Source organism: Oncorhynchus masou, chromosome 26 (assembly GCF_036934945.1).
Source record: "Oncorhynchus masou masou isolate Uvic2021 chromosome 26, UVic_Omas_1.1, whole genome shotgun sequence".
Taxonomy (NCBI): domain Eukaryota; kingdom Metazoa; phylum Chordata; class Actinopteri; order Salmoniformes; family Salmonidae; genus Oncorhynchus; species Oncorhynchus masou.
This window is the reverse complement of record NC_088237.1, coordinates 18,636,360-18,708,448: the sequence shown is the minus strand read 5'-3', so window position 1 is coordinate 18,708,448 and position 72,089 is coordinate 18,636,360. Positions and strand designations below refer to the sequence as shown.

General features: G+C 41.4%; 3 protein-coding genes and 2 pseudogenes across 6 annotated transcripts in view; all 5 read right to left on the bottom strand.

Moving 5' to 3' along the window:
- The window catches only part of LOC135514947 (probable polypeptide N-acetylgalactosaminyltransferase 8), an 8,446-nt gene extending 235 nt beyond the window's left edge, over nt 1-8,211 (bottom strand). Inside the window, exons 1-12 of one of the 4 annotated variants that reach the window (XM_064938700.1) lie at nt 7,785-8,211; nt 3,780-3,830; nt 3,334-3,580; nt 2,927-3,093; nt 2,611-2,794; nt 2,322-2,519; nt 2,003-2,117; nt 1,637-1,822; nt 1,244-1,381; nt 995-1,090; nt 676-840; nt 1-560 (exon numbers count right to left, since the gene is read on the bottom strand). The exon at nt 1-560 is cut by the window's left edge and continues 235 nt beyond it. In XM_064938700.1, coding sequence (XP_064794772.1) covers nt 426-560; nt 676-840; nt 995-1,090; nt 1,244-1,381; nt 1,637-1,822; nt 2,003-2,117; nt 2,322-2,519; nt 2,611-2,794; nt 2,927-3,093; nt 3,334-3,580; nt 3,780-3,830; nt 7,785-7,977 — 1,875 coding nt within the window. In that variant the 5' untranslated portion in view covers nt 7,978-8,211 and the 3' untranslated portion in view covers nt 1-425. Of the gene's footprint in view, nt 561-675; nt 841-994; nt 1,091-1,243; nt 1,382-1,636; nt 1,823-2,002; nt 2,118-2,321; nt 2,520-2,610; nt 2,795-2,926; nt 3,094-3,333; nt 3,581-3,779; nt 3,831-5,949; nt 6,062-7,784 lie in introns of those variants that run through there. The other 3 variants (XM_064938702.1, XM_064938701.1, XM_064938703.1) reach the window with 3 other exon arrangements.
- A 7,609-nt stretch (nt 8,212-15,820) lies between these two features.
- On the bottom strand, nt 15,821-24,530 carry LOC135514945 (probable polypeptide N-acetylgalactosaminyltransferase 8; annotated as a pseudogene).
- Nucleotides 24,531-40,887: 16,357 nt separating this feature from the next.
- LOC135515111 (probable polypeptide N-acetylgalactosaminyltransferase 8) lies at nt 40,888-46,223 on the bottom strand (annotated as a pseudogene).
- Nucleotides 46,224-47,916: 1,693 nt separating this feature from the next.
- LOC135514943 (dual specificity tyrosine-phosphorylation-regulated kinase 4-like) lies at nt 47,917-56,395 on the bottom strand. The gene is made up of 14 exons (XM_064938698.1): nt 55,697-56,395; nt 54,882-54,971; nt 53,804-53,977; nt 53,526-53,640; nt 53,167-53,330; nt 52,904-53,040; nt 52,639-52,779; nt 52,300-52,438; nt 52,063-52,144; nt 51,768-51,940; nt 51,588-51,648; nt 50,997-51,126; nt 50,444-50,634; nt 47,917-50,246 (listed from the first exon to the last, which is right to left on the bottom strand). Exons 1-14 carry the CDS (start codon nt 55,718-55,720, stop codon nt 49,969-49,971), a joined length of 1,899 nt encoding a protein of 632 aa, XP_064794770.1. The 5' UTR covers nt 55,721-56,395; the 3' UTR covers nt 47,917-49,968.
- A 5,178-nt stretch (nt 56,396-61,573) lies between these two features.
- On the bottom strand, nt 61,574-64,785 carry LOC135514944 (RAD51-associated protein 1-like). Its single transcript, XM_064938699.1, has 9 exons — nt 64,533-64,785; nt 64,304-64,350; nt 64,034-64,178; nt 63,185-63,291; nt 62,890-62,982; nt 62,618-62,755; nt 62,337-62,510; nt 62,079-62,231; nt 61,574-61,933 (listed from the first exon to the last, which is right to left on the bottom strand). The coding sequence occupies exons 1-9, from the start codon at nt 64,547-64,549 to the stop codon at nt 61,806-61,808; spliced, it is 1,002 nt and encodes a 333-aa protein (XP_064794771.1). The 5' UTR covers nt 64,550-64,785; the 3' UTR covers nt 61,574-61,805.
- Between the last annotated feature and the right edge of the window lie 7,304 nt (nt 64,786-72,089).

Sequence of the window (72,089 nt, the reverse complement as noted above, 5' to 3'; positions counted from 1 at the left end):
TGAAGTCGTAAATATCAGTTGAGTGCATTCACGTGCTTTCAACTCGTTGAGAACTCAGGTTGGCTAATGGCCAACAGGCTGCGTCAACCATAAACTGCAAATACAGCTATCATGTTTGTACAAAAATGATAGTGTTCAAAAACTTAGTGTAAATAATGTTTTGTTGTTGCATTTAACTGCTGATAATGCCGTTAAAAAGGTAATTTCCTTAGTAGGTGACGTCAGAGGTCAGCATCTGGGAGATGTTGAATCTCAGGGATGATAGACGAGTTTCCCACGGGGAATTACAGTTGGAGGGGTGTTCAAGTGGATTTTACGAATCGTTTGTGGTAAGTCCCACTTTCCCACTTGTTTATGATCGCGGCACAACTCCTATAGTCCTGCTGTATTGTCTCTGGTACAGTAGGCCTAACTATCTCAGTGTATCAGAAGTCTTTTATCACATTCCGTATTTTCCAGTGCTGCCCACTGCACTCCTGAATGATGAGCTGGTAGAAAGTGTCCTCCCCTGGGGCAATCTCCAGACATCTCTTTGTCTGTCTGTTCTGGATGGCTTTTCCCTGTAAAACACAGCAAACATTCCACTGTACAACATCACACTAAAGTCAAAGACATCTCCCATGTTTCCAACAGTTTATAAGCATCAATTTCCCTATTTCATGTCGGAGTGCTTACCTGTTGAAATTCCCAGAGCATGTGGAATCCCTTTTGCTTGGCCTCCTTGCAATCATACAGTCCTGGGGTTTGAGTGCCAATGTCCATCAGACAGCGATTACTGTTGTACTTGTGAGACTTGATGCCTCCAATGTAGATCTCCCCGCTGGCTCGATAATAACAGTTCTGGACAGAGAGGATAGATATTTAGACTTTTCTGTATCTGTGGTTTTGACAGTACTTTGCATTGTGGTATGGGTTGAATCCCGGTTCTGCTATGGTATGGACCTTAGTATACCGCTAGTTAAATTCTAAAATACTAAGCAATGATTCTACAAACCTGTGGACCAAAATAATGACATCCATATAAAATAGGTGTGTTCCCCGGAACTGGGCCTTGATCTATACAGAGATCCGTCTTCAGGTCATTGACCAGCTGTTGATTTTATGGACACAGATTAAACAGTTATAAATGTGCAAATTCCTATTCTGATAATGAGTTGGAATTATGACCCTGCGTCCAATTGAAGAAGTAATTATATATAATGAAATAATTGCAAAACAACAGTAACATTTTAGCATCACTCACAGCTCCATAACCAAGCAAGTCACCCAGGGGGTCTAACATTGGATACACATTGTCCAGATACCACTGGAAGGGTTTGCAGTTCAGACTCTTTCTCAACTTCTTCCTCTCTGAAACATCCCCAATGTCTATGCCATGATCCTGTGGTGAGAAAGAGGAAGATTCCAAAATCAGAATCACAGACTATGTGAGCAATCCTTGATGATGGCTTACCACCATCATTTTACATAGATCCTATGATCTTTATTATGGCATTGAGTAATAGAATATTTTTAGAATATTGACTGTCTAGTCTACTTATTTTCAAACACAAAGCATGCATAACAGCGATGACTGTTATTCCATAGGAGCAGCTGAAAAAACACTATTTTTTGAATGTTTTGTTGTGTACAGTACCTTCAGTGGGAGGTTCCAGGCGATGTTGACATTATGTTTGTATTCATCCATCCAGACCTCAGCCACTCTCAGAGCATTCCTCTTCATTGTAATGCTCAGGTCTGGGAGATAGGGTTTATGGGCCCTTTCGATGTGGGCTATTTTAGAACAAGGTATGACCTCGACACTTCCACCACACAGCCAAACCTAGACACACCAAACACCAAGAGACAAGTACGAGTTTATAGATATGGACTGAAGTGTCTGGATTTTGGACGTAGATTTGTTTGTTCAAACTGAACGACTCAAGAACAGAAAGCAAATCTGCAAACACAAGTCTGCTTTGATTTCAAACATTCATTCATAAACTGTAGCAGAGGGGCTTACCCGGATGCCCAGTTCAACATTTTCACCTCCATAGATTTTCATACCACCATCCAGAGCACCAATTTCCCCAAAGAACAGGCGATCAACCACTAGTATGCCCATAATGGAGGGGCTCCTGACAAACATACACAACACATAATGGTCATTTCTAAAATGGGAGACGTGACATTAATTTTAATGAATAGATAACGCAAAATAACATTACAGGTGTAAATATTAGGTAAGAATTTCCTCCCAAAGCTGTGGTTTCCTTTTCTCCTATTCAAACAGACTTGTGAAACAGGACATTCCTTCGTTGATGAAATCACAAACAACTCACTTTCCTGGCTGTGTCTCGTCTTTTAAGGCATACCACTCAGGTCTGAAGGACTCGTACATACACCACAGGGCCCAGTCAAAGGCACTTGCACTTGGCCAATAACGTGTGACTGTCAAGTCATCGAAATGGACTTTGTCAAACACCGGTGTCAACACCAACGTGCGGTCCTCCTTTATCCGAGCTAACAGAGGCTCCGCCCTGTCCACAGAAACACAAAGTGAAAACATTGCATTAAAGGAGACAAAAAAATATCACTGAGTGTCTTTATAATATAAACCATTCAGACTACCATTCCACGTGGACTTCAATGTGGGCATCCAAGATGGCCACCACATCTCCTTCAGCTTCCCTCCACCCTGAGAGGCGGGCTTGTGTGAGACCGAGCTGCTCTGAGTGTCTCACTCTCTTCAACAGGCCCGGACGCTCTTCATCGATGAAGCTGATGTAGGCATCCAACTTCTCCTTTAGGTCCTCTGGGAAAGCAGACACTTGCAAATCATTGGTACACAACAAAAGTTGAAAGCCACACTTGAGTTCAAATATACTTTCAAATGTTTGTAGAGAGCATAGACAAAGGGCAGAGAGCATAGACAAATTAGGCGAACCATTAGAGCTGTGGTCATCCACCAGTATGATGTCTTTGAGTAGGTGTTGGGGGGTCTTGTCTATGATGCTGCGGACAGCTCTCTTGATGATTGACAGGGCCTCGTCCAAGTAGATCAACACCACGCTGATGGTGGGCAGGTCATGGGGGTACTGGTGATTAGCACACCTGACAGACACAACAAAAACATTTGGTCCACCTCATATCATTCAGTCACTTCACCAAAGCTGCTGTTTCACTCTTAAAGGTAATCCATTTCAGTGTCATTCATCAAATTGCATTAAAAGGGCTGGAGATGGAATTGACCTCGGATGAGCGCAATGGAACAGACTGGTTAGAATTCAGAAGTCTTGAGTTATCCTTCATTTTTTGTGTAGAGGTGGCAGAGACATGAGGAAAAGGATTTACTTAGGATCGCGAGTATCAGGGATTTCCCTGTTCAGGGGTAGTCTGTCACTCAGGAAGGCGTTGTATCCATACATCTGAAACAACCCTTCTGCCTCTTTCTGCTCCTCCTCTGAGAGCTCATCACCCCAGGTTGTAAACAGAGCTGAGTTGGGGTACAACTTCTTCACCACCTTCCTCTCCTTCTTGACCTCGGTATCCTTCACAGCCTGCCCCTCTTTCAGACTGATCCCGTTGTTGACTGACTTCACTGTGGACACAAGACAGCTGCTCATCAAACTGTCATTAATTGGTTGTTGCTGTGTATTTCAGATTGTTTAAGGCCGCCAGAATCAATTAAAGCCACTCCTTTTGATACACACAGATTATGACCTCATTTACATAACTACTGTTTGCATTTGATTTTTAAAAAGTTGATTAATAAGGTTTGTTCTGCCTTGGAGGATTACCTTGAAGGATTACCTTGAAGTAGCTGTTTTGGCACACAGAAATTGTTGGATCTAAATGTAACACATTTTGTACATCAAACAACAGTATGCAGGATTACAGAACATTCTGATTTTTGGCCAATGTTTTTTTATCCAATCCTTTATTTGTTTATTTAAAGCCTTTATTTAATTGAGATCAAACAACAGTGTGCAGGATTAAAGCACATTCTAAAAATTATTATTGGCCATATTTTATAGATTTTATCTAATCCTTTATTTGTTTATTTAATTGAGAACAAATGTGACCGACAGCCTCAATTCAGTTTTATGTTGTAAAAAATGTTAGTGTGTTTGTTACATGAGAAAAAAGTAGAGACTCAGAGCTAGAAAATGGTATTTCATACACTGCAGTTGAGGAACAATGCGACAGTAATTCTGCATTGAAAGTTGATCAACTTGGTAGAAAAATGGCCCTTGTACATCTACTAGACAACTCTTCTTTGCCAACACCTATTCAGCAATGTTCACACCATCTTAAGCCTTAGCCTCACCCATCTCTTTAAGGATTCTAATGTGAAGACATGCTAAACGGACTAAGTAGTTTAGTAAACAACCAAAGATTTCAATACTAAAAGTAGTAGCCTACAATAGTGAAAAACTCAATAAAAATACACTTCATCTAGTCCTTGGCCTATATCCTAATCTAACTTTGGTGCAGGTCATGTTGTTCATGGTGCAGGTCAAGTCTCTGGTAAACACAAAACAAAGTGTCCAGATAAAAATATGTTATACATTTTGGTAATTTTTAGAGTACGCTAACACAATAAATTGATGGGTCATATGAAGGACATGCTATAGCCACCCCCAGCAACATCTAGCTAAGTGGATGGGTCACTATTGTCTAGACATGTACAGTACACATGTTCATGAAATACAATAGATGGCCATAATCACCTGGATATCTTGATGGGTCATGCAATCATATGGCGAAGTGGAGTCTTTTGTTTAGACATGTAAAAATGTTTAGACATGTTCAGACAACTTGTTAAATCCAAGATGGCGTAGCAGTCGAACGTGTGTTTGTCTTGTCCCATGTATAAACCTTTCTAGTTTTTTTTCCATATATATTTTAATCTCACATTCCATCTAAGTACTAAATATACTTTCCTGCAACCCGCCTCCCCCAATGTGGTACTGATCTGCTATTTTTATACTTTTTAACTGGAACCTCCATCAGCAGCTAGCCACCTAACTAGCCATGAGCTAGTAGTCATTGTTAGCCACTGGTAGCGGTCTTCACCTTTAGCTCGGCACCAGCCAGCTTTAGCTTGTTCAATACCTGCAAGTCTGCACAGCGCGATATCAACCCAGAGCATATCGAAGCATATCAGACTGCTTTTCTCTAACACGTCACTGGATTCCTGCCGCAAGCTCTGGACCATTACACTGGATCATCGTAGCTGCAACCTAGTGGCTATTGCTGGCTAACGCTTCTGTCCTAAATCAAGAACCAGATAGCCTTGAGCTAGCCTCGAGGCCCATCTCCCGGCTAGCCGACGAATGTATACCAGCTAACTCTTGGGCTACAATACCTCTTTTGCCAATTGGCCTGGACCCTTTATAGTCGACACCGAGCCCGACCGATCCATCACAACTGTAGTTGTGAAACTTGCGGTGATATTGCAGATAGCCACATCCATTTACAGAAATACTCATAATTAACATTGATAAAGATACGACTATTATACATGGAACTTTAGATAAACTTTTCCTTAAACTCTTGCGACGAGCAATCCCGGATCCGGGATCGTAATCATAGCCTCAAACAAATTAGCATAACGCAGCGGACATAAATACCCCTGTTGCACTCACAGACAATATCTTTGCCGTTTTGGAAACGTCAGAGTGTTTTCTATCCAAAGCTGTCAATTATATGCATAGTTGAGCATCTTTACGTGACAAAATATCTTGTTTAAAATGGGAACGTTTTTCATCCAAAAATTTTAATAGCGCCCCTAATGCTTAACTGGTTTGCAACCGCTGTGTCAGATTTCAAAAAAACTTTACGGAGAAAGCAAACCATGCAATAATCTGAGTACAGCCTTTAGACAACAAAGCAGCCAAAAAGATACCCGCCGCCATATTGGGTTGTCAACATTACTCAGAAATAGCATTTCAAATATTCACTTACCCTTGATGATCTTCATCAGAATGCACTCCCAGGAATCCCAGTTCCAGCATAAATGTTTAATTTGTTCGATAGTGTCCATCAGTTATGTCCAAATATCTTCTTTTGTTATGGCGTTTGGTAAACAAATCCAAATACTGTTGACATCTAGTTGACATCTAGTGAAAGCCTTGGGAAGTGAAACATAACTTATTTCACCCTGTATCTTCAATGGGGGCTGAGTTGAAAAACAACAAACCTCAGATTTCCCACTTCCTGGTTGGATTTTCTCTCAGGGTTTTGCCTGCCATATGAGTTATGTTATACTCACAGACATCATTCAAACAGTTTTAGAAACTTCAGAGTGTTTTCTATCCAAATGTACTAATTATATGCATATTCTAGCTTTTACGGCTGCGTCGCAGGCAGCTTAATTTGGGCACGTTTTTCATCCAAGCTACCCAATACTGCCCCCTACCCCAAAGAAGCTAGCTAAACAATGAACCGGATAATCCCAACTCATGTTACTCCCAATACAAACATTGTTGTACCTGTAGAATGAACCTGTAGGTAGCTAAAGCTAGTAACTAGGTTCAATGTTAGATAGCTAATATTAGGCTATAACCAGCAATGCAAATGGATTTCTGATTTGAATAATATTTCAACACAGATCACACACGTAATGTTAGCTAGCGATCCAGCAAGCTAACATTCGCTAGCTAGCTGTATGCTTTAACTTGCAATGAAAACAACTTTGACAAAATTTGAAAATTAGAATATCTAAAAATGTAGCATGATTTTACTCATATACATGGATGAACGCTTCACGGCAGACTGGAACCATTTAACTCCAGTTTGATTGTAGCTACATTTTATTTGGCCAGCATTGTGGCATGTCATTTCATTTCATATTGACTGTGGCATGTGCAGAAAATAGCCCATCACTTTTTCCAAGTGATCTGTTGATAGCGCCTGCTAAATTCAGGGCATCAATGTTGTTGAGAAAAGCAGCAAAACTTTTGTAGTTCTCTATGGCTAACGTTGCATCTTTTAAAAACAGCGCGGTAGAAAGGACTATCAACACATACTGAGCAGTTTATGTTATAGACAGAAGCATGCTACATGGCAGACCAATCCAAATTCACCTCCCGGAATGTCCAGCCCGTTCATTATCTCAGCCAATAATGGCTAGCAGGAAAGTTTCTGTCTTTTTCCATGGTTAAACCAACTGGTCTCGTAATTTAAATGTCTTACGGATGGAATACAAGTCTGTTATTAACGCACATGAAAGTTCACATTCCAGGAGGCATTTCTGCCAAAAAACACATTTTTATAAAAAAAAATGTATCTTTACTTTCAAAGATACATTTTCCCTTTCACAATCATCCCTGTGACGTGTGAAATAACTTTTTGGGGGATCAACTCTAGATGTCGGCTCATGCTAGACTCAAATTGGTTCTCAATTAAAATGTTTAACAGTGGCAGCCTGTAGTATGTGTGTTGAGAATCTTGGTGTCATTGTTGGATAGAGACTAAGAGTGAAGAGTAATAGTTGAGCATTTTATTTATGTTATTCAATTCAAATTTGTTTTTTCAAATTACAGGAGACGGAATACATATATTATAATTTGATTTCTTGGTTTTAGAACTTTAAGTTATGCAACTTAACTTAATTAAGTAAATAAAACAAGTGTCCATTTTTTTGTATTATTTGTAAACTCAGGTTCCCTTTATCTAATATTAGGTTTTGGTTGAAGATCTGATAATATTCAGTATCAAAAATATGCAAAATATAGAATATCTGAAAGGGGGGCAATACTTTTTCACAGCACTTTTAGATTTAGGAGATTGATACCTACCCAGCTTCTCGATGTGAGCCTCCATCTTCTCCAGCCTCTTGAGCATGTCCTGACCCCTGACCGAGTCATTCTGTTGGGCCCTCTGCAGTCTTTCCCCATGAGAATGAACCTCCCGCTTAATGGATGTGATGTAGAGTATTCCAGTGCCCAAGGCCAGCAAAGAAGCCAGCCATCGAACCCAGCTTAGCCTCATCGTCCCTCTGCGTTTGAGCGCTCAGCCTGGGGATACAGACAGAATGGCCTTCCTCTCTCACTGAGATCCAGGCTCGCCTGAAAGGAGGGAGGGGTGATGTAATAGAAAGTTCCAAGTAAAGAGAAGAGAAGAGCAGTCGCAGATACTCAATCAAAAATCTATTTGTTTTACTAAACAGACAAAGACCTCCAGCACAAAAGCAGAGAACAGGTCTAACTGGCCTTCAGGATGCAACATCTGTAAATAACAGCCCAAGAGGCTTGTGGGATGTCCAAAGTGACTTTGTCAGCTGCTACAGAATCACAGTGTTTCATACAATAATAATCAGTGTATCTTCAGTCCTTGTACCTCCAGTCTGCCGTCAACCATATCAGCAGTTACAAGTTTAATCCATAACATACAGCCTCTAGTCTAGTGACCATCAACCCAAGTGTTACGATCAGAACACTGGAATTCACATGTATGACAACAAACTCTAAATTAAATATGTGACCGACCAGCTCGATTCGGTCTTATGTAGCAAAATGTGAAATTGTGTTTTTTACATTAGATAAAAGTAGACTTGGAGCTAAAAAATGGTATATCATACACACAAGTTGAGAAACAATAGAAAAGTAATTCTGCTTTGAAAGTTGATAAACTTGTAACCCCAGTTTTGAGAAAATGGTCGTGGAATGTTTTGTTACACCTACTGGAGAGCTCTTCTGTCTGCACCCATTCAACGTCTTTCACACCCTCTTAAGCGTCAGCCCCACCCATCTCTTTAAGGATTTACATGTGAGGCTAAGCGCTAAACAGTGAATACAGTCGTGTACTAAACAACCAGAGATTAAGACTAAAGGCTGGTTCATACTACGTCTATCAACATGTCTGTATACAGTTGTCATTCATTATTACAGGAAACTCACAACAAAATCATTATTTAAGCTAATTACAGAAAATAGCTTATGGTTGTGAGTGTGACAAAGCAAAAGCCGGGCATTCTACTAGAGCAGTGGTTCCCAAACTTTTTATAGTTCCACACCCCTTCAAACATTCAACCTTCAACTGTGTACTGCCTCTGGCCCCATAGCCAGCGTACTCTCAAATATTGTTGTTTGCCATCATTGTAAGCCTGCCAAACACACTACATGATACATTTATTAAACATAAGAATGAGTGTAAGTTTTTGTCACAACCCGGCTCGTATGAAGTGAAAAAGAGCTCTTATAGGACCAGAGCACAAATAATAATATAATAAAAATCAATAATTTTGTGCTTTATTTAACCATCTTACATATAAAACCTTATTTGTTCATCAAAAATTGTGAATAACTCACCACGGGTTAATGAGAAGTGTGTGCTTGAAAGGATGCACATAACTCTGAAATGTTGGGTTGTATTGGAGAGAGTCTGTCTTAAATCATTTTTCACACACAGTCTGTGCCCGTATTTAATATTTCATGATAGTGAGGGCTGAGAACCCACTCTCACATAAGGTATGTGGTTGGAAAGGGCATCAGTTTCTTAAGAGCGCGATTTGCTAAGGCAGAATACTCTGAGCGCAACCCAATCCAGAAATCTGATAGTGGCTTCTGATTAAATTACATTTTCACAGAACCACTTGTTGCAATTTCGATGAGGCTCTCTTGTTCAGATATCGGTAAAGTGGACTGGAGGCAGGGCATGAAAGGGATAACGAATCCAGTTGTTTGTGTCATCCGTTTCCGGAAAGTACCTACGTAATTATGCACCCAACTCACTCACAGTGCTTCGCTAAATCACATTTGACATTGTCTGTAATCTTGTGTTCATTTGCACACACGAAATTATACAATTATTGAAAGACCTGTGTGTAGTCCTTGTTAAAGCAAGCAGAGAAGAGCTCCAACTTCTTTATCATAGCTTCAATTTTGTCCCGCACATTCAATATAGTTGCAGAGAGTCCCTGTAATCCTAGATTCAGGTGAGAAAAAACATCACCCAGATAGGCCAGTCGGAAACTCGTCATCATGCAAGCGGTCAGACAAGTGAAAATGATGGTCAGTAAAGAAAACTATAAGCTCATCTCTCAATTTAAAAAAATGTGTCAATACTTTGTCCCTTGATAACCAGCGCACTATGTATATTGTAAAAGTGTTACATGGTCGCTTCCCATATCATTGTATAGTGCAGAAAATACATGAGAGTTCAGGGGCCTTGCTTTAACAAAATTAACCATTTTCACTCTCGTGTCCAAAACATCTTTCAAGCTGTCAGGCATTCCCTTGGCAGCAAGAGCATCTCGGGGAATGCTGCAGTGTACCCAAGTGGCTTCGGGAGCAACTGCTTGCACGCGCATTACCACTCCACTGTGTCTCCTTGTCATGGCTTTTGTGCCATCAGATACCAACATGAGCAGCAGCTACGTTTGGCTACATATGGACTGTTAGTGGATTTCTCGCGAGAGAGTAACGTTTAATGTGATTGGATGTTAATTATTTGACTAGGCTACCTGTATTTGACATTGTGGTGTTATTTCACTGAACACTAGATGGTTACATTTTATTTTTGGCAGTGAAACGAGGCGACTCAGGCGAGACAACAACCTCACCCAAATGTATAGCCGCATTTGAAAATATAAATTAACCTCTTGAAACTCTGTTGGCAGTATTTCATTTTTGGATGAAAAACGTTCCCGTTTTAAACAAGATATTTTGTCACAACAAGATGCTCGACTATGCATATAATTGATAGCTTTGGAAAGAAAACACTCTGAAGTTTCCAGAACTGCAAAGATATTGTCTGCGAGTGCCACAGAACAGGAGCTACAGGCAAAACCAAGATGAAACTGCAACCAGGAAATGAGCAGGATTTTTGAGGCTCTGTTTTTCATTGTCTCCTTATATGGCTGTGAATGCGACAGGAATGAGCCTCCCCTATCTATCGTTTCCCCAAGGTGTCTGCAGCATTGTGACGTATTTGTAGGCATATCATTGGAAGATTGACCATAAGAGACTACATTTGCCAGGTGTCCGCCGGGTGTCCTCCGTCATTTTCAGCTGCTGGTATTTTTCCATGGGATTCTGAGACGAAAGCAGGCTTCCACAAACGGCATATCAATGAAAAGATATGTGAAAAAACACCTTGAGGATTGATTCTAAACAACGTTTGCCATGTTTCGGTCGATATTATGGAGTTAATTTGGAAAAAGTTTGACGTTTTGGTGACTGAATTTTCGGTTCGTTTCGGTAGCCAAATGTGATGTACAAAACGGAGCGATTTCTCCTACACAAAGATTCTTTCAGGAAAAACTGAACATTTGCTATGTAACTGAGAGTCTCCTCATTAAAAACATCCGAAGTTCTTCAAAGGTAAATGATTTTATTTATTTGGTTATCTGGTTTTTGTGAAAATGTTGCGTGCTAAATGCTACGCAAAATGCTAAGCTAGCTTGCAATACTCTTACACAAATGCTTGATTTGCTATGGTTCAAAAGCATATTTTGAAAATCTGAGATGACAGTGTTGTTAAGAAAAGGCTAAGCTTGAGAGCAGGCATATTAGTTTCATTTCATTTGCAAATCGTTAACGTTGCGTTATGGTAATGAGCCTGAGGCTGTATTCACGATCCCGGATACGGGATGGGTAGTATCAAGAAGTTTAACTGTAAAAATGTGAAGAAAACTGTAAATAAAAGTACATTTATAAACAAAAATGTGAATCACATTTTTATTTGGCGTACCCCTGACGGCATTGCATGTATCCCAGTTTGGGAATACCTATGCTAGAGAATTTTAGAATTTAGGGAATGCCTTGTTGGCCTAATGTTATATCCTAATTTGACTTTGGTGCAGGTCATGTTGTTCTTCGCATTACCATATCTGATAAACACACACTATACCAAATAAAATCAATGTTCATTTGTCACATGCACAGGATAAAGAAGGTGTAAACGGTACAGTGAAATGGTTACTTACATAGTGGATTATTTTGTTTAAACATGTAGCTAGCTAGTTAGCTAGCTCATGTTACACCCTGCATGACTCTACAGGTATTTAAACGTTATCCAACTCGGTTCAATGTTAGCTCGCTAGCTAACATTAGGCTATAACTAGCAATGCAAATGGATAGGAGAAACGAATAATATTACTACACTAATCATACAAGTAATGTTAGCTAGCGAGCTAACCAGCCTACATTAGCTAGCTAGTTCACAGTACGCTTTAACTTGCAATGAAAATGACTTCATGGCAAAATTTGAAACGTATAATATCTGAAAATGTAGTTAGCTAGACTCTCTTACATGGAACACTTCTCCCTTTCTGTCATGGATGCCATGTCCCCCTTAGTTTTAAGATGTAATCTGGAGACAGGTGATTTATACAACAGCCATCTGTGCTCTCTTCTCGATTCCCACTGCATTTGCAATCAAATGCCTGAGGTTTCTCCATCTCCTTAGCTATCATACTCGGCTTCCACCGGGCATTCCACTTATTTCAAAACCCGGTCCTCCAGAAAGTGGAGCGCTATCTTTTAAAAAAATGCACGTTAGAAAGGATTACCTACAAATACTGAGCAGCTCATTATAGACAGAAGAAGAGTGCTACATGGCAGACCAATCTAAACTCATCTCTTGACATAACCATTATCTCAGCCAATCCTGGCCAGCGAGAAGGTTCCTGCTTTTTTCCGTGGCTGAACCAGCTAGGCTCGTAATTTAATAATTTTATTTGTATTTACAGATGTAATACAAGTTTGTTATTAAGGCACATACAAGTTCACATGTTCCAAAAGGCATTTCTGCCAAAAATGCATTTTGATTAAAAAAAAACATTTATTTTACATTCAAATGCCTCTCCTGTGAAGTTGTGACCTGTGACATACGCCTCGTTTCCTGAAACAAGTCACATATTTATTTCACCTTTATTTATATGAATTATTTATATGAACTTTAGTCATCTTTAATATTTCCATTAAAGGTGAGCACAGTCACGTATATTTGCCTCTGGCCCATGAATGTTTACCTTGTAACATCATAGTCTTTTGTCTTGAAAAATATATCAACAATGAAAAACTAGGCTATAATGAGATAATCAAACATGCATACTTGTGCAGACCAGGTGGGCACTGAAAGTGGAGGAAATTCCTCTCAAAGTATGAGAGTCTTTAAATCCTCGGAGGGGCAGTGACCAAAAATCCTGCTGCCATTTTAGGGATGTGGCAATCCGCTCAAAACAGAATAAAATATTGATTGATGTTTTCGTTGAAATGCGGTACAAGCTGCGAACGTGAAAACCAAGATGGAAGGGTGCTAAAATGCCTCTAACTCAGGGGTGGGCAGTTCCTCGAGGGCCTGATTGGTGTCACAGTTTTGCCCCAGCCACAGCTAACTCACCTGACTCCAATACTAATTGGAGCACTTGGTCATTTTGAGGAAACAATGGAAAAAATGCTTACATGGAGCGTTTTTGATTTTCTTGTGACAACTAATGACATTAAAAAAAAAAAGTGACAACATTCCCGTGTTTTAATGGGAGCTAAAACGTTTAACCTGCTAAGTAGCCTGGTCCAGCCTGAAAAAGCAGGTGAACAGTCATTTGTGTACATTGTTAAAACCTTGGAAGGACATTTTTGCCTCAAGCCACTTCTAATCTTAGAGAGATTCAGGTTTCACAAACGGAACCAAGAGGAGGGTGAATCCATTGTCCAATATGTTGCAGTACTAAAGAGTGAGCGTGAGAGGTTCTATTTCTGGAACCACACTCCTAGGGTCCTCACCTTCTCCCTGTAGGCTGTCTCGTCATTGTTGGTAATCAGGCCTACTAATATACAGTATATATTTACAAAAAATATATATGGAGGATTGGAAATCATGCAGACAATTCTATTGATGGAAGCTACAATCTATCTGCAATATTAAAGCTGATCTACCCCAAAAACAAAAAAATTATCAAAACATTATTTTTCAACTTAAAACCCCCCACCTAAAAACAGTGACTAAAGCTATCTAAATAAGTTAATGCTCTCTTTGTATCAAAAGGTGTGACTCCTTGCAAAAATGTCTAAAAATAATTTTTCACTTTGTCATTATGGTGTATTATGTGTAGATTGATTTGATTAAAAAAAATGTAATCCATTTTAGAATAAGGCTGTAACATAACAAAATGTGGAAAAAGTCAAGGGGTATGAATACTTTCCGAATGCACTGTATAGGTTGGAATTATGGTTAATTGTTTAGCTAGCTAGCTACATGTCAAAACAAAATACTATAAGATAATGATTACATGAACCATCAATTTAGCCAGGTGTGTCTGGGGTTGATGGCAGCCATCTATTGTATATTATTAACATGTGTACATGTCTAGACAATAGTGGCCCATCCACTTCGTTAGAGGTCTCTGGAGAGACTTGAAAATAGCTGTGCAGTGACACTCCCCATCAAACCTGACAGAGCTTGAGAGGATCTGCAGAAAAGAATGGGAGAAACTCCCCAGGTACAGGTGTGCCAAGCTTGTAGTGTCATACCCAAGACGACTTGAGACTGTAGTCACTGCCAAATGTGCTTCAACAAAGTACTGAGTAAAGGGTCTGAATACTTATGTGTATGTGATATTTCAGTTTTTCATTTGTTATAAATTTGCCCCCCCCCAAAAAAATGTATTTTTAATGTTTTTGCTTTTTCATTTAGAATAAGGCTGTAACGTAACAAAATATGTAAAAAGACAATGGGTCTGAATACTTTCCGAATGCACTGTACAGGCTTATACAGTGGGGCAAAAAGTATTTAGTCAGCCACCAATTGTGCAAGTTCTCCAACTTAAAAAGATGAGAGAGGCCTGTAATTTTCATCATAGGTACACTTCAACTATGACAGACAAAATTAGATGAATTTATTTTTTATGAATTTATTGCAAATTATGGTGGAAAATAAGTACTTGGTCACCTACAAACAAGCAAGATTTCTGGCTCTCACAGATCTGTAACTTCTTCTTTAAGTGGCTCCTCTGTCCTCCACTCGTTACCTGTATTAATGGCACCTGTTTGAACTTATCAGTATAAAAGACACCTGTCCACAACCTTAAACAGTCACACTCCAAACTCCACCATGGCCAAGACCAAAGAGCTGTCACAGGACACCAGAAACAAAATTGTAGACCTGCACCAGGCAGCTGAAGCCTTTGCATGAGTTAATGAGAGAGAACAAACGCTACTTTCAAGAAAGCAAAGGCAGTGTTGATTGATAAGGTGTTGATTCACTTCAACCCATCCAGTTCAACTGGCCTGTGACACTTCCCCATATGAAGTTGGGGCCGTCGTGTCACTCCACACCTGCAGGAGAAGATAAGCCCATTTCCTTCATGTCAAGGACTGAAATACCCACAGATTGAGAAAGAAACGTTGGGTATTATCTTCAGGATCTAAAATTCCACCCCTACCTGTTCGGGTGGAGGTTCACCTTGCTGACAGAACATCGTCCCCTGACCTTTTTTCCCGCACTCTGGCAGCACGCTGAGTGCTCACAGCTATGACATCAGGTAAAGGAAGGGCTGAAGCGCATGCCGATGCTGACAGCTTGTCACGGCTTCCCCTCCAGGACAAGTCTCTGAATGTCTTTGAGTGGCCCAGCCAGAGCCAGGACTTTTTAGAATAAGGCTGTAACTTAACAATGTGAGAAAATTAAAGTGGCCTGAATACTTTCCGAATGCGCTGTATAACTCCCTACCACCAAAGCTGTAAGAGAGAGAGAACTCATAGAGAAATCCCTAAGCAGTCGAGGACGGGTCTTCTTCAAAACTAAACTGATGTCAACTCCGCTCTACCTGATGTCAATGCAGAAAAATATTCTATGACCCTCTTTGTTGAAAATCTACAGTGAATCAATAAACCACAAATGAGCTTAAATAGAGGAATCATATTTATTATTTCTTTGCAATTACATTCAGGACCAAAGACAACACAGCTCAACAGCATTCCACATTCTGTGAAGAAACTGTAAATCTGTCCCCATGAAGCTATGTCCAACCAACAGCTCACTAAGATCACACAGTCATCTCACTGCTGACCACTGATTGGCTTTTCAAAGCGTGATGATAATGCTATGTTCATAAAAAAAGTGGGAAGGTGGTAATTACCAGTTGTGAAGTCGTAAATATCAGTTGAGTGCATTCACGTGCTTTCAACTCGTTGAGAAACTCAGATTGGCTAATGGCCAACAGGCTGCGTCAACCATAAACTGTAAGTACAGCTATCATGTTTGTACAAAAATGATAGTGTTCAAAAACTTAGTGTAAATAATGTTTTGTTGTTGCATTTAACTGCTGATAATGCCGTTAAAAAGGTAATTTCCTTAGTGGGTGACGTCAGAGGTCAGCATCTGGGAGATGTTGAATCTCAGGAATGATAGACGAGTTTCACTCCTGAATGATGAGCTGGTAGAAAGTGTCCTCCCCTGGGGCAATCTCCAGACATCTCTTTGTCTGTCTGTTCTGGATGGCTTTTCCCTGTAAAACACAGCAAACATTCTACTGTACAACATCACACTAAAGTTAAAGACATCTCCCATGTTTCCAACAGTTAATAGGCATCAATTTCCCTATTTCATGTTGGAGTGCTTACCTGTTGAAATTCCCAGAGCATGTGGAATCCCTTCTGCTTGGCCTCCTTGCAATCATACAGTCCTGGGGTTTGAGTGCCAATGTCCATCAGACAGCGATTACTATGGTACTTGTGAGACTTGATGCCTCCAATGTAGATCTCCCCGCTGGCTCGATAATAACAGTTCTGGACAGAGAGGATAGATATTTAGGCTTTTCTGTATCTGTGGTTTTGACAGTACTTTGCATTGTGGTATGGCTTGAATCCCGGTTCTGCTATGGTATGGACCATATTATACAATTGGCTACATTCTAAAATACTAAGCAATGATTCTACAAACCTGTGGACCAAAATAATGACATCCATATAAAATAGGTGTGTTCCCCGGAACTGGGCCTTGATCTATACAGAGATCCGTCTTCAGGTCATTGACCAGCTGTTGATTTTATGGACACAGATTAAACAATTATAAAAGTGCAAATTCCTATCCTGATAATGAGCTGGATTTTTGAACCTGCATCCAATTGAAAAAATAATTATATGCACCAAACACACTTGGTGAGGAAATATATCCAGAACAACAGTAACATTTTAGCGTCACTCACAGCTCCATAACCAAGCAAGTCACCCAGGGGGTCTAACATACCTTAAGGGAACATTTCGACATTTTCTGTATGGTTAGTGAGAAAGTCCATATTGCAAATGTACCGTCCCTTACTAGACGTCCGAAAACATTTGTAAAACTCGGGGACGGCGTCGGGCCGAGCGGCAGGGCCAGACCTACCGGGAAGTCATCAAATGAACTTTGTCGGACATTCGGTTTTCGTTTTATAAAATAATCAAATTTTGGTCATTTTTCCGCTATCCCGGAAAATCCCACAAGAGGGCATAAGCAATCAAATTGCAGTTTGACAAAACATCACGAATCACGACGGGCCTTATCTCGAAAACTGAAAATATTTAGAAGCCGAAACTTGGTGAGCATAGGCTTGGCATAATGGGCAGGTGGCCCCAAACAAGATGGCGTCTAGGCCTCAACGGTTTTTGAGTTATGGCATTTTTCTGGGATTAAAGGTCCAAAATGAAAATAGAGAAATTATTTTTTCACTTCACGTCAAAGTCTAGGAGCCTCCGGTGTCAATAAAAAAAAAAATCAACCATTTATCTATCGTCAATTAAGAGAAATCGCACAATGACAGATTGGTGATGTTCAGATATAGGTGGTTTTTTTTCAACAGTGACAGATCCAGTTGCAGGGTGTTCATACGAATATTTTTAAAGTGTGCTGCGGAGCTCTGCGAGATTTCTGTGATTTTCTATGATTTTCTGAAATAACACACTCACTAAACCCTCCGTAAATAACTCAGTTCTTAACGTAAAGACTTAAAACTCAGGATTCTGTAAAGGCATACCCCAATCAGGATATGGGTTTATTTATAGCTTCCTGTGCCAACAGGAAGGGCCTTAAATGGTGTCATAGTGGCTGTTTCCAAGGGTTAAAAAGGTCAGATCTTTTCAAAACTTCATATGTGTGATTAGGCAACCCTCCTGAACTGTAAAATCAGTCATTTCTCCCAACAGATGTCAAAGAAAAGCTCTCACACACACACACAGCAAGGATGGAGTGACAAAGCGCGGTGCTTAAAGACACAGAGAGCAGGCAATGGCATAAACATAATCCCAAGGCCGTGCCGAGTTCAACGAGATATCCCGCTTGACCGTAGCTCGCTCGGTCTGAGAGCAGCGACCATTAGAAAAGTAGGCCCAAAATGAAGCCTGCACCACAATGTCATTTGCTTTTGGGTGACAGTGAGAGAACCGTTAGGGTGAGAAACACAATTCAAACACAGGAATGTTCCTAAGGTCCCCCCGATCCGTGCAAGCCTAACCTTGACCATGTGGCATTAACCCTTCACAGTTAAAAGAAGGTGTTTACATCAAACAGTTTGCATTGACTTCTCTCCCCATAGGAATACATTGCCTGCTCCTCTAAATTCAACCTGAGGCCTATGTGGGTTATGAATGCCTTATGAACCTGTCTTTGATGACAGTCCATCAGCACACTATGAGGTCTACCTGTGTTGATTCTAAGCTTCCTGGACCAACCGGAAGTGCTTAAAATCACCCTAAAAGTGTATATCCATACCCTGCCTGCAATTTGATAGTGCATTGAACCCTGTGTAAATCAGTCAATTCTTAACGTAAAGACTTAAAACTCAGGATTCTGTAAAAGCATACCCCAATGAGGATATGTGTTGACTTATAGCTTCCTGTGCCAAACGGAAGTGCCATAATTGGTGTCTCAGGGGCTGTTTGGAAGGGTTAAAAAAATCAGATCTGTCCAAAACTTCATATGTGTGATTAGGCAACCCCCATGAACTGTAAATCAGTCATTTTTCCCATAAAAATTCAAAGGAAAACTAAATCACACACACACACAGCTTGGAAGTAGGGACCCATTGGGGTGCGTAGAGACATACACTCCCTGCATTAGTTAACCTTGTTGGAACTTTTAAAGAACCGTCAGACCTAGAGTTCCGAAACTTTAGAATCCTGTTCAAGACCTCAGGTCGATAGTGCATGGTGAGTTACGGCGCTCTAGAAGGTTCTCGGACCGAGAAACAGCCTCGTACATTTGCAATGACTTCAATTCATTTTGACCATTACGAAAATGGCGACATTTAGAAATGTCCCAGAGTCACAAGACTAGGTGCATTGTGACCGTCTCGGCCCATAGAGACAGAACCCAACGTTTCTGTCCGATAGCTCATTCAAGGACCCCGTAGCAAGTAATTGAAAAAAGTGGATTTTCAGCACCAATTAGGGTTTTACTCGGACACCAAATGACCTATCGAGCCGAAACTTGGGATTCGGGGTCGCCTCAGCTAGACCTACACATAACACAAGAAATGGACCCGCAGCTAGAACGTAACTACATGTTTTATGTTTTTTTTATGGTTTGAACCGAAGGCGTTGTGAATTTTGGGCCAGCTCTGAAGTATGTGATACTTGGCTCCTAAACGAGTTGGGAAAAGTGGGTTTGGTGTCAGTTTGTATCAGTTTGGTGTCAGAATGATATCAAATTGACTGATGGACAGTGACTTGCTGGTGACTCTTGTCCATTTGCAATATGTTTAAACTGTGAGGTACCATCACCAAAAGTGACATTCTGAAATCAACCCTAACGAGCGATGGAGAGGTACCAGAATCACTGCCCAGCCATCCCGAGTTCATCGGGCCAGTCAATTTGGCATTCCTGCACGATTTTTATAGCATGACAAATTTGTGATGGTGAATGCCCAGTTAACCATATGGCAAATGCACAGTGACTTTGCAAGAGTGAGAAAACATAAACAAATGGACATTCTGAAATCAACCCTAACGAGCAATGGAGAGGTACCAGAATCACTGCCCAGCCATCCCGAGTTCATCGGGCCAGTCAATTTTGCATTCCTGCGCGATTTTTATAGCATGACAAATTCGTGATGGTGAATGCCCATTGAACCATATTGCAAATGCACAGTGACTTTGCAAAAGTGAGAAAACATAAACAAATGTTTATGAAATCAACACCACGAGTGATTGAAAGGAACAACAATCACTGCCCGGCCATCCCGAGTTCATCAGGCCAGTCAATTTTGAATTTCTGCAGGATTTTTGAGCATGTCAAATTTCTTATGACATTTGGCCCTCACAAAACATATGCCTTATGCACAAGTAAAAAAATAAAATAATTTATGATAATAAAATATGACTAAAGTATGTTGATACAGTTCTTATATGTGTGTAATTGACACAAAATTCAAAAGAATTTCGAAAAACGGTCCAGAAAGCACTTTTTTAGGGGTGTGTGAAGTTTTTTATGAAATTTTGCAATTTTTGACTTTTGACTTTTGACTTCCTATGAAATCATATTGCAAATGGACAAAACATGTGCCTTATGCGCAAGTAATTAAAAAAAATTATGATAATAAAATTGGACAAAAGTATATTCATACAGTTCTTACACATGTGTAATTGACAAAAAAAGCAAAAGAAATTCGAAAAACGGTCCAGAAAGCACTTTTTTAAGGGGTGATAAGCTTTTGACAAAAAAATCATTTTTTCAAAATTTGGCTTTTGGATGTTGACTTGGGGTCCATTTCCTATATGAAAAACCAAGGTGGAGCGCACATGCCACCTGTTGGATTTTTGAAGTGTTACAACTGGCAATTGCCATATGGCATTTGCAAAACATTTTGCATGAATCAACGCCGATTTGGGTGGTTTTGTCCATCGTGTACATGGTTTGTACTATGCCAATGTTTTCCCATTCATTTTTGTCCATTTCAGGGGGGTATTCCCTTACATTGGATACACATTGTCCAGATACCACTGGAAGGGTTTGCAGTTCAGACTCTTTCTCAACTTCTTCCTCTCTGAAACATCCCCAATATCTATGCCATGATCCTGTGGTGTGAAAGAGGAAGATTTGTAAATCAGAAACACAGGTTGTGTGAGCAATCTACCTATTATCCACTTGGTGATGGCTTAACGCCATCATTTTACAAAGATCCTATGATCTTTATTATGACATTGAGTAATAGACCATTCTTATAATATTGACTGTCTAGTCTACTTATTTTCAAACACAAAGCATGCATAACAGCGATGATTGTTATTCCATATGAGCAGCTGAACAAAACCTACTTTTTGAATTGTTTGTTGTGTACAGTACCTTCAGTGGGAGGTTCCAGGCGATGTTGACATTATGTTTGTATTCATCCATCCAGACCTCAGCCACTCTCAGAGCATTCCTCTTCATTGTAATGCTCAGGTCTGGGAGATCGGGTTTATGGGCCCTCTCGATGTGGGCTATTTTAGAACAAGGTATGACCTCGACACTTCCACCACACAGCCAAACCTAGACACACCAGACACCAAGAGACAAGGATGAGGATGAGATATGGACTGAAGTGTCTGGATGTTGGACGTAGATTGGTTTGTTGAAACTGAACGACTCAAGAACAGAAAGCAAATCTGCAAACACAAGTCTGCTTTGATTTCCAACACTCATTCATAAACTGTAGCAGAGGGGCTTACCCGGATGCCCAGTTCAACATTTTCACCTCCATAGGTCTTCATACCACCATCCAGAGCACCAATTTCCCCAAAGAACAGGCGATCAACCACTAGTATGGCCATAATGGAGGGGCTCCTGACAAACATTCACAACAAATCATGGTCAATTGTACACTGGGAGATGTGACATTCATTTTAATGAATAGATAACGCAAAAAAATTATCCAGGTGTAAATATTAGGTAAGATTTTCCTCCCAAAGCTGTGCTTTGCTTATCGCCTATTCAAACAGACTTTTGAAACAGGACTATCATCTGATGATGAAATCACAAACAACTCACTTTTCTGGCTGTGTCTCGTCTTGTAAGGCATACCACTCAGGTCTGAAGGACTCGTACATACACCACAGGGCCCAGTCAAAGGCGTTTGCATTCGGCCAATAACGTGTGACTGTCAAGTCATCGAAATGGACTTTGTCAAACACCGGTGTCAACACCAACGTGCGGTCCTCCTTTATCCGAGCTAACAGAGGCTCCGCCCTGTTCCCAGAAAGAGGCTCCGCCCTGTTCCCAGAAACACAGAGTGAAAACATGGGGACGCAGAAAAATGTCACTGAGTGACTTTATAATAAAAACCATTCAGACTACCATTCCACGTTTTACTTCAATGTGGGCATCCAAGATGGCCACCACATCTCCTTCAGCTTCCCTCCAACCTGAGAGGCGGGCCTGTGTGAGACCGAGGTGCTGTCCAAGTAGATCAGCACCACACTGATGGTGGGCAGGTCAATGGGGTACTGGTGATTAGCACACCTGACAGACACAACAAAAACATTTGGTCCACCTCATATCATTCAGTCACTTCACCAAAGTTGCTGTTTCACTCTTAAAGTTAATCCATTTCAGTGTCATTTGTCAAATTGCATTTAAAGGGCTGGAGATGGAATTGACCTCGGATGAGCGCAATGGAACAGACTGGTTAGAATTGAGAAGTCTTGAGTTATCCATAATTTTTTGGTGTAGAGGTGGCATAGAGATGAGGAAAAGGATTTACTTAGGATCGCGAGTATCAGGGATTTCCCTGTTCAGGGGTAGTCTGTCACTCAGGAAGGCGTTGTATCCATACATCTGAAACAACCCTTCTGCCTCTTTCTGCTCCTCCTCTGAGAGCTCATCACCCCAGGTTGTAAACAGAGCTGAGTTGGAGTACAACTTCTTCACCACCTTCCTCTCCTTCTTGACCTCGGTAGCCTTCACAGCTTGCCCCTCTTTCAGACTGATCCCGTTGTTGATTGACTTCACTGTGGACACATGACAGATGTTCATCACACTGTAATACATGTGTTAAGGCTGCCAGAATCAACCCGAGTTAGTCCTTTTGATAAAACAGGGCATGACCTCATTTACAGTATCTGCCTTGGAGAATTACCTTGAAGTAACCAAAGTCAAACTTTATTTTTTATTTGTAATAGTAAGCAATGTGGCAAAATTTGGCACAGAGAAGTTGGTAGATCAACATGTTAACAAATGTTGTTCAACATGCAACAGCATACAGGATTAAATAACAATCTGAAATTATTATTTTATTAGATCTGTCACGATATTCTTAATAATGGTTGGACCAAGGCGCAGCATATGTTGAGTTCCACATACGTTTAATGAATAAAGTGAAACTTAAGCAAATACAAAACAAATAAAGAATAAACGAACCGTGACGACAATTTAGTGCGAACAGGCAACTAAACATAAACAATATCCCATAACCCACAGGTGGAAAAATGCAGCTTAAGTATGATCCCCAATTAGAGAGAACGATTACCATCTGCCTTAAATTGGGAATCATAAATAAACCCCAACATAGAAAATCAAACCTCGAACCCCACATAGAAATAATAAACTAGACTAAAAAACCCTAGTCATGCCCTGACCTACTCTACCATAGAAAATAAAGGCTTTCTATGGTCAGGACGTGTCACGGCTTTCTTTGTGGGAAGGAGGAGCGGACCAAAATGCAGCGCAGTTGTGATTCATTTGATTTAACACGGAAACTATACACAATTAAACTAACAAAATAACAAATGTACGAAAACCAAAACCAGCCCTATCTGGTGCAAAACACAGAGACAGGAACAATCACCCACAAACACAGTGAAACTCAGGCTACCTAAATATGGTTCCCAATCAGAGACAATGACTAACACCTGCCCCTGATTGAGAACCATATCAGGCCAAACACAGAAATAGACAAACAAGACATCCAACATAGAATGCCCACTCAGATCACACCCTGACCAATCAGAACATAGAAACATACAAAGTAAACTATGGCCAGGGCGTGACAGGACGTGACAAGATCCTTAGTTAGTTCATTTAAACCCTTTTATATAACTGAGAACAAATTCCCTTTTACAATCATCACTGTGAAGTGTGAAATAACTTTCTGGGATCAACTCTACATGTAGGCTCAGGCTAGATTCTAGTGTGTTCCCAAACCCTCCCCTCTAAATCTGCCCTACCAGCTACAACAGTGGCAGACTGCAGTCCGGGTACAGTATGTGGACAGAGCTACTGACATTTCCCTTCCAGGTAAGTCACAGTTAAATGAAGGAGATTGAGACTTACCCACCTTCTCAATGTGAGACTCCATCTTCTCCAGCCTCTTGAGCATGTCCTGGCTCCTGACCGAGTCATCCTGATGGGCCCTCTGCAGTCTTTCCCCATGAGAATCAACCTCCCGCTTAATGGATGTAATGTAGAGTATTCCAGTGCCCAAGGCCAGCAAAGAAGCCAGCCATCGAACCCAGCTTAGCCTCATCATCCCTCTGCGTTTGAGCGCTCAGCCTGGGGATACAGACAGAAGGGCCTTTCTCTCTCCCTCTCTCACTAAGATCCAGGCTCGCCTGAAAGGAGGGTGGGGTGATGTAATAGACATTTTCCAAGTGAACAAAAAAGAAGAGCAGTCGCAGATAGTCAATTAAAATGTATTTGGTTTATTACAAGTTGGAACAGAGAGAAAAATCCAGTCCATAATTATATAACACGTTTAACTGGTGTTCTCTGAGAACGCCCTTATATCCTTATCAGCATATTATTGTTCTGTAAACACCAGCCTGAGGCTTGTAGGAAGAAAAAACAGAAGGCAGAGATTTTATCAGCTGCTACAGAATAATAATCCGTGTATCCTCTGTCCTTGTTCTTACAGTCTTGTGTCAACCATATCGGCAGTTATGAGTTTAATCCATAACATACAGCCTCTCGTCTAATGACCATCAACGCGAGTGTTACGAACAGATCACTGGAATTCACGTGTGTTACACAAACTCCAAATATGCTAAACATTGTTTTGATCACTTTAAATTAAATACGAACTTTAGTCATAAATAGTCCCATTACAGGTGAGGTGCTCCATACCTGTCTGGCTGGCTCTCAGAGGGTGCAAGTTTCTCGTCACTCTCCTCCCCTAGGCCAGCGGACCTTTCTCTGCTGTCAATCATTGTAAGTGTCAATCCAGTCCCTGGTCCTGGAGTTTGGGTCGATATGACAATTAGCAAAATTATGGGCACTTACAGTCATAATGTGTAAAACATTATTCCTCTTCCACCAAACTTTACAGTTGGCACTATGCATTGGGGCAGGCATCCGCCTAACCCAGATTCGTCTGTCGGACTGCCAGATGGTGAAGCGTGATTCATCACTCCAGAGTCCAATGGCGGCGAGCTCTACACCACTCCAGCCAACGCTACACTTCTGTGAGGCTGCTCGGCCATGGAAACCCATTTCATGAAGCTCCCAACTAACAGTTATTGTGCTGACGTTGCATCCAGAGGCAGTTTGGAACTCGGTAGTGAGGGTTGCAACGGAGGACAGACCATTTTACGCAATTTAACACTCGCCAGTCCCGTTCTGTGAGCTTGTTTTGCCTACCACTTTGCGTCTGAGCCATTGTTGCTCCTAGACATTTCCACTTCACAATAACAGCACTTACAGTTGACCGGGGCAGCTCTAGGGCATCCTATGATGGTGACACATTGAAAGTCACTGAACACTTCAGTAAGGCCATTCTACTGCCAATGTTGTCTATGGAGATTGAAAGGCCGTGTGCTCGATTTTTTTTTACACCGGTCAGCAATGGGTGTGGCTGAAATAGCCGATTCCACTAATTTGAAGGGGTATCCACATACTTTTGTGTATATAGTGTATGTTATTTGACCTTGTTGATAGTACCCAGAGACATTGAAGCCCCCTCCTGCTGTTCAGAGACTGGCATTTTCTACAAGAAATCTTCCTCCAGAAATGAAAGCTACTCCCAGGTGGGTGTAACACCTACGCCCATTGCCTACTACACTGCTGCTTGGATTCCACCTGGCGATCTGTTCACCATCTGCCCTGGTTGTCCCCCCTGTCTGGTACAGGTACCCCAACCACACACCCCACCCACCCATTCCTCTCTCCCAAGCTTTCTCTCTCCTCCAGCACGCAGGCACTGTTGATCTTACAATGACTAGCCCCAAGGCATTATATATATATTATTTTTTTCTCGTGCATTTTGCTATTTCACTATTTGCCTCATGACTCCTGCATGCTGTTGACTACAAACTTTCTTTACCCAACTGTGAGACAGACTATGTTTGTTCTCACACTCGGGACTCTGACTCTTTATTTGCTTACACTGACTTTTGGCCTCCCATCCCATTCTAACCATCTCTCGCCAGATTTATATTTGTGTTATCTGATGAAATTGCTGTACAATATGATCTTGTTGTCGTCTGATGCACATTCAGATGTCATAAATCAGCACTGCAGAGCTCTCTCTGGCCTATGATCTCTCCCTGTCCTATGCCGTGCCTTGATTGTATTACTGTTGATGATATCTGGAAATGTGCATGTACACCCGGGCACATCTTCAGTTGCTAGCCCCAAATCTGACTTGTGCTCTGATATATGCTTCACTGATTTCTGCTCTCGTAAAAGCCTGTGTTTTCTGCACGTTAACACTAGAAGTTTATTATCTAACATGGATCAATTAAAAGTGTGGGTTCACACCTCCAATCCAGATGTGTTGGTCTTTACTGAGACGTGGTAAAGGAAGAGTGTTTTGAATACTGATGTTAACCTTTCTGGTTATAACCTTTTTCGGCAAGACAAATCTTCCAAAGGTGGGGGAGTGGCAATCTTTACCAAGGATCACCTTCAATGCTCGGTTGTCTCCACCCAGTCTGTCCCCAAACAATTTGATTCGCTGGTTTTAAGTATTCAAATGTTCAAATAGCTCTTTGTTGACTGTCGCTGGGTGCTATCGTCCTCCATCAGCACTGGCCTGTACCCTACCTGCCCTAAGCTCTCTCTTGGCCCCTTACACTAAGTCTGAATTTGTCCTACTAGGTGACCTAAACTGGGACATGCTTAAACCACCTGACCAAGTCCTAAAGCAATGGGACTCCCGAAATCTTTCTCAGATTATTACCAATCCCCCAAGGTATGACTCCAAGCATGCAGAAAAGGATACTCTTCTTGATGTTATCCTTACAAATAATCCTGATAGGTATCAGTCTGGTGTTTTCTGTAATGACCTTAGTGATCAGTTTTACAGCCTGTTTTTGTAATGGCTCCTCAGTGAAACGACCTGTCCTGATTTGTCATAGCCTGTCAGGTGTGTGCATACTGATAGCGAAGTCAGGTGCAGGAGAGCAGAGAGTTGTGAACAGGCACACACTTTATTGAGGCAGGAGAAACCAACAGACAGACGCAACTGCGTCAAAACCTCCAGCCATAGCAAAAGTGCAAAAATGTGTAAAGCAATCACAATAATTTATGCTTAACCTGTTATGGCTGCAATCTTGATACCGGGATCGATATGACAACTACCAGTGAAAATAGAAGGCGCCAAAATTCAAACCACAGAAATCTCATAATTACAATTCCTAAAACATACATGTGTTTTATATAATTTTAAATCTATTTTCGTTTTTAATCCCACCAAAGTATCCGATTTCAAATAGGCTTTTCAGCGAAAGCACTACAAACGATTATGCTAGGTCTCCACCAAACCATAATAAGCACAGCCATTTTCCAGCAAACTATAGCCTTCACAAAAACCAGAAATAAAGATAAAATGAATCACTAACCTTGAATTATCTTCATCAGATGACACTCATAGGACTTCATGTTACACAATACATGCATGTTTTGTTTTATATAAAAATAAAAACACAACAACATAGAAGCCTCATTATAATTTCTATTGATGGTTGACATCTAGTGGAACCCCTAGGCAGTGCAACATCATTCATATCTCAAGGGGATTTCATTGGGGACTCTGGTGAATTTTGTTGATCCCTGCCTACAGACAGAAACTAAAACAAGAAGCTCCCGCGCTGAGGTCTGTTCAACGCTGGTCCGACCAATCTGATTACACACTCCAAGACTGCTTCCATCACGTGGACTGGGATATGTTTCGTATTGCATCAAACAACAACATTGACGAATACGCTGATTCGGTGAGCAAGTTCATTAGAACGTGCGTTGAAGATGCCATTCCCATAGCAACGATTAAAACATTCCCAAACCAGAAACCGTGGATTGATAGCAGCATTCACGTGAAACTGAAAGCGCGAACCACTGCTTTTAATCAGGGCAAGGTGACCGGAAACATGACCGAATACAAAGAGTGTAGCTATTCCCTCCGCAAGGCAATCAAACAAGCTAAGCGTCAGTATAGAGACAAAATAGAATCTCAATTCAACGGCTCAGACACAAGAGGAATTTGGCAGGGTCTACAGTCAATCACGGATTACAAAAAGAAAACCAGCCCCGTCATGGACCAGGATGTCTTGCTCCCAGGCAGACTAAATAACTTTTTTACCCGCTTTGAGGACAATACAGTGCCACTGACACGGCCCGCAACCAAAACATGCAGACTCTCCTTCACTGCAGCCGATGTGAGTAAAACATTTAAACGTGGCAACCCTCGCAAGGCTGCAGGCCCAGACGGCATCCCCAGCCGTGCCCTCAGAGCATGCGCAGACCAGCTGGCTGGTGTGTTTACGGACATATTCAATCAATCCCTATCCCAGTCTGTTGTTCCCACATGCTTCAAGAGGGCCACCATTGTTCCTGTTCCCAAGAAAGCTAAGGTAACTGAGCTAAACGACTACCGCCCCGTAGCACTCACTTCCGTCATCATGAAGTGCTTTGAGAGACTAGTCAAGGACCATATCACCTCCATCCTACCTGACACCCTAGACCCACTCCAATTTGCTTACCGCCCAAATAGGTACACAGACGATGCAATCTCAACCACACTGCACACTGCCCTAACCCATCTGGACAAGAGGAATACCCATGTGAGAATGCTGTTCATCGACTACAGCTCTGCATTTAACACCATAGTGCCCTCCAAGCTCATCATTAAGCTCGAGACCCTGGGTCTCGACCCCGCCCTGTGCAACTGGGTACTGGACTTCCTGACGGGCCGCCCTCAGGTGGTGAGGGTAGGCAACAACATCTCCACCCCGCTGATCCTCAACACTGGGGCCCCAGAAGGGTGCGTTCTGAGCCCTCTCCTGTACTCCATGTTCACCCACGACTGTGTGGCCACGCACGCCTCCAACTCAAACATCAAGTTTGCGGACGACACAACAGTGGTAGGCTTGATTTCCAACAATGACGAGACGGCCTACAGGGAGAAGGTGAGGGCCCTCGGAGTGTGGTGTCAGGAAAATAACCTCACACTCAACGTCAACAAAACTGGACTTCAGGAAACAGCAGAGGGATCACCCCCCTATCCACATCGATGGAACAGTAGTGGAGAGGGTAGTAATTTTTAAGTTCCTCGGCATACACATCACAGACAAACTGAATTGGTCCACCCACACAGACAGCATCGTGAAGAAGGCGCAACAGCGCCTCTTCAACCTCAGGAGACTGAAGAAATTCGGCTTGTCACCAAAAGCACTCACAAACTTCTACAGATGCACAATCGAGAGCATCCTGTCGGGCTGTATCACCGCCTGGTACGGCAACTGCTCCGCCCACAACCGTAAGGCTCTCCAGAGGGTAGTGAGGTCTGCACAACGCATCACCGGGGGCAAACTACCTGCCCTCCAGGACACCTACACCACCCGATGTCACAGGAAGGCCATAAAGATCATCAAGGACAACAACCACCCGAGCCACTGCCTGTTCACCCCGCTATCATCCAGAAGGCAAGGTCAGTACAGGTGCATCAAAGCTTGGACCGAGAGACTGAAAAACAGCTTCTATCTCAAGGCCATCAGACTGTTAAACAGCCACCACTAACATTGAGTGGCTGCTGCCAACACACTAACTCAACTCCAGCAACTTTAATAATGGGAATTGATGGGAAATGATGTAAAATATATCACTAGCCACTTTAAACAATGCTACCTAATATAATGTTTACATACCCTACATCACATATGTCAGAGTCAAGGCCCGCGGGCCACATTCGGCCCGCGAGAAGGTTTTTTACGGCCCCTGGGATGATCTTGATTTATTATTAGAACCGGCCCGCAGACCGCAGCAAGCCGGCAGCCCGCAGATCTTTTACACGCACCAATACTACATTTCCCACAATGCAACGGTGACGCACCGAGCAGTAGGCTGCTTCATTTCAATATTTATTGGCACAGCAGTCGTCAGCATCACAGTAAAATTAACTTTCAGATACCCATCAAAAATGGCAAAACGGAAGGTGGACACTGAGAACCGGGGGTTTCAAACAAGGTGGGAGTCGGAGTATATGTTCACGGAGGTAGCTGGAAAACCTGTGTGTCTTCTGTGTGGAGAAAGTGTGGCGGTACTGAAAGAGTATAATCTGAGACGACATTATGAAACGAAACACGCGGACAAAAACAAGAATATGGACATGGAACAAAGGCTACAAAAGGCAGAGGAATTAAAACGAGGCCTCAAATCTCGACAGGCTCTGTTCAAAAAAGCCAAATCACAAGGCCAGGCTGCTGTCAAGGCCAGTTTTATTTTGGCAGAAGAGATCGCTAAATCAGCCCGGCCATTTACGGAGGGGGATTTCATCAAAAACTGCATGATTAAAGTTTGTGACGAAGTTTGCCCAGAAAAAGGCAACTCTTTTTAAATGTGAGTCTGAGCAGAAACACCATTGCCGAGAGAGTAGACCAGTTGTCCATCAATCTAAAAGAGCAGCTTGTGAAAAAGGGAAAAGATTTCATTGCATATTCCTTGGCTGTGGATGAGAGCACCGACATTTCTGACATTGCCCAGTTGTCAATTTTCATCCGCGGAGTGGACTCCAGCCTAAGCGTGACAGAGGAGTTTTTTGGCTTTACGTCCTATGCATGGCACAACTACGGGGCATGATTTGTATGAAGAGGTGTCAAGATGTGTAAATGAGATGGAGCTGCCTTGGGAAAAACTCGTGGGTTTGACAACCGACGGAGCACCTGCGATGTGTGGACACAGGAGCGGACTGGTGGCGAAGATACGGGAAAAGATGCAAGAGGAAAACGCGACAGGTGAGCTGACAGCTTATCATTGTATCATACACCAGGAAGCGTTGTGCGGTAAAGCCTTGAAAATGGAGCATGTAATGAGCATCATCACGCGCACAGTTAACTTTATCAGAGCCAAAGGTTTGAATCACCGCCAGTTCAAGGCATTTCTGACGGAGTTAGAAACGGAGCATGGTGATTTGCCTTATCACACAGAGGTGCGATGGCTAAGCCAGGGAAAGGTGCTTCAAAGATGTTTCGAGCTTCGTGAGGAGATTTGTCTGTTCTTGGACAGCAAAGGGAAAGACACAACACAACTCCGAGACGAAATGTTTCTGTGTGAAATGGCTTTTCTGTGTGACATTACGAGTCATCTGAATGCAATGAACTTGCAGCTGCAGGGTCGGGATCATGTCATCTCTGATATGTACAGTACAGTGAAGGCATTTAAAACCAAACTGACTCTGTGGGAGACGCAGATGCGGAAAGAAAATTTCCCAGCTGCCAGACCATGAAAGAGAAGCTCTCTACCAGTGCGTTCCCGAGCGCACAGTTGGCTGATAAAATAGGTATGCTTGCCGCTGACTTTCGACGCCGATTTGCTGACTTTGAAGCACAAAAAAGCAGGTTGGAACTGCTCGGTAACCCATTTGCTGTTGACGTGGAAAGCTCACCACCAAACCTCCAAATGGAGTTGATTGACCTCCAATGCAATGATGCACTGAGGGCAAAATATGCGGCAGTGGGTGCTGCGGAGTTCGCCCGTTTCCTCCCCGACACAATGCCCCAGCTGCGCATCCAGGCTGCTCAAACGTTGTCTATGTTTGGCAGCACATACCTGTGTGAACAACTTTTTTCTTTGATGAACCTGAACAAAACATCACACAGAAGTCGACTTACTGCTGAACACCTCCACTCAATTCTGAGGATTTCCTCAGCTCAGAGCCTTACCCCGAACATTGATGAACTTGTGGAAAAGATGGGACACCACCAAGTATCACCCTCAACCTCAAACAAGTGAACATTACTGTGCAATCACATATTTAGAGTTTTTACTCAGTTCAAGTTTAAAAGTTAAAGTTTAATATTTGTTTTCACTGCATGTTACTTCTCCTTAAACAAAGTGTTGTTTTTGATTAATAGATTTTTGCACTTTATTTTATTGTATTTCAATCCAATTATATTTTAAAAATATTTCAGTTGAGTGGATGATAGAAAATTGCTATTATTGTTTTTTTCTTTGAAGTAAATTTAGCCCACTTTTGCTAAAATAGAAAATATAGGCTACTGATGGTGCCTTGAATACCGGTTTCTTTCATTTAATGTTCATGTTATGGGGATTTTTATATAAAGGAAATTTGTCTTTTGTGTCTGTTGAAAATTAAAGATTACTGACAGAGCCATAAGAAAATATTGCTTTATTTATCTGATCATATTGGAATATATTTGTTAGGTTTTCAGTAGGTTCAATTAGGTTCACTAGACTATATGCGTCATTTAAAAAATTTTCAATGAACATTCGAACAGTCCGGCCCTCGGCTTGTAGCTAAATTTTTTATTTGGCCCTCCGTCCATTTGACTTTGACACCCCTGCCCTACATTATTCATCTCATATGTATACGTATATACTGTACTCTATATCATCTACTGCATCTTTATGTAATACATGTATCACTAGACACTTTAACTATGCCACTTTGTTTACATACTCATCTCATATGTACAGTGCCTTGCGAAAGTATTCGGCTCCCTTGAACTTTGCGACCTTTTGCCACATTTCAGGCTTCAAACAGAAAAGATATAAAACTGTATTTTTTTGTGAAGAATCAACAACAAGTGGGACACAATCATGAAGTGGAACGACATTTATTGGATATTTTAAACTTTTTTAACAAATCAAAAACTGAAAAATTGGGCGTGCAAAATTATTCAGCCCCCTTAAGTTAATACTTTGTAGCGCCACCTTTGCTGCGATTACAGCTGTAAGTCGCTTGGGGTATGTCTCTATCAGTTTTGCACATCGAGAGACTGACATTTTTTCCCATTCCTCCTTGCAAAACAGCTTGAGCTCAGTGAGGTTGGATGGAGAGCATTTGTGAACAGCAGTTTTCAGTTCTTTCCACAGATTCTCGATTGGATTCAGGTCTGGACTTTGACTTGGCCATTCTAACACCTGGATATGTTTATTTTTGAACCATTCCATTGTAGATTTTGCTTTATGTTTTGGATCATTGTCTTGTTGGAAGACAAATCTCTGTCCCAGTCTCAGGTCTTTTGCAGACTCCATCAGGTTTTCTTCCAGAATGGTCCTGTATTTGGCTCCATCCATCTTCCCATCAATTTTAACCATCTTCCCTGTCCCTGCTGAAGAAAAGCAGGCCCAAACCATGATGCTGCCACCACCATGTTTGACAGTGGGTATGGTGTGTTCAGGGTGATGAGCTGTGTTGCTTTTACGCCAAACATAACGTTTTGCATTGTTGCCAAAAAGTTCAATTTTGGTTTCATCTGACCAGAGCACCTTCTTCCACATGTTTGGTGTGTCTCCCAGGTGGCTTGTGGCAAACTTTAAATGACACTTTTTATGGATATCTTTAAGAAATGGCTTTCTTCTAGCCACTCTTCCATAAAGTCCAGATTTGTGCAATATACGACTGATTATTGTCCTATGGACAGAGTCTCCCACCTCAGCTGTAGATCTCTGCAGTTCATCCAGAGTGATCATGGGCCTCTTGGCTGCATCTCTGATCAGTCTTCTCCTTGTATGAGATGAAAGTTTAGAGGGATGGCCAGGTCTTGGTAGATTTGCAGTGGTCTGATACTCCTTCGATTTCAATATTATCGCTTGCACAGTGCTCCTTGGGATGTTTAAAGCTTGGGAAATCTTTTTGTATCCAAATCCGGCTTTAAACTTCTTCACAACAGTATCTCGGACCTGCGTGGTGTGTTCCTTGTTCTTCATGATGCTCTCTGTGCTTTTAACGGACCTCTGAGACTATCACAGTGCAGGTGCATTTATACGGAGACTTGATTACACACAGGTGGATTGTATTTATCATCATTAGTCATTTAGGTCAACATTGGATCATTCAGAGATCCTCACTGAACCTCTGGAGAGAGTTTGCTGCACTGAAAGTAAAGGGGCTGAATGATTTTGCACGCCCAATTTTTCAGTTTTTGATTTGTTAAAAAAGTTTGAAATATCCAATAAATGTCATTCCACTTCATGATTGTGTCCCACTTGTTGTTGATTCTTCACAAAAAAATACAGTTTTATATCTTTATGTTTGAAGCCTGAAATGTGGCAAAAGGTCGCAAAGTTCAAGGGGGCCGAATACTTTCACAAGGCACTGTATATACTGTACTCAATACCATCTACTGTATCTTGCCTATGCCGCTCTGTACCATCACTCATTCATATATCTTTATGTACATATTCTTTATCCCCTTACACTTGTGTCTATTAAGGTAGTAGTTTTGGAATTGTTAGCTAGATTACTTGTTGGTTATTACTGCATTGTCGGAACTAGAAGTACAAGCATTTCACTACACTCGCATTAACATCTGCTAACCATGTGTATGTGACAAATAAAATTTGATTTGATCAGAATACATACAAGCTCAGATTTCTGACTTCCTGTTTTGATTTCAACTCAGGATTTTGCCTGACAATATGAGTTCTGTTATACTCATAGACATCATTCAAACAGTTTTAGAAACTTCAGATTGTTTTCTATCCAATACTACTAATAATATGCAAATATTAGCAACTATGACTGAGGAGCAGGCCGTTTGATATGGGCACTTTTCATCCAAGCTACTCAATACTGCCCCTGCAGCCATAAAAAGTTAACAATATACATCTTCGTGAACAACACAGTATAAGCAATCCAGTCTGGCGCGTTAACAAAAAAACAAAAACACGTAACACAATTAATTCCCCCTTTTCCCCCTGCCCAGCTACAAAGTTTCTCCCTGCAGGCAGTCACTGAGTCCGAGGTGCTAAAGGAGCTCCTGAAACTTGACCCCAAAAAAGCATCTGGGTCAGATGGTTTAGACCCTTTCTTTAGACCCTTTAAGGCTGCTGCCCCTATCATCGCCAAGCCTTTCTCTGACCTTTTTAACCTGTCTCTCCATTCTGGGGAGGTTCCATTGCTTGGAAGGCAGCCACAGTTCAACCTTTGTTTAAAGGGGGCGATCAAGCTGATCCTAACTGTTATAGGCCTATTTCTATTTTGCCCTGTTTATCAAAAGTTTTGGAAAAACGTGTCAATAATCAACTGACTGGCTTTTTTGATGTCTATAGTATTCTCTCTGGTATGCAATCTGGTTTCACTGTGTCACTGCAACCTTAAAGGTCCTCAATGATGTCACCGTTGCCTATGATTCTAAGCAATGTTGTGCTGCTATTTTTATTGACCTGGCCAAAGCTTTTGATACGGTAGACCATTCCATTCTTGTGTGCCAGCTAAGGAGTATTGGTGTCTCTGAGGGGCTTTTGGGCCTGGTTTGCTAACTACCTCTCTCAAAGATTGCAGTTTATAAAGTCACAAAATCTGCTGTCTCAGCCACTGCCTGTCACCAAGGGAGTACCCCAATGCTCAATCCTAGGCCCCATGCTCTTCTCAATTTACATCAACAACATAGCTCAGGCAGTAGGAATCTCTCTCATCCATTTATATGCAGATGATACAGTCTTATACTCAGCTGGCCCCTCCCCAGATTTTGTGTTAAATGCTCTACAACAAAGCTGTCTTAGTGTCCAACAAGCTTTCTCTACCCTTAACCTTGTTCTGAACATCTCTAAAACGTGTGGTTTGGTAAGAATGACCCTCTCCCAACAGGTTTGATTACTACCTCTGAGGGTTTAGAGCTTGAGGTAGTAACCTCAAACAAGTACTTGGGAGTAAGGCTAGACGGTACACTGACCTTCTCTCAGCACATATCAAAGCTGCAGGCTGAAGTTAAATCTAGACTTGATTTCCTCTATTGTAATTGCTCCTCTTTCACCCCAGCTGCCAAACTAACCCTAATTCAGATGACTATCCTACCCATGCTAGATTACGGAGACATCATTTATAGATCGGCAGGTAAGGGTGTTCTCGAGCGGCTAGATGTTCTTTACCATTCTGACATCAGATTTGACACCAATTCTCCTTATAGGACACATCACTGCACTCTATACTCCTCTGTAAACTGGTCATCTCTATATACCCGTAGAAAGACCCACTGGTTGATCCTTATTTCTAAAACCCTCTTAGGCCTCACTCCCCCCTGTCTGAGATATCTACTGCATACAACGGCCGTTCTGCCAGTCACATTCTGTCAAAGGTCCCCAAAGCGCACACATCCATGGGTCGCTCGTCTTTTCAGTTCGCTGCAGCTAGCGACTGGATCGAGCAACAACAAACACTCAAACTGGACAGTTTTATGTCAATCGCTTGATTCAAATACTCAATCATGGACTCTCTTACTGACAGTTGTGGCTGCTTTGCATGATGTATTGTTGTCTCTACCTTCATGCACTTTGTGCTGATGTTTGTGCCCAATAATGTTTATACCATGTTTGTGCTGCTATCATGTTGTTTTGCTACCATGCTATGTTGTCATGTGCTGCTGTCTTGCTGTTGTTGTTTTAGGTCTCTCTTTATGTAGTTTGTCTATCTTGTCGTGGTATTTGTTGTGTCCTATTCTTATATATATATATATAAGAATAGGATATATATATATATACAGAATTGAATAAATGTCATTGTTTCAAGGTCATGCCATCAACCTAAGAGTTATATTGACATAAAATATGAAGCCACAGTTCTGCCTGAACAGTGACTCCTACTGGTTTATGTGACCCGTTTCAAGAAGCTAGGCGTATGTCTACCCCTGTAGAGGTGAATCCAGGCACTGCAGTGCCTAGATCCACTCCTATTCCCCAGGTGCTCTCTATTGATGACTTCTGTAAACGTAATAGCCTTGGTGTCATGCATGTTAACATTAGAAGCCTCCTCCCTAAAGTTGTTTTATTGACTGCTTCAGCACACTCTGCCAACCCGGATGTTCTAGCCGTGTCTGAATCCTGGCTTAGGAAGACCACCAAAAATTCTGAAATCTCCATCCCTAACTACAACATTTTCAGACTAGATAGAACGGCCAAAGGGGGCGTTGCAATCTACTGAAAAAATAGCCTGCAGAGTTCTGTCCTACTATCCAGGTCTGTACCCAAACAATTTGAACTTCTACTTTTAAAAATCCAACTCTCTAAAAACAAACCTCTCACCGTTGCCATCTGCTATAGACCACCCTCTGCCCCCAGCTGTGCTTTGGACACCATATGTGAACTGATTGCCCCCCCATCTATCTTCAGAGCTCGTGCTGCTAGGTGACCTTAACTGGAACATGCTTAACACCCCAACCATCCTATAATCTAAGCTTGATGCCCTCAATCTCACACAAATTATCAATGAACCTACCAGGTACCCCCCCCAAAGCCGTAAACACGGGCACTCTCATAGATATCCTAACCAACTTTCCCTCTAAATACACCTCTGCTGTTTTCAACCAAGATCTCAGCGATCACTGCCTCATTGCCTGCATCCGTAATGGGTCAGCGGTCAAACGACCTCCACTCATCACTGTCAAACGCTCCCTGAAAAACTTCAGCGAGCAGGCCTTTCTAATCGACCTGGCCGGGGTATACTGGAAGGATATTGATCTCATCCCGTCAGTAGAGGATGCCTGGTTATTTTTTTAAATGCCTTCCTCACCATCTTAAATAAGCATGCCCCACTCAAGAAATTTAGAACCAGGAACAGATATTTAGCAGGCGCTATCGACAAAGATAATTGGGAAAAGGTTGTGATGGACTACTTTTCTCACACTGTCAGTGTGAACCGCAGCGACTTGAAACAACAATGGGCCAAACAAGCTCTAGCTAGCTACGAACCAAACAGAAAAGTCACACTGCCATGAAGCGTTCATCCGTGTAATGGTAAGAGTCTAGCTCCATTTTCAGATATTATACATTTCTAATTTTATCGGGAAGTTGGTTTCATTGCAAGTTAAAGTGTACTGTTAACTAGCAAACAGTAGCTTGCAGGCTCACAAGCTTATGTTAAAATCAAATCAAATGTTATTGGTCACATACACGTGTTTAAAATATGTTATTGCGAGTGTAGTGAAATTACATGTGTGATGTGTCGTAATATTAGTCATATCTCATCTCTCAAACCTTTGCATTGCTAGTTATAGCCTAATGTTAGCTAGCTAGCTAACATTTAACCTAGTTGGTTAGCTTTATCTACCTGCAGATTCAAGCTCCGGCATTTCATGATTGGTAGCTAGCTATGACAATCCATTTGTACTGTAGCTGTGGGTTGCAATTATGGTTTAGCTAGCTAGCTACATATCTAAACATAAGACTGATCACATGAACCATCAAGTTTGCCAGGTGTGTCTGGGGGTGATTACGGCCATCTACAGTGTTTTCAAAGTTTTCACCCCCCTTGGCATTTTTCCTATTTTGTTGCTTTACAACCTGGAATTAAAATAGATTTTGTGGGGGTTTGTATCATTTGATTTACACAACATTCATACCACTTTGAAGATGCACAATAGTTTTTGTGAAACAAACAAGAAATAAGACAAAAAAAGAACTTGAGAGTGCATAACTATTCATCCCCCCAAAGTCAATACTTTGTAGAGCCACATTTTGCAGCAATTACAGCTGCAAGTCTCTTGGGGTATGTATCTATAAGCTTGGCACATCTAGCCACTGGGATTTTTGCCCATTCTTCAAGGAAAAACTGCTCCAGCTCCTTCAAGTTGGATGGATTCCGCTGGTGTACAGCAATCTTTCAAGTCATACCACAAGATTATCAATTGGATTGAGGTGTGGGCTTTGACTAGGCCATTCCAAGACATTTAAATGTTTCCCCTTAAACCACTTGATTGTTGCTTTAGCAATATGCTTAGTGTCATTGACCTGCTGGAAGGTGAACCTCCGTCCCAGCTTAAATCTCTGGAAAACTGAAACAGGTTTCCCTCAAGAATTTCCCTGTATTTCGAGCCATCCATCATTCTTTCAATTCTGACCAGTTTCCCAGTCCCTGCTGATTAAAAACATCCCCACATCATGATGCTGCCACCACCATGCTTCACTGTGGGGATGGCGTTCTTGGATGGATGAGAGGTGTTGAGTTTGTGTCAGACATGGCATTTTCCTTGAAGGCCAAAAACTCAATTTTAGTCTCATCTGATCAGAGTACCTTCTTCCATATGTTTGGGTAGTCTCCCACATGCCTCTTGGTGAACACCAAACGTGTTTGTTTATTTTTTTTCTTTAAGCAATGGCATTTTTTCTTGGCACTCTTCCGTAAAGCCCAGTTCTGTGGAGTGTACAGCTTAAAATGGTCCTATGGACAGATACTCCAGTCTCTTGTGGGGCTTTGCAGCTCCTCCAGGGTTATATTTGGTCTCTTTTTTACCTCTCTGATTAATGTCCTCCTTGCCTGGTCTGTGAGTTTTGGTGGGCGGCCCTCTCTTGGCAGGTAGGTTGTGGTGCCATATTCTTTCCATTTTTAAATAATGGATTTAATGGTGCTCCGTGGAATGTTCAAAGTTTTAAATATTTTTTTGTAACCCAACCCTGATCTGTACTTCTCCACAACTTTGTCCCTGACCTGTTTGGAGAGCTCCTTGGTCTTCGTGGTGCCGCTTGCTTGGTGCTGCCGCTTGCTTAGTGGTGTTACAGACTCTGGGACCTTTCAGAACAGGTATATATATATACTGAGATCATGTGACAGATCATGTGACACTTAGATTGCACACAGGTGGACTTTATTTAACTAAATATGTGACTTCTGAAGGTAAATGGTTGCACCAGATCTTAATTAGGGGCTTCATAGCAAAGGGGGTGAATACATATGTACGCACCACTTTTCAGTTTAGGTTTTTGAAACAAGTTTTTTTTTTTTCACTTCACCAATTTGGACTATTTTGTGTATATCCATTAGATGAAATCCAAATAAAAATATTTTTAAATTACAGGTTGTAATGCAACAAAATAGGAAAAACACCAAGGGGATTAATACTTTTGCAAGGCACTGTATTGTATTTCATGAACATGTGTACATGTCTAGACAATAGTGACGCATCCAGTTTATCAAGGCACAAGCTGAGACCCAAATGCAGACACAGGAGGTGGATGGTTGGAGTCTTACAATGTTTATTCATTCAAAAGGGTAGGCAAGAGAATGGTCTTGGACAGGACAAAAGGTCAAAACCAGATCAGAGTCCAGGAGGTACAGAGTGGCAGACAGGCTCGTGGTCAAGGCAGGCAGAATGGTCAGGCAGGTGGGTACAAAGTCCAGAAACAGGCAAGGGTCAAAACCAGGAGGATGAGAAAAAGAAGAATGCAAAAAGCAGGTGAAAACGCTGGTTGGAAACATACAAGACAAACTGGAACAGCGAGACAGAAAACACAGGGATAAATATTCAGGGGAAAACATGCGGCCCCTGGAGGGGGTGGAGACAATAACTAGGACAGGTGAAACTGATTAGGGTGGGACACACTTAGCTTGACGTGGCTGGGGTGTTATAGCATTTCACATGACCCATCAATTTAGATGAGTGTCTGGGTAAGCATTACATAATAATTATAAAAAAATGTATACAATAATGATATCTGGACACTTTCACAATCAGATTAGGATATAGGATTATTTTTTTTTTTTACCAAGAGTTTTTCCTTATTGTAGGCTACTTACTTAAACCACTTTATGTTTTGAAATCTTTGGTTGTTTACTACACTACCTTACTCAAGATTCACATGGCCTCGCATGTGAATCCTGGGGTGGGGCAAATGCTTAAGAGGGTGTGAATTATGCTGAATTAGGTGTAGAATGGGTTAAATGGCAGTTACCAATATTTACCTCGCAACACCACTCCCTTTTGTGAGAAAACGGTAAATAATAATACATGATTTATATAAACAGCATGACGTGAAGTGGAACTGTTAAATTATATGCAATGGCTGAATCTGGATTCTCTATGAACTTCTCTCTGGTCACTGCGTGACGAATCATCAATGCTCAGGGTGGGGACTGACAGACCTATCATCTCATCATGGTAACTTTTTTAATTGTGACAATTAGACCTACATTTCCTGCAGTCTCTCCCAATCTTTCTCTCTCCATCAATTCTATTCAATTTGCATTCAAAATAAATTAGCCTGTTCAAGATTGATACAGTGCATTCGGGAAGTATTCAGACCCCTTGACTTGCTCCACATTTTGTTTTGTTACAGGCTTATTCTAAAATTGATTGAATTGTTTTTTTCCTTCCCTTAAACATGCACACAATACCCCATAATGACAAAGAAAAAACAGGTTTTTAGACATTTTTGCTAATTTATAAAAAATAACAAAAATAAATACCTTATTTACATACAATTGAAGTCAGAAGTTTACATACAATTAGGTTGGAGTCATTAAAACTCGTTTTTCAACCACTCCACACATTTCTTGTTAACAAACTATAGTTTTGGCAAGTCAGTTAGAACATCTACTTTGTGCATGACAAGTAATTTTTCCCAAAATTGTTTACAGACAGATTATTTCACTTATAATTCACTGTATCACAATTCCTGTGGGTCAGAAGTTTACATACACTAAGTTGAATGTGCATTTAAACAGCTTGGAAAATTCCAGAAAATGATGTCATGGCTTTAGAAGCTTATGATGGGCTAATTGACATCATTTGAGTCAATTGCAGGTGTACCTGTGGATGTATTTCAAGGCCTATCTTCAAACTCAGTGCCTCTTTTCTTGACATCATGGGAAAATCCAAAGAACTCAGCCAAGACCTAAATTGTAGACCTCCACAAGTCTGGTTCATCCTTGGGAGCAATTTCCAAACGCCTGAAGGTACCACATTCATCTGTACAAACAATAGTATGCGAGTATAAACACCATGGGACTACGCAGTCGTCATACCGCTCAGGAAGGAGACGCGTTCTGTCTCCTAGAGATGAACGTACTTTGGTGCGAAAAGAGCAAATCAATCCCAGGACAACAGCAAAGGACCTTGTGAAGATGCTGGAGTAAACGGGTACAAAAATATCCACAGTATCCACAGTAAAACGAGTCCTATATCGACATAGCCTGAAAGGCCGCTCAGTAAGGAAGAAGCCACGGCTCCAAAACCGCCATAAAAAAGCCAGACTGCGGTTTGCAACTGCACATGGGGACAAGGATCGTACTTATTGGAGAAATGTCCTCTGGTCTGATGAAACAAAAATAGAACTGTTTTTCCATAATGACCATCGTAATGTTTGGAGGAAAAAGAGCGAGGCTTGCAAGCCAAATTACACCATCCCAACCGTGAAGCATGGGGTGGCAGCATCATGTTGTGGGGGTGCTTTGCTTCAGGAGGGACTGGTGACTTCCTGAAATCAGTCAGGAAGTTAAAGCTTGGTTGCAAATGGGTCTTCCAAATGGACAATGGCCCCAAGCATCCTTCTAAAGTTGTGGCAAAATGGCTTAAGGAAACACAGTCAAGATATTGGAGTGGCCATCACAAAGCCCTGACCTCAATCCCATAGAAAATTTGTGGGCAGAACTGAAAAAGCGTGTGAGAGCAAGGAGACCTACAAAGCTGACTCCGTTACACCAGCTCGGTCAGGAGGAATGGGCCAAAATTCACCCAACTTATTGTGGGAAGCTTGTGGAAGGTTACCGGAAACGTTTGGCCCAAGTAAAACTATTTAACGGCAATGCTACCAAATACTAATTGAGTGTATGTAAACGTCTGACCCACTGGGAATGTGATGAAATAAATAAATGCTGAAATAAATCATTCTCTCTACTTTTATTCTGACATTTCACATTCTGAAAAAAGGTGGTGATCCTAACTGACCTAAGACAGGCAATTTTTTACTAGGATTAAATGTCAGGAATTGTGAATACTGAGTTTAAATACTTGGCTAAGGTATATGTAAACTTCCGACTTCAACTGTAAGTATTCAGACCCTTTATACAGTCCTGGGGTTCGAGTGCCAATGTCCATCAGACAGTGATTACTGTTGTACTTGTGAGACTTGATGCCTCCAATGTAGATCTCCCCACTGGCTCGATAATAACAGTTCTAGCCAGAGAGGATAGATATTTAGGCTTTTCAGAGACTGTGGTATTGAAAGTACTTTGCATTATGGTATGGGTTGAATCCCGGGTCTGCCATGAGATGGACCATATTATACATGTAGTTAAATACTAAAATACTAAGCAATTATTCTACAAACCTGTGGACCAAAATAATGACATCCATATAAAATAGGTGTGTTCCCCGGAACTGGGCCTTGATCTATACAGAGATCCGTCTTCAGGTCATTGACCAGCTGTTGATTTTATGGACCAAGATTAAACAGTTATAAATGTGCAAATTCCTATTCTGATAATGAGTTGGAATTATGACCCTGCATCCTATTGAACAAATTATGTAATGCATGCCACCAAACATAGTTGATGAGGAAATATATCCAGAACAACAGTAAAATTTTAGCATCACTCACAGCTCCATAACCAAGCAAGTCACCCAGGGGGTCTAACATTGGATACACATTGTCCAGATACCACTGGAAGGGTTTGCAGTTCAGACTCTTTCTCAACTTCTTCCTCTCTGAAACATCCCCAATGTCTATGCCATGATCCTGTGGTGAGAAAGAGGAAGATTTCTAAATCAGAAACACAGGCTGTATGAGCAATTCACCTATTATCCACTTTTGCTCACTGCCAGAATCTTACATATATTCTATGATCTTTATTATGGCATTGAGTAATAGACCATTCTATAATACTGACTGTCTAGTCTACTTATTTTCATAAACAAAGCATGCATAACAGCAATGGTTGTTATTCTATAGGAGCAGCTGAACAAAACCTACTTTTTGAATGGTTTGTTGTGTACTGTACCTTCATTGGGAGGTTCAAGGCGATGTTGACATTATGTTTGTATTCATCCATCCAGACCTCAGCCACTCTCAGAGCATTCCTCTTCATTGTAATGCTCAGGTCTGGGAGATAGGGTTTATGGGCCCTCTCGATGTGGGCTATTTTAGAACAAGGTTTGACCTCGACACTTCTACCACACAGCCACACCTCGACACACCAGACACCAAGAGACAAGGATGAGTTTATAGATATGGACTGAAGTTTCTGGATGTTGGATGTAGATTGGTTTGTTCTAACTGAATGACTCAAGAATTGAAAGTATCATGGTCAATTCTACACTGGGAGATGTGACATTAATTTTAAAGAACAGATAACGCAAAAATATTATCCAGGTGTAAATATTAGGAAAGATTTTCCTCCCAAAGCTGTGCTTTCCTTATCACCTATTCAAACAGGAATCATGAACAACTCACTTTCCTGGCCCTGACTCGTCTTTTAAGGCATAACACTCAGGTCTGAAGGACTCAAACATACACCACAGGGCCCAATCAAATGCATCTGCATATGGCCAATAATGTGTGACTGTCAAGTCATCGAAACACACTCTGTCAAACCCCAGTGTCATCAACAACATGCGGTCCTCCTTAAACGGCCCTCCTTAAACAGAGGCTCTGCCCTGTTTACACAAACACAGGGTGAAAACATTGTGTTAAGGGGGACACAAAAACACCTCACTGAGTGTCTTTATAATATAAACCATTCAGACTACCATTCCATGTGAACTTCTATGTGGGCATCCAAGATGGCCACCACGTCTCCTTCAGCTTCCCTCCACCCTGAGAGGCGGGCCTGTGTGAGACCGAGCTGCTCTGAGTGTCTCACTCTCTTCAACAGGCATGGATGAAAAAGATGTTGGTATTCTATTTCTCCTTTTTTTTGTCTGTCATAGTTGAAGTGTACCTATGATGAAAATTACAGGCCTCTCTCATATTTTTAAGTGGGAGAACTTGCACAATTGGTGGCTGACTAAATAATTTTTTGCCCCACTGTAATTTCAAATGTTTCTAAGTAGAGAGAAGAGACCAATTAGGCAAACTATTGGAGCTGTGGTCATCCAACAGTATGATGTCTTTAAGCAGGCGATTGGGGGGGGGGGGGTCTTGTCTATGATGCTACGGACAACTTTCTTAATGATTGACAGGGCCTCGTCCAAGTAGATCAACACCACGCTGATGGTGGGCAGGTCATGGGGGTACTGGTGATTAGCACACCTGACAGACACAACAAAAGCATTTGGTCCACCTCATATCATTCAGTCATTTTACCAAAGCTGCTGTTTCACCCTTAAAGTTAGTACATTTCAATGTCATTGAGAGAGCTTGGAATTATAAGGTTCTATCTACATTATTGTCACAAATGATTTATAGACAAAGCCTTGTTCTGTTCTATCTCTGTAATATTTGTTTTGTGGAGAATTGACCAGGCAGGAGACGGGAGTACAGTTAGTTTTCGTTTAGTCAAAACCCCTCATTCTCTACAGTTCCCGGCACCCCAGTGCGCATGTGCATTTCATATTAGGTGTAGTAACGTAACACTGCCGTAATGCATTACTGCTTAGTAACAGCATAGTAACTCATATAAACAGATGTAGATCCCAGATACTACAATCTCTACCTATATAATACTCTAAACACCCCAATCCATGTTTTTGAGTTTAAAAGAATGCAATATATAAATTGCTCACACCATTCAAACTAATGAGGGGTAGAACCTTATTAGTTAGATAGATAGGTAAAAACTTCTAATCCTATGGTCACGATTGTTCAAACTGCATTCACAGTGCTGGAGATGGATTTGACCTTGGGTGGCCACAATGCAATAGACTGTGGTTACAATTCAGAAGTCTTGAGTTATCGATCAGTTTTTTGTGCAGAGGTGGCAGCGAGATGAGGGGTAGTCTGTCACTCAGGAAGGCGTTGTATCCATACATCTGAAACAACCCTTCTGCCTCTTTCTGCTCCTCCTCTGAGAGCTCATCACCCCAGGTTGTAAACAGAGCTGAGTTGGGGTACAACTTCTTCACCACCTTCCTCTCCTTCTTGACCTCGGTAGCCTTCACAGCTTGCCCTTCTTTCAGACTGATCCCGTTGTTGACTGACTTCACTGTGGACACATGACAGCTGCTCATCAAACTATTATACATGTGATACACAGAAGTTGGTAGATCGAAATGTAACAAATGTTGTTCAACAAGCAGCAGCATACAGGATTAAAGAACAATCTGAAATGATTATTTTGTTAGATTCTTTGTTAGTTCATTTAAACCCTTTATATAACTGAGAACAAATTCCCTTTTACAATCATCACTGTGAAGTGTGAAATAACTTACTGGGATCAACTCTACATGTAGGCTCAGGCTAGATTCTAGTGTGTTCCCAAACCCTCCCCTCTAAATCTGCCCTACCAGCTACAACAGTGGCAGACTGCAGTCCAAGTACAGTATGTGCAGTGGTGGAAAAGTACCCAATTTTCATACTTGAGTAAAAGTAAAGATACCTTAATAGAAAATGACTCAAGTTAAAGTGAAAGTCACACAGTAAAATACTAGTTGAGTAAAAGTCTAAAAGTATTTGGTTTTAAATATACTTAAGTATCAAAAGTAAATGTAATTGCAACAATATATGTTGTTATAGATCTCACTGAGATCCAGGCTCCCCTGAAAGGGGGGAGTGTGAGGTGCACCATACCTGGCTGCCACTCACCAACACCTTTTTTAAATATTTGCTAATGGATCCAACTGTTCATTTGGCATTCAAGTCATTGTTGAGGGAATAAATGCCGAAAGCCACAATACTACAGGCTGCAAAGGTGTGGCTCTCTGAAAGTGATGGTCTTGTCTGTCACTAGCACTTTGTCTTGTAATTCAAACTCAAGCCCACAATGAAGAGTATCTGTAGCTCTTCCCATTCTAGAGTAACCGAAAATCTGGTTGACCACCTGCTTTTAAGAGGTAACGGAGCAACCTGGTCTCAGAGCATTTCGTATTATTCCGTATGTAAACCCACGACACTCCACATGTTATGTTTCGTATGGTATGTATTCATTTGTAGTTGTTCATCATCCATTTTGAATGATACAGTATGTTACGAATTACAATTCGTATGATATGTCGTAAATTGCAATTCTTACAATATGTTATGAATTTGCAAGACGTATGATACTGTATGTACGAATTCCAATTAGCTAGGTGGATAACGCTAACGTCTAACGTTAGGTGGTGGCTAGCATTAGCTAGGTTGGAATTTAAGGTTAGGTTAAAGGGTTAAGGTTAGGGGAAGAGTTATCTAACATGCTAAGTAGTTGCAAAGTAGCTAAAAAAAGTAGTACTGTAGGTAGTTGCAAAGTTGCATTCACATTATACACTCAACCAACCACCCTCCTTTTGTTCTTGCCTTAAGAGACCTTTGTTCTTATGTAACCATACCAAACAAGTTTGAGCATCCCGGATTTACTTTTAGTATGCTACATCTAGCCTATGAAACCAGGCTGAATGGAGCATTGAAGTACATCTCAATTTCCCCAGTGTCTAACTTGCTCTCAGAGCTCAAACCAAGCAGCTTGAGGGTCTGGATGCACAAGGTTAAACACTGACCCTGTCTGGTAAATGAGGTTTGAGCATAGAATGTGTGATCAATAAAGGCAGGGAACAATGATACTTTGTTAACTCTGTGATCACCATACCTTCTCTTCTTCCTCTGGCCTGTATGTTCACCCCTCACTCTACCTACATGGTAATGCTATGTGTTGCTATCATTTCGTCAACTCATAAGCTGAATGTTTGAGTTACACAGCATCAAAATTATCAAAGGTCCAATCAAACGGGCAGAGGCAAGGAATATAAAACACCAATTTATTCAATTATATGTTCTTTCAATGACACATTCATTCATTTTTTCACATCAATGTACAGTTCATCAGGTGGAATGCCCTCAATTCAATTACTTCCAAATAGACCACAATGGTTGATTGTGAAATAATTTGGTTGAAATGAATGCACACACTTTCTTTTTGTTTTAGTGCAGTACAATAAAATCAACAATGTCCTGGCATGCTATTATACAGACTTAGAGAAAGCAAAACAGTAATTCAGTACATCACACAATATCATCATTATGGGCACCAGTCTGTGGGGCTCTCTTAAATAACAATGCTCAGTGAGCACAGAAGAATAAACAAGAAATTCATTAAAATTACAATTGAAACATGGTAAAAAATATATTTCATCGAGCCATTGCCAATGTGACCTCTTTATGTACACATACAGTGCTTGAGATATATTACCACAAATATTTCATATACATGTCACACCTTAAACCAATAATTTAATCTTAACACAATTGTAAAATGTACATTCAATTATGTACTGTTAAAAAGGAAGTCTATTCCATTTCTGATCATGTTACAAATATAAACACTGTTTTAAAATTACTTTCTATAACTGGAGCAAGTAAAAAGCATCAGTACAAGTTGCCTTAAAGAAGTTTAGAGAGAACAAAAAAAAATCTACTCCTTCATTTGGCCCAAGTTTTATTGAAGAAAGCTCAACATTGTAGCAAATTGTCCTTTTGTCGAGGTAAGAGAAGTTAATCAAAATAGATGGAACTGCTTTGATGAGAAATTAAGAGCTTTTTAAAATGAAGTTTGTGTGAGGAGGAGTAAAAAACAGATGATGCATTGTGGGTCAGAGGGAAGTCACTTTGGATGCTGGAAGGCACATTTGAATAACAAGTGGTGAGGATCACTGGTCAGAATATTCCTGTTTTGCAGACACTGGAAAACTTTGTATATGACAATGACGTATGAAGAATATCAAACCATCCAATACCAGTCCAAGCTAGACATTTCAGGTCAGGAAAATAACATTCATCTTCATTGACAACTTGAGAGCCCTGTTTTAGAGGTAAAAGTTGTTGTCAGGTGGACAGCATTTTTTCTGACTTATAAGTGATTGTAATTTTATTCAGTAACACCTAGGTTTTTAATAATTATCATAATAAACTAGTAATGAAACATACTATGATCAACAGCCACAAATGATTGAGTCAAAGTCAAACTCCATAAACATGGTCAACTCTGAGTAATCTCTAGGGGAGTTTGTGCACATTAGTGCTTTATGTTTTTCCCCTATCACCATCATCTCTGCATGGGAGATGCTTTGTGCTGCTAAGAGCTTTAAACATTGCATCCATGGCACGGGCAACTCCTTGGGCTTGCCATGCGTATTTCAGTGCAAACAGGGGGCAGGGCTTAACCTGTGTATATTTTGGGTCAGACGTCTGTGTTGTCAAAGCCAAAACGTCAATGCCAGTAGAAAACGTGCAGGGAATTAGCCTACTCAAAGAGCTTTAAACCTCTGGCAAAATTACATTAAATGTGGCTCGGCCTAACCTGGCTAGACCGAGAGTGGAAAACAGGCCAATCTGGGCATTGATCTGGGTTCTAAGCTAAGTGATCCCATTTTAAACTAATGCAAGTGACCTGTGCTACTTTCCAAGCTTATGACAAGTGAATGTGGCCACATTCTAGATGCAGTAAGTCCATTTGTGACTACTGCAATAACAGAGAAGACCAACAGTTGCTGATACACAGCTCATTACCAAAATACCCACCAAAGACTGTGTTCCAAAGACGTCTCCTGCAGCTAGACAGAGTCCAAGCACTAAACATGTGATTGGACAAGGAAATAAATTCGATAGTGCAGCACAAATATAACAAATTGATAACCCACTACATCTACAAAACAGGATATACCCCAACCATGACCCCCATTTAATGTTATTAATATGTGTCTTATGTTTAACCTCTGATGATATTAACCCTGATGTGACCTATGCATCCCCCCTCCCTTCAACCCCCTCCCAGCCCCAAGCCCTCTGTCCCTGGGGCCTTTATGTGATGGGGGACAGGCCCTGCTGGTGCTCCAGACTGTCACTGTCTGCAGTGTGCTCCAGCGGGGGCCTGATGACAATGTGGACTGATCTCTCCCTGGGTACCTCCTGCTTGCTGCTGCTAACAGCCCTGGTGCTCTTGGTCCTGCCCTCGCCCATCTGGCCCTCAGCCGAAGCCCCGATTGGTCGCAAGCGCTCGGCGGACGCCAGCTTCACAGAGTTCTGTCTCTTGGGCCTGTCTGTGGCGCTGGAGAACGGGCTTGAGAATGCCTTGTCAACTGCGTCAGAGAGGGGGAAGTAAGATGCCTGTTACTTTATGTACATCATAGAGATGTGGAGTCAATTTAGTCTTTGTGTCAATCTGCCACTCTCAAAGTGTAAAAAATGCCTAGTGAAGTTTTTTTTTTTTTTCAAATGCAAACACATACGTATGAGAAGGCATGGTGGTAGTATGGTAGATGACTGCTCCTCTTACCTATCCTGTTGATAAGGGCTGGTTTGTGGGAAATATGCTGCGCTATCTTGTTGTTGTTCTCCACGTTGCCGAGGCTCTCGTTGGGCCTTCTCACAGTGCGGGTCTTGGGCCGAAACTTGCTGGAGCGTGCCTCCTGGATCCACTCATGCTGCATGGCCTCGTCGGGCGTCATGCGCTTCTTAGGGTCCCACCTGACAGAGAGAAGAGAGTCAGTCAGAGGGAAAATCCCAATTGCATACTCCTCGCGTCCTCTCTCCTTCTCAAAACCGATCGGAGGAGAAAATCAGGGGTCCCTCCCCTGTGACCTTCGCCTCCATTGGGTTTTGAGATGGATCTCGGTAGAGAGGATGCAAATGAGATTATTCCAGAGAGAACCAGAGGTAAAACCACACACTGGACTTCCTTGTAGATTTCAATCTCAATTGGCCTCACCTGGAGGCGAAAGAGGGCTCACTTCACCTGACAGTTTAACATGATTCCTTTTAGTAATATATGAGATTGGGTGATTCTATGGCTGTGTTATTGACAGGTGTACAGTGTGTACAGTACATACGTGAGACAGCGTTTGATGAAATCCAGAAAGAGAGGATCGTTGGTCTTCAGGGCACTGGACAGATCCTTGGAGTTGAGCCGTCTCTTTCTCCCCTTGCTGTTGGTGATGTTCCTGGGGTTGCCCTTGGAATCTGCACAAACACAACCAGTGATTATCAACAAGAGGATCTCTTGCTAAGAATTATAAACCGGGTAGTTTTGGTCCTGGATGCTGATTGGCTGAAACAGCATTTCAACCGTCTGTATATCAGACAATATACCACGGTTGTGACATAAACATACTTGTTTACTGTTCTATTTATGTTGGTAACCAGTTTATAATAGCAATAAGGCACCTCGGGGGTTTGTGGTATATGGTTGATATTCAGGCACTCCCTTTCACGTTGTGCATAAGAACAGCCCTCGGCTGTGTTATATGGCCAATATACCACACTCCCTCAGGCTTATTGCTTAATTAAACACCCTGTGACACTAAAATTATGCAAATCCCTACATCAGAAATGTATACATTTAACTGTGATCCTATTGATACGTCAGTAGAAGTGAAAGGTCTCAGTTAAACAGAATTTCCATCGAACAGTCAAATGCTTACCAAAAAATTGCCTTTTCCTGGTTGCTGTTGACAAGAAATCAGTTGGAGGCATTCCCAGTACCTGAGAACAAATCAGACAAACACACACAGTGAGTAATACATCAACGTTGCTAGCCAAACCACAAGGTTGAAAGAGCCATTAACAAAGAGAACATGGTATTGTAGGTACTAGGTAGGTACCTCCATGATGCAGGCAATCTGCTCCACCTCACTCTCCCCAGGAAAGAGGGGGAAGCCAGTGTGGAGCTCAGCCAGGATGCAGCCAAAGCTCCACATGTCGATGGCCATGCTGTAGGAATGGCCCAGGAGCACCTCTGGGGAACGGTAGAAGCGGCTCTGGATGTAGGTGTAAACTGTGGAGGAGGAGAGCCAGGAATTAGGTATGCTATAATGTGATGCTATAATGAGGTTGTGCCCCCTGTTTGCCTACTTGATCCAACCTTACATTAGAAAACATACAAACTAAGACACTCACCTCTCTGCTGCTCGTAGCAGCTGGAGCCAAAGTCAATGACCTTGATGTTGCCTTGGCCTTTGTGTGACAGAAGAATGTTTTCCTGGAAAATAAACACCCAAGTATGAGCATATCCTCTCCATCTCCTGTGGCACTATTAAACTGAACCAACAAGGAATATGTTTGCAAATATGCTTCACTTTTCATGATGTAATGTTAAGGTGGTGAGGGGTTAAAGGTCATGGCTAGGGGTCATACCGGTTTTAGGTCACAGTGGATGATCTTCTCTTTGTGCAGCATCTGCAGGCACTTGAGGAGGGAGTAGGCAAAGCGGCGCACCAGGATCTGGCTGAAGCCCTGGAAGTTGTTCTTCTTGATGAGTTCGTACAGGTTCACTCTGCACGGTCAAAGATAAGCAAACATCCTTTAGATTTAAATGGCCAAATAATCTTCATACTACATGTTTACCTCCTGTGTATGAAATATAGCAGAAGTATTCTCTCCTGAACTAAATCAACAAATAACAAAAGGGTATTATTGTATTTCTGAATATGATCTTATCTTTGGCCCTACAGTGTCAGTGTCCGTCAATCCTACCCCAGGAGCTCGAAGGAGATGCAGAGATGGTTCCGGAAGTAGAAGTGCTCCTTCATGTGAATGACGTTGTGTTGGTTGTCTCTGTCCTTCCTTCTCAACGCATCCAGGATCTTCAACTCTACCATAGCCTGGTGGTGGAACCTGCAGCCAATCATAACAGAAAAGCAGTGTTATAACATGTGTCATAGCATGTTATTAGTGAAAGGTTGGTATTTGACAACCCAGCTGTGCTACGATATGCTAGCTAGCTAGTGGCGTTAGTCACCTTTTCTTGTTGCGAATGACCTTGATGGCGACAAGTTCAGTGGTCTTGTGATCCAGGCACTTCAGGACCTGTCCGAAGGATCCTTTTCCGATCACCTCCAGCACCTCAAACCGGAAGCCTATGTGGTCATGCGCGACCTGCAGAGAAAAGGGTATAATTGACTTTAAAGCAATACTGCAAAAACTGAAACTCTATATGGCCCTAAAACTGGTTCTGAAATTCACAGTTTCTTTACTGCCATCTTTGTGCCCATTTTAAGTTACCTTCAGATAGCCTCCGCTCTCATCGTCGTAGCCAGAGTTATGTGGCAGGCTGGGGGAACCCTCCATCTTCTTGGCATCCAGGCCCAGGTACCAGACCTCGGAGTAGTCCATGACCTCCTCCTGCTCATGCTCCGTCAGACGATCTTTGAACGCCTTCAGGACCTCTGTATAGGAGGGAAAGGAAATTCCTGTCAGCAAATCTCAGTTTGCATTTGTTTCTTCCTGATTAAATAAGATCAAGGGACAGAAAACTCTTTCTCCTTCAGAATTGCCAATACTAAACGCCAACACCAGCACCTTCCACCAACGCTTCCCTACTCTCCAACTCAGGCCTAGTCCTACCCTTAGCCCACACACACCTGCAGGAGACATGGGCAGATTGTGTCCCTCAATATTCCTCTCCTGCTCCTGATTGTTCTTCCTGTTGATGGACTCTGGCAGACTCTCCACTGTGGAGCTCTGTAATCTCTCATCCTGTCAATTACAAAACATACAGGAAATTAACTAGTTGCAGAGGTTTTGCATGGTAACAATTTAACACTGTTATAATTTCTCAGTGGAATGTTTCATTGCTTCACTATACTAGGCTCTAAGTACATAATACCAAGAGATTAGCCTAATTGTAACAAGGACTCACCTGGAAGCTTTCCTGGTGCCTGGTTCCTGAAAGCTGCCTATCACATGTGTTTTGCAGCCCCTTGCTGGTGATGTGGGGCAGGATGCTTTCGGACTGGTGATGGTACTTGGCATTGTTTACAACCAAGGGCTTAGCATCCAGCTTAGGCAGAGTGCCTTTGCCCGAGCCACAGTTCTACAGCCAGAACAAGAGAGAGAGGGCGGCAGAGAGAGAAGGACCCACATTTAGAGGGTCATCTAGGTTAAATCTACAGAGATAATACAGGTGTTGTTACATAACGAGGTTTGAGGCACTGGGTGTTTCTAGTTTTCCTGCCGATTCAGTAATGAGGCAAGTAGCCTGTGGTGCCCAGAAAGGGCATAGAGTTACGTGCCAGGGCGAGAGTGAAGCAGGGTCTAAAGCCTTGGAGGTCTGCTTTTCGACAGAAGCTTTCACTGCAGCCCAACTCGGAGTCTCTCTCTCTCCATATATTTTTCCTTCACTGTCTCTTGTTTATAGGCTGCTAGTCTTTCTCGGTACTCTATGTAACACATCCTCTCAAAAGCTGCCCAAAAGGCTAAGCTATACCAGGGCATCACCTCTGACTGAATAGAGCTGTGCTGTAGTTACAGTAGTATGGCTCTCGTGGCCTTATTGATTTGAACTGAAACAGCGCTGCCAAATTGAGAGGGGAAGTTCTATTTATAGAATGCACTGTTTAATCTCCAGGGCTTTACTGCAGTATCTGCAAGATAAATTATTCATAAAAAAGCTATATATAGCAACATGGTACCGAAGACAGTTACCTCTGCACCCGGCCAGCACGTTTTCACACTCTGTTATTATGAACATTGAATCGTTTGGGATAAGGAAAATTACTGTTAATCTTAAAACTCAGGATCCACAACTCACAACTGGTGATAACTACCTTGCTCTTTTCAGAGGTGCGGGCTGGGCAGTTGCATCATACAGTATTCCCCCACAGCTCACACTAGTCACAGTACTCCCACACAACGACCAGATCATGACACAGTCATCGTATTCCCCCGCACACCCACAAACAAGAACAAAATACTGGAGGACCATGGAGTAGGTTTACCTGCTGCTGCTGGTAGGCCCGGCTGGACCCAAGGCGTGTGCATTCAGGCTGGAGTTTGTGTTGCTGGGAGTAGGCGTCGGGCCTCCCTGTCTGTGGGGATTGGACGAGAAAGGGATCTCATATAATATGAGCTAGCTGAAGATGAACACACTTGTGCACACACCTACACATAGGCACACATTATTTTGCTTGGCCCCAGCACTCACACATGCACACACACACCAACTGCATATAGAAAATCTATGAAGGCCAACATTGTAATTAAATTACAATGTATTTTTAGAACTAGCGATGATTCTCACATTTGGTTCCTATGCAGCTGTAGTCAATACTGCATAAATGAATGGGGGGGGGGTATTCCACTATGGCTACAGTAGACACATTAAGGCCGTTTTTGAATACTGCAATATAAAAATGTGCAGTAGCCCAAATGTATTGTGAATCCAGTGCTATCAGCCGTGACAAACAGATAATATTAACCCAGTAGACCCCAGGAAGCTAATGATCCATTCCTGAGCACACCAAGCTGTAGATCATGGGGATTAAAGTGGGTTAGTCCATCTGAAGGTCAGTGGAGCCATGAGACCATGGGAGTAATTATGTCAACACATTGACATCTGATTCTGAAATCCGCTGGAAAGTGTTTTCAGACCTAATTACTGTCTGTCCATTACAGTCTGTACAGTACACTTAAAGAGTGCAGAGAGGTTCCAAATACAGTCATGTGAAATAAAACAAAATGCAAAAAAAGCTAATGTTGAATTTGTATCCAATAAGCTACACAAAACAAAGCAATAGCATTCTTTATACCTCACCTTGATATGAATTTCTGGAAACATTGCTTTATAACCCGGGTGAATTCAAATGATCATCGATAAATCACTCCTAGTTGGTCCACGTGAGCGCACAGCTTGAAAACATTCCCAGGCTCAATTTTATTCCCGAGTAAACGCAGAAACCAATATTCCCGCTTCGCATCAAAACGACGTTGGGGCCCGTTGGAAATTGCAGAGTAGTGCTGCTGAATAGTAATGAACGGACTGTAATATTGGAAAAAGCTTTGTCAGCCGAAGATTATGGCGAGTGTGCACGCTGTTGTTAGCCTGACGCGCATATCGTCGGAGAGCCACCTGTTAGGGTATTCTACGGTCACAGTTTATTTCACATCGACAAGCGACACCGTGGACTCCCGATATAGATTGCTTGTCAATTCATTCAACTGTCCAACTCCGCAGACTCCTCAGTCATAACTTTCCAAGCATGAGAATCAACATTGCGCGTAAAACCGTTATGTTGCTGGTAGCCTATAGAACTATGTACAGTATTTGCCAAATCCTCCAGCAAAAAAAAAAAATCCATCGATAGTTTGTGACCAAGCTCAAACAACAACAAAACCCCTCTCTCTAGCCCCTGTATGACACCACTTTTTCTTAAGTCCCAAAATCCTTGGGTTCAGTCGTATTTTATCTCATCGTGTAGGCCTACTGTAGAGAATGGGATGCACCCACACTGGTTCAATGCTCACGTGTCAGACTCACTGTCCGGGAACTGAAACTCAGAGAAACACTGCTGAGTAGCAACCACACATCTGAGGTTATTGATTACTACTTCACTTTAGTCTCACACGAAGGTACCATCAAAATAACCACATTAAACATCGAATATTTAATGATTCACAACAACTTTACATTTGTAAAGATATTTAGTTTAAAAAATGCAATTGTCAAAAACAGTACTAAATCATCAAATGTTTAATCATTGGATCAGTTTTTAAATCACACACACAGCTATGTCTTACTATACTTGTAAGGACTTTTTTGGGGACCAACAATTGATTGCCATTTAAAATCATATTTTCCCTAACCCTAAACCTTAGCCTAAAACAGCCTTTTTATAAGTGAGGACCGGCATGCCCTCACTTCTCAAAATTGTACTGTAAAAAACATATGCACGCGCACACACACACACACACACACACACACACACACACACACCTTATAATTGAAAGGGAATTACACATCAAGGCAAACCATGTGCTAGATCATCCAGAGTGGAGAATCCTTTGAGATGTGGAGGAGAGCCATCTCCACCTTCATATGATTCATCCTACATACCCCAAGCGTGAAGTGGGTGGTCCAGTATGTTCTACTGAAGCCTATGTCGGCACGGTCAGTCATCTCGGGGTAGACACGACTACATAACTGGTCGTTTCATAACACGTTTTTATCAGTGCTGACAGAAAATACCTGTTTTCTTTTCATTGCTACCCAGTGTATTTCTCTCACCTTTGATATACCATCCAGATATGTTTTTTTTTACCATTACACAAGCTGCAGTCTCCATGGTGATATGATTTCCAGCTTCAGTCCACAATATTAAAGATGCGCATACAGTCACAACCAGTCCTCACTCATAAGCCTCCAGCCTTTATCTGTTCATGGCTATAGGCTAAAGTGTTTTCTTAATGCAGTGGAGCAGTTATACCCAATAGTGCAGTTGAGGTAATTGGGCAAAGGGCCATTATCCACTCTATTTTTTGGCTTATAACACTAGACCAACTGGGAAAAATTGCACAAAGGTAAAACATAGCCCTTTTTATTTTCTAGTGGAAACAAAGGTGTGTTTTTCCTGCAGCATGATGGAGTGCACCAGTAGACCTGTGTTGTTGTAGGTGGGTGTTTATTCTCTAACTTTAGTAGTAGGAGGTATCCAAGGCTAAGGAGTATGGAGGGACCACCCACTGGTCTAATCCAGATCAGGCTAAATGCCATTAGTAGCCTGCCCTGGACTGACTGCCACAGAGACACAGAGGAAAACCACTCTGGAAGGAGCAGAGCTAGGAGCATACGCACTGTGGTGGACATCAATAGCAACACAACCCTGAGAGCACACAAGCCAGTGTTAACTAAAGCAATATAACTAAAGCACATTGGCCAAGCCTACATCTCTATTGTTTAGACATCCACACACACATAAACCAAATTCCCTTCATGCAGTATGAATTTCTATGATCGAATCCAGGGTAAATCAAACAATAACAAATAGCATTCAATAACAACCACCAAGCTGGCCCTCAAACCATCACGGTCACCGAATAATCCCCAGTTTACAATTGGCTCATTCATCCCCCTCCTCTCCCCTGTAACTATTCCCCAGGTCGTTGCTGCAAATGAGAATGTGTTCTCAGTCAACTTACCTGGTAAAATAATGGATAACTAAAAAAACTTCACTGCTGATCCAAATAAAGACAAAACAGGCATTAGTAATCAGCCCTGTTTAGAGTCTTACCTTGTTATCGTCATGTCCCAGAACAGGCCGGGGACAGACAGGCTTGGCCTGTGTAGCTGGCCTTTCCCAAGGACCCATACTATAACACCGATTGTATCTGCTTCTATCTGCATACAGAGTCAGATAGACAAAATATTGTCTTGAGTAGACTAATATGGCACTGCTGGCTTTACCCTAAACAGTGCTGTCTGTCATGGGTCAGAACCGGTCTAACCTTGCTGGTCAGAGTGAACTCTATCCTTTTGACTGAGCAGTGGTGGTGACACAACTGTCCCAGACAGACAGACAGACAGACACCTCAGGCAGGCGGTGGCTGAGGAACGGGAAGTGAATGACAGAGTGGGCCAACTTTCAGGTTCATTCCTCTGGGAATATGTGGGCTATTTGACTTAGCTACAAGGGGTCAGAGTGCACATACTTGCTTGCTTTTCTTTGTGCTGCAAGAGAGACTTAACTCCACAAAATACAATGGGGGGGGGGGGGGGGCACTTTAAAGAATAAATGTAGCCTTCATGATTAGAGGATGCTTCATTTCCAATTTCCAACTAAATACTTTGTTGAGAATGCCTCCAACAAGACCAGGAAAACACCGGACACACACCACAGGCAAGTCAACAGAAATGTCCATCGCCATGTATGAAATGACTGCTCAGTGGACTGTCTATATAGTATGTATAACATGCTGTAGAGCCCCAACGTCTTTGGCTTATCACTCCCCATAAACCCTGAACACGGTGTAAGCGACCTGTCTGCATTGTCTGCCACTCTGAACCATCTGTCGGCACATCCGCCATGTGGTGGGGTGGGGTGAGCTGCACTGTCTGTTCCCCTGTCCCCTGTCCATGGTGCTGGAGATGAGACAGGCAGTCTGGCTCAATGTCAGCCAAGTAAGCCAAGACAGGTTTACGTCACCTCCTCCACCCCCTGCCGAGGGCAATGGGCTAGTGCTCTAACAGGCCATTTTCGGCTGCCACTGTTTGCAACCACATATGGGAATAATGTACAGCCATGAACATTTACCTGAAACAAAATGTATAATGTGATGTTTCTTTTGAGTCCAATAGGAACCAATGAAAGCAAGCTTTAAATCAAGCAATGCTCATGTTTTTTTCTTCACTTTCATTATCAGCCCCAGCTGAGTTCTGATAGTATGTTCCAGAGTTTATGGCAGATCGTGCTGCAGCCAGCAGCCCTAAATAGACATTTGATCAGAGAAGTCTGTATAACAACATATCTAGTAGCATGGAGATGTTTCCTTAGTGCATGGCGTGTAGAGGGAATTCATCATCTCTCACCATTTCATATTCCTGCCTTTGATTTCAGGCTTCCTCTCACTGGTATGCTACATGCAATGAATTAGCACCACTGGATCAGGGAGTCTCCCACTCTTCTTTTCATTCCACACTTCCTATCCTGTCCTCCAGTGGTCCAGCTATTTGTATCCCAAATCCCAGGTAGCCTACTGCAGATTCCAGTCACAGAGGATAATAACTACCGTTTCAATTATTTGGAACTGCAGCATTGCATAGAATTCAGCCTGTGCAGAGACTGTGCTACTCAGATAGCAATGTATGGTATTTTTTAATTGCCAGAGGATTGAAATGTAACTAGGGTAGGGCTTCAGATTGATGGTAAGCTTACCTTCTTCCTGTGGTAGGCCCAGTTGGATCCAAGGCTGGAGTTTTGTTAGGCAAATCTGACTGTTGGATTGTGGGCTGATCTCAGGTGGTCAAGACATAATCTAAGTGTCTGCTAAATGCCTATGTTATACATATCAAGAGGAATACAGAACCTTTTCAACAATGGGAGAAGTTGGTTCCTGTTTTCGATAAGTCTCTTCAATTTAGATTTAACTTCTTTCCTATTGAAACAGAAAGGTCATCAACTTGAGAGGTTTAAAGAGTGAAGATGTTTGACATCCAGGGCTTTTTTTTTTTTGTAAAAATAATGGAATTATCTTTTGTGAGCAAGTTTTTTAAATCATATTTGTCTGTTATCCCTTTAGATGTTTGCATAGTCAGTTGATGAGTAAATAACACAGCAATAGAATAAAAAAATAGAAAATGCACTCGAAAATTAGGCAAATTCACGGTTATTATTATTTTTTATTGTTAAACAAAATCGTAAATGGAAGTCATAACTAATTCACACTTTCGCTCATTGGATGAATTTACTTCGCTCATGTTCGGTGTTTGCTGCTGCAAGGTAACATAGTAAACGAAATATTGAACTCAGTCAAACGCAATGGTCAAACTGACTATGCATACATACGCGTCATGTCATTATGATTTCATGATGTCGTAATGGAGATACATTCGGACTGACGGCGGCGCGCTGTTGACTGATCAGCGCTAAAGGTGAAATTAACACGTAAAACAACGCATTATGTAACGCTAAAAATCATGACGTTTAGTGATTCACTTTCCATTTCTGGTTTTGGGAGAAATTAGCATTATCATTCACTCAAAAAACAACTGTCCAATGTTCCATACCACAGGGGAGATGTTGCACAAACTCATTTGGGCCTATACAGGCTATACTGGAAACATGCTCACTACATAAAAACGTATAGGTTATATTGAATATTTAATGTTTTATATTTACACATTGTACAAAGCTTTCGCTGAACAAAATCCACAAAACTTTAAACACATAGAATACGTACGTTGCCTATTCTACTGGATGTTAGTAAAATCATGGTAAAACGTTATATAAAAGGGACATTCTGTAGTTGCTACATCCATTATTTTACTTTTAAAATAAGCTGTTTTACTCCAATGTTTGTGACAGATAAACAATAAATCAACTAAATGCAAACAAACACTACCCACTGGGCAGCCTTCAGTTCAACTTCTCGTTTTTATTTACATTTGGTTTAGTTGTCAACTAACGCGAATTTAACATAAAATTAACAACACATGTCATGTCGTTTTAGGTTAAAAGTTGGGTGAAAAAAAATATAATGCTCTTACCTTGACTTTTTGTAAATCAAATCAGTTTCTCACGTTGATTCAACTTCATCACATATATTTTTTGGGTTGAAATGTCGTGGAAACAAAGTTGATTCAACCAGTTTTTGCCCATTGGGTATATAGCCTCAAAACATGGTTAAAACTAGTTTTGATATCACGGGTGTTCAGTCCTTACATCCACAGCTTTGTCTATGAATTTCAGAGTGGTTACATTTCTCCAGACTCATCCCTCAGCTTTTTACCAAAACGGGGGCGGGGTCTCCGCTTTGTTGTTGATTCAACTGATTGCCACTTTAACAATGATAATTTTGCATTTTAAGATAATTATATCCAGCAGAGTGCGCCATTGCACCATTTCATTTACATGTTGGAGTGAAAACTAAAAACAGACAGAAGACAAACTCTCTTTGAAATAATAAAACACACAAAGGGTTTGAAATCTGAAGGCTTTGTTGTAGGCCAATAAACAGTATACGTTGGGAATTGTCCTTTGTTAAGTCAAATGGTCCAAAAGATGAGCTGTTATAAAAAGGAGAGCATGTACGACCCCAGACTAATAATAATTAACAGTACAATTCTAATGCCTCATAAAATAGATCTAGAGGATTACAAAAGAAACGGTCAACTGTCAATTACACAGAGCTCCTCTAATAGATAGGTGGGGTCAGTGACTAGCAACACTGGGGTGCAGGGGTTTGACCCGCACCATGCGAGACAGTCCAAGTCTTAGACCCTGCCCTGGAGACTTCACTGGGGCACTCTGTGATGAGCCGGGACTTCTTCCAACGTGACCTGATGACAAGTTGTATGATAAAAATAATGGGTGAACTGGGTCTTAAAATGCCTGAATACAAGGCACAACTTTGTTAACAAACAAGCAGTCCTACAACTGCTTATAAGGTTACGATGACCTCCTTGACCTTTCAGTCAGTATTACCTGGAGGATTCCACTTGGGTATTCTGCCCCCCGCTGGACTACCAGAGACTGCAGATCTGGAGACAGGAGAAGTGCCAGGAGACCTCTTGGGCACAGAGGCTGGCTTGGCAGTTGGACTTCTACCTAAGATGGGAGTTTTTAGACTGGGAGTCCCTGTAAGGAACAGAAGGACAATTTGATTGAAACTCTGCAGGCTGGGAGCATAAAAAGATTGAGTTATTAGAATGGCAGTTCATAGTTCCTAAAGCTATTAAGTACCTGTCAAATGTGGTTTGGTATTTGATGGTTTTGAAGGCTGCTTTTCTTCCTTTGGTTTAGCTTTTGGTTGCTTCTTCTTGGCTGTCTTGTCTTCTGTGTTCTTTTTCTTTGGTTTCTTTACTGTGAACTCATCATCATCACTTTCAGCTGGATCACTGAAATCAGCATCACTCTCTGAATAGAAAGAAATTTTCAGTATACAGTACGCAACAAATGTGTGTCATGAAATACCTGGAATGTAGAAAAACAAAGAGCCTATGCCTTTGGGTTGCTATGACAACCTGGTGTCCCTTTGGGATTGTAGTCCTCATCGCCATCCTTCAGCATGCTCCTTTGCTGCTCTGTAGCCTTGGAAGCTGCCTTCCTCTGTCTGGAGGGGGCACAAGGGGATCCCCGATCATTCGTGATCTGGTCAAGACCTAAGGGAGGAGATGATCTAATCACAAAGGGATCACTAGTGACTGTGAGATGCAAAGGCATTGGATTGAATATTATTAAATAGATTTGGCAGTGGTGGGCATGTGTAGCATCACCACCCATGCATTTGAGATACCCAAAAGGTTGCTGTCCACACTGGAGTTGGAAAGGCGTAATGATGGATCCAGATTTTCACAATCTCTCTGTGGTTGATTCTTGACATATTTTTCTAAAAATATATAGAATAAAACAAAGTTTAATTGCAAATCATTTTTGGCAGTGAGTGAGAAATGAGAGTCATCCCTTCTCTACTGTATGTATGTGCATATTGTGATAAAACTACCATGGAGCCAAACCACTCCAAATTGCTGTTTTGCTGTTGAACAGCAATGTTTCAAACACCAGTTAAGAATCAACAATAAAATGCAAACCTGGATTATAAGAACATTGTTCCTCATTTATCTCGGTGGTTTTAAGCAACGACAAAGTAAGAGCTGCTTCCAAATCTCTGTCATACAGCTTCTCATCCAATGGTTTCCTGAAAAACACAGGTACAATTCTGATGTTAGCATATTTTACATTAAAGGCCTTCTCAAAGGGACATGTGACAAAAGTGTGACAAAGCTAACATGTAACACGTGATATGTGTAGTGTAGTTGAATTCTGGTCATCCTGACCTGCAGTGCTGAAGTTTCACCGACAATACTGATCAACATAGAGCAGATTGATCACAAGGTTACATTCAGAGTGACTGTCACTCTGTATCACCATGACACATCAATACACCCCTACTGCCACTGGCCTCAGAGACCTTGCCAATGATTCACCACACCTTGTGGCTTTTTGTGATTTGATGCATGGCAGATCACAAGCAACACGTCTGGCTAAGACTCATTTGAGTTTGAGCACTGATTTATGGAGTTCTTCTCTGGGCCAGTGGTCAGCATAATGTCATTCCATACACCATCTAGACACACTGTCCCTAATACTGCCTGCAACTGGCTATTTGTTATTGTTTATCTCTCACTATGCAGAATAAGGTGAAGGGGCACTGACTGAGGGCAACAAAGACATTCAGTGTGTCTGTGTTCTGAATGCATGCTTCTGTTTGCATAGCTGCTGTCACACACTACAAAACTGTTAAGAATGTTTCATACCTTTTGTCTCCACAACATATATATTGAGGAACAAAGAAACAACAAGTAATTCTATTGAATATATGGTGTTCTTTTATAAACGTTTAAGGGTTATTTCTGCTTGTTTCTGATTCCACTTCCTACCTGTTCTTGTGGCCTATGGGTTGTGAGCTAGTCTCTTGACTGGAGGCCTTGTTTGAAGGTTTCTTGCTCTTCTCCTGCGCTGGCTCTTTCACAATCTCCTTGGCTTTTTTGCTGGGTGGTGCTTTCACAGAGGCAAAATCATCATCTGTTTCACATGATCAGAAACAGTGGGACACATGATTAAATACAAACCATAAAAGGAGAAGGGAATTGCAACACCAACTGTCTATTTACACCATAAATTAATGAAATACATTGGATTTGACATACCATCAGCCAAGTCCTGGAAATCTGAATAATTTACAAGCTTTGTCTTCCTGTCAACAAACAAACAAACACACACACTATAAGTGACGAGATTTGCAAGATCAAGTCGACAGGCGGGTTACCTCCCACAATGTACCAATGTCGGTCTGGGATTCGTACTAACGTTACGTTAGCAAGTTACTGTAGCTAATTAAGCTTAGCTAATAAAAAAGGGTACGCTTTGGTTACAAACCTCGATGGCCGCTCCATATCAGTTATTTTCTTTAGCGATGGTTAAAATTATATTATTGCTCAAATGTTTTAATGATCGTATCTTAAAAGTAGCCATAAAACATACTATGCAGATTTCTTTCAACAGTGGTCTCTGGTCCACGAAAACAAACTTTCAATCATCCCGCCCGAAAATGTGATTACAAATCTCACGATTTAGATTCGTTGATTCGTCGTTTCTTGTTCTTCAATTGTGTCAGACAAAGGGATTTTCAATTCTATAGTATCGTTGCGTCCTCTCTCCTCTCTTCGTTTCCTTCTCAAAACCCAATGGAGAAGAATGTCAGAGGGGTGGGACCTCTGGCTTTCTCCTCCAATGTGTTGTGAGAAGGAGACGAGATCGTCCCAAAGATATTTATAACTAACCCTCCTTGTTCCATCTGTGTGATGGTGAGAAGAGGCGAATCTACTGAGAAGAAATACAATTTACACCAATCTATAAACACAGGTCTAGGATCAGATTATACCAAAGTAACGTTTTTATTATACCTTTAGTCAACTAGGCAAGTCATTAAGAACAAATTCTTATTTTCAATGACGGCCTCGGAACAGTGGGTTAACTGCCTTGTTCAGGGGCAGAACAACATGTTTTTTTTCTTCCCCTTGTCGAACTCGGAATTTGATCCTGCAACCTTTCGGTTACTAGTCAAAAGCTCTAACCACTAGGCTACCTGCTGCTAAAAAAGTTTAATCAACAATCAGTAATCAATTAACAATTCGAGGGGTTTTGTTTTGTACAAAAATCGTTTTCTGCTTTACTTTTGTTGAATTGTAAATTATGTCATTGAAGTTGTAGAAGTTGCAAGTGTTATGTGTGGCCTCTGTTTCAGGACTAAAAATCACTGAAATTAGATTAGCTAATTTAGATTTTGTTGTGTGAATTAACATTATCAATTTAATTAGAGTTGTACACGTTTAGCTACATAAATTGACATTTTAAGCAAGTGCAATAGAAAAAGCAATAGTGTAAAGTACTTAAGTAAAAATATTTTAAAGTACTACTTAAGTATTTTTTTAGGGTATCTTTACTTTACTTTAGATATTTTTGACAACTTTTACTTCTACTTCACTACATTCCTAAAGAAAATACTGTACTTTTTACATTTTCCCTGACACCCAAAAGTACTCGTTACATATTGAATGCTTAGCAGGACACGAAAATTGTCAAATTCAATGCACTTATCAAGAGAAAATCCCTGGTCATCCCTACTGCCTCTGACATTTACATTTACATTTAAGTCATTTAGCAGACGCTCTTATCCAGAGCGACTTACAAAGACCTGGCGGACTCACTCAACGGGAATGCTTTTGTTGCTTTTTTATTAAATATTATTTATTTAATATATTTTAAGGGGTGCTTTGTTTGAAAATTATGTCAGTATTTAAACCATGTATATTTAAAAAAAAAAACATTGTGCCATCTGGTTTATTATTAATATGAAATGATTTATACTTTCACTTTTGATACTTAAATATATTTTAGCAATTGCATTTACTTTTGATACTTAAGTATATTTAAACCAAATACTTGTAGACTTTTACTCAAGTAGTATTTTACTGGGTGACTTTCACTTATACTTGATTTATTTTATATAAAGTTATCTTTCCTTTTACTCAAGTACGACAATTTACATTGGATGATGTAAAAAGGGCTTCATAAATACATTTTATTGATTGATTGATTGATTAATTGATTGATTGATTGGGTACTTTCTCCACCACGGTATAAAAGGTTAGTAGTGCTGGCTGTGCTGGCGGAAATATTTGAGGGGGTTATTGGTAAAGTTGCCATACCGACCGGCAGATGGCACTATTTATTTATTTTATGTCGTTTGTCATGTGTGTCCAACTGGAATGTATGCAGCCGGCTATACACCTGTGTCCATTCAGGATGCAAGGGTGTCGATTTCCTTCTTAACTAGCTTTAATGGCGAGCCGCCAGAAAAGAACTGGAAAAAATATGCGTACTGTGTTAATAAAAAATACACGCCATTCCGTTCAGCCAAGGGTAAACAACAGACTGCTGCAACAGGATTGGCTGAACATCAGGAAGTACAGTAGCATTAGCCACTCTAGCATGGTGGTGGAACATTATGTTGTATTATCAAGACATTAAGCATATTTTTCCTGCTTTTTCCTGGCAGCTTTCCATTCAATCTCGGTGTCAATCTAAGTAACATAAAAAATAAAATAAATCCCAGTCAAAATTAGTCAATTTAAACTAGAGATTATTTTTTTGTTGTTGCATGGCCTGCGTCTCAATCTGCCGCATGACGGCTTTCCGCAATTGCGATGGAAGGAGGCCGACCATGAGACATCATGAAAATCGTTCTTCTCACAAAAACGTTAGTATTGTTCGAACGGTTTGGGCTACAAACTAATGTCACCACTTTATGGAAAGATGAGACTCACTCACACTGCCCTTTCCCACCTGGACAAAAGGAAAACCTACAGTGTATTCGGAAAGTATTCATTTTAAAAAATATTCTAAAATTTAAAATATTAATAATAATGTCCTCATTAATCTACACACAATTCCCCATAATGACAAAGTGAAAACAGGTTATTAGACAAAAAAAAAAAAAACTTATTTACAAAGTGTAACGATCAAAAGTTTGGACACACCTACTCATTCCAGGGTTTTCATTTATTTTGACTATTTTCTACATTGTAGAATAATGGTGAAGACATCAAAACTATGAAATAACACATATGGAAACATATAGTAACCACAAAAGTGTAAAACAAATCTAAATCTATTTTATATATGAGATTGTTCATAGTAGCTTCCCTTTGCCTTTGTCACGCCCTGACCTTAGTTATCTTTGTTTTCTTTATTATTTTGGTTAAGTCAGGGTGTGACGAGGGTGGTATGTGTGTTTTTGCCTTGTCTTGTTTTTTTTGTATATCTATGGGGTTTTGGTATTGTCTAGGTAAATGTTGGTCTATGGTGGCCTGAATTCCCAATCAGCTGGTTCCCAATCAGAGACAGCTGTTCATCGTTGTCTCTGATTGGGGATCCTATTTCGGTTGCCATTTTCGTTTTGTGGGTTATTGTCTATGTGTAGTTATATGTCAGCACTTGTGTTATTAGCTTCATGTTCATATTGTAATTTTGTTAGTATGTTTAGTGTTCGTTTTAATAAAGAAGAATGTATTCATCTCACGCTGTGCCTTGGTCTCATCGTTATGACGAATGTGACGGTCTTGATGACAGCGGTGCACGCTCTTGGCATTCTCTCAACCAGCTTCACCTGGAATACTTTTCCAACAGTCTTGAAGGAGTTCCCACACATGCTGAGCACTTGTTGGCTGCTTTTCCTTCACCCTGGGGTTCAACTCATCCCAAACCATTCCAATTAGGTTTAGGTCAGGTGATTGGGTTTGTATAGAGACAATTGCCAGATTTGGTAAGCTAAGGACACTGGGACTAAACACCTCCCTCTGCAACTGGATCCTGGAATTCCTGATGGGCCACCCCCAGGTGTTATGGGTAGGCAACAACACATCTGTCACGCTGATCCTCAACACAAGGGCCCCTCAGGGTTGCGTGCTTAGTCCCTTCTTGTACTCCGTGTTCACTCACGACTGTGTGGCCAAGCACGACTCCAGCACCATCACTAAGTTTGCTGACGGCGCAACAGTGGTAAGCCTGATATCCTACAACAATGAGACAGCCTATAGGGAAGAGGTCAGAGACCTGGCAGTCTTGTGCCAGGACAACAACCTCTCCCTCAACATGAGCAAGACAACACAGCTGATCGTGGACTACAGGAAAAGGAGGGCAGAATACGCCCCCATTCACATCGACTGGGCTGTAGTGGAGCAGGTCGAGAGTTTCAAGTTCCTTGGTGTCCATATCACCAACAAACTATCATAGTCCAAACACATCAAGACAGTCGTGAAGAGGGCATGACAATGCCTTTTCCCCCTCAGGAGACTGAACAGATTTGGCATTGGTCCCCAGATCTTCAAAAAGTCCTACAGTTGCACCATTGAGAGCATCCTAACAGGTTACATCACCGCCTGGTATGGCAAATGCTCGACACCCGACCGTAAGGCCTTACAGAGGGTCATGCATATGGCCCAGTACATCACTGGGGCCAAGCTTCCTGCCACCCAGGACCTATATACTAGGTGGTGTCAGAGGAAGGCACAAAAATTTGTCAAAGACTCCAGTCACCCAAATCAAAGACTGTTCTCTCTGCTACCACACGGCAAGCGGTACCGGAGCGCCAAGTCTAGGTCCAAAAGGCAGCTTCTACCCTCAAGCCATAAGACTGCTGAACAATTAATCAAATGGCAACCCAGACTATTTAAATTGCCCCCCCCCCTGTTTTTACACTGCTGCTACTCGCTGTTTATTATCTATGCTTAGTCACTTTACCCCTACCGACATGTACAATATACCTCGACTAACCTGTACCCCCGCACATTGACTCGGTACTTGTACCCCCATATAGCCTTGTTATTGTTATTGTATTGTGTTGTGTTACTTTCTATTTTATTTTCTACTTTAGTTTATTTAGTAAATATTTTCTTAACTCTTGAACTGTACTGTTGGTTAAGGGCTTGTAAGTAAGCATTTCACGGTAAGGTCTATAACTGTTGTATTCAGCGCACGTGACAAATACAATTTGATTTGATTGGATTTGAACCCATACAAATGAAGTATCGATGTAGTATTGTGGGGTTAAATGTGTCCAAAAAAACTGAAATATTTCCTCAGCTTTCTTATATCTCCTAGATATAGGACAGGCACTTCAAAATATTATTCCTGAATTCTTTGACTGTCTGTGTGTGTATATATATATATATATATATATATATATATATATATATATATATATATATATATATATATATATATATATATATATATATATATATATATATATATATATATATCCATGGTAGGACCATCTTAAAAAATGTAATATGTTAGCTTACTACCCCTCCATGTTTGAACTGTTGTGAAATAATTTGAATTTGTACAATTTATTTTGCATATGTTGAAGGACTGACACTAGAGGGAGCTCCTGCATCATGATCATCATTCATAACATGCACATCGTAGGAGGCTGGTGGGAGGAGCTATAGGAGAACGGGCTCATTGTAATTGCTGGAATGTAAGAAATGGAACCGTATCAAAAACATCAAACATATGGAAATCCCATGTTGGACTCTGTTCCTTTTATTCCATTCCAAACATTACAATTAGCCTGTTCTCCCATAGCTCATCCCACCAGCCCCCACTAATGCACACCAGGGTCTAGTGTGAGAAGACATAGCTATTTTCTTTACATTTAGAGTTTGTCACATGACCAGAGCAGTAGTTGTGTACTGATACCTTCAATCACTGTTGCAGGCCCAGACTTATGTGACATCCACAATTCCACAGAAGCCAGTGATCCAGCAGGTGGCACTATGTGACTTGTCCTACTGGATACTTTTCAGATGGCCTGGTGACCTGGTGAGTGACATGAACGTGACACGTCCCCAGCCCGCCCACACGCCGGCTGGAAGCAATCACAACTCACTCATTTTCTCTTATAACGAGACTTCTGAACAAGCACCACTTTGGAGGGTTGTCATTTTCTAGTTTGTGGGTGGGTGGCAGACAGTCGGGTGTGGTTTGTCACGCAGTGGACCTTTCTAGTGATGGTCCATATCCCTGGACCTAGACTTAGGACGGAATGCTTTTACAGCCAGGCTAAAGGGCTTGCGGTCACATTCCTCTACTCCTACAACACTGCCTACATTTCAGACTAAAATAGGTAAAGGTGTTTCAATAGCATACAGAATGTAAAATGTTGATAGTTGATGTCATATGCCACAGACCAGACAGTCTGAGGCTAGAGAGACAAGACTATACTAAACTGATCTAGGACATACCCATCAGAAATTTGCATTGGCACTTATCCATATAGACTCCTAGCTCTTTTTTAACTCGGTACAGGAAAGGGGAAATAGCACACTCCCTGACCACTATATGTACCCAAACAAAGTCAATCATAATATTTTGGGCAGTAAGAGTAAACATCACTGTTGTTTCTGCGAAGGCTGACAGTTAATGGGTTTTACAAATTAATACACTATATTGCACTACATTTACCATTTAATCAATAACTGGAGGTTATGGGTATTAAACACAATGAATTACAGTTTAATTAAAGAGTGAATATCTAATTAATAGATTTCCAGAGTAATTACCCATTCAGAACATTCTGTGACAAGGTAGGCTAATTACATGTGACAATGTAATTACGTGCTAAGTGCTGGAGCAACCACCATGTAAATCATCTACTAGGGGTAGGGGATTTGCTAACAAATTCAACAAATAATTCACTCATTCAGTCATAGGACTGAGTGTTTATCCTACTTGGCACGGCAGCAGTGTGGTCATCTGTATGCTACTTACTGTGAACATGTAGTATAAAAGATTGGAATTGGACAATTGTTTTCTCTTTCAACCACTACCATAACTCCTATCATTATGCATAAGACTAATGACTGTCAGTTTTAGTGGATCTCCTAGTATAGACAGGCTGTCCTTATATGGAAGTTTCGCAGCATTTGTTGTTGTTATTTACATTCTTTACATTGGAGTACATTTTTTTAAATCCCCTAAAAAACATATATTTAATTATATAGGTCTGTTGCTAGATATTGATGCTGTTACTGGTCACAGTCTCATTGAACCCTACATTACATTGGTTTGGTTTGGTTTGGTTTGGCCACACAGATTTTCATTGTTTGACTTGTCTCCTTTAATAGAGGCTCAGACGACAGGAAGATGCTTTCACAGGGACACTACCTGCGGTTATCTTCCGCATGCATCCAGTGCACGTATTTTTTTGTATTCACATTACGAATATTCTTGGAAATCACAAGTTTAAGGTATTTCAACTTTTTAAAGTTAAGTTTTGCTAAATCATTTGCAAAAGGATGCTTGTCCAAAAGGATGCTTGTCCAAAAGGATGCTTGTCCAAAAGGATGCTTGTTTTTTTTTACAGCACAACCCTGATGATGGCACAGCAATCACACCAATATATTGGATTGAATATTGAAATCGTTGAATTTATTTGATTGTTTACCAATTAATTCAGTACTACTAGACAGGATAGTGTCATTTGTACTCTATAGGTGGCGCTGTATATATGCACACTCAACCCTCTGCTAAATATGGATTGTCTGGCTCATAAGTGTTTCGGATATCCGCCGGTACTGAGGTTGTGTCAGCGTGGTGTTGTTGTAACTCAGAAATGGCCTTAGGTCTGATGTCTTTGGGCACCAAACAGTTCTGACCACAGCAGCCACCGCTCCAGCCCTCAGGCGGACCAAAGTGGGCCAGACCAGTCACTCGATCAGTGTGTTCCGGAGTTTGTTGTCTAAGACTCCTCTTCATAAGTGTACGCTTTCAGTTACTTTATTTATGCACTCACCAGGCAGCCACAATGCTAATTGCTGGGGGGATGTGAGGCGGTAGAAAAACAATCACAAAGGGACTCACCACAGA

Excerpts from the sequence above, each read along its gene's own strand:
- LOC135514943 (XM_064938698.1), bottom strand. The coding sequence starts at position 55,720 with ATGTTTCCAGAAATTCATATCAAG. Across the intron at positions 53,041-53,166 it reads AGAGCGGAGGCTATCTGAAG|GTCGCGCATGACCACATAGG; the intron begins GTAACTTAAAAT and ends TTTTCTCTGCAG. Across the intron at positions 50,247-50,443 it reads AGCCCTTATCAACAGGATAG|TTGACAAGGCATTCTCAAGC; the intron begins GTAAGAGGAGCA and ends TCTCTGACGCAG.
- LOC135514944 (XM_064938699.1), bottom strand. Across the intron at positions 64,179-64,303 it reads TTTCCAGGACTTGGCTGATG|ATGATGATTTTGCCTCTGTG; the intron begins GTATGTCAAATC and ends CATGTGAAACAG. Across the intron at positions 62,756-62,889 it reads TGTGGACAGCAACCTTTTGG|GTCTTGACCAGATCACGAAT; the intron begins GTATCTCAAATG and ends CTCCTCCCTTAG.